The 72089-nt window shown below is 42.6% G+C and overlaps 3 protein-coding genes across 7 annotated transcripts in view; 2 read left to right on the forward strand and 1 right to left on the reverse strand.

Annotated features, from left to right (window-relative positions):
* Nucleotides 1-295: 295 nt before the first annotated feature.
* LOC121581490 lies at nucleotides 296-14036 on the forward strand. 2 transcript variants are annotated; one of them, XM_041896989.1, is made up of 6 exons: nucleotides 296-589; nucleotides 747-944; nucleotides 1197-1472; nucleotides 7126-7221; nucleotides 12342-12368; nucleotides 13570-14036. In XM_041896989.1, exons 1-6 carry the CDS (start codon nucleotides 532-534, stop codon nucleotides 13656-13658), a joined length of 744 nt encoding a protein of 247 aa, XP_041752923.1. In that variant the 5' UTR covers nucleotides 296-531; the 3' UTR covers nucleotides 13659-14036. The 2 variants fall into 2 exon arrangements, with proteins under 2 accessions (XP_041752923.1, XP_041752924.1); XM_041896990.1 differs by having other exon boundaries at nucleotides 7129-7221.
* A 6562-nt stretch (nucleotides 14037-20598) lies between these two features.
* Nucleotides 20599-60098, forward strand: LOC121580845 (5'-3' exoribonuclease 1). Of its 3 annotated transcripts, none has more exons than XM_041895927.2 (41): nucleotides 20599-20821; nucleotides 21834-22066; nucleotides 22193-22290; nucleotides 22554-22663; nucleotides 26282-26392; nucleotides 26626-26711; nucleotides 28419-28506; nucleotides 28721-28889; nucleotides 30809-30876; nucleotides 31045-31182; nucleotides 31274-31434; nucleotides 36120-36209; nucleotides 36510-36666; nucleotides 36786-36905; nucleotides 37005-37174; nucleotides 37282-37399; nucleotides 49394-49486; nucleotides 49638-49741; nucleotides 49964-50095; nucleotides 50635-50797; nucleotides 51190-51303; nucleotides 51526-51624; nucleotides 51735-51850; nucleotides 52001-52147; nucleotides 52260-52349; nucleotides 52586-52715; nucleotides 53957-54013; nucleotides 54150-54282; nucleotides 54428-54497; nucleotides 54701-54899; nucleotides 55233-55325; nucleotides 55448-55537; nucleotides 55719-55826; nucleotides 56372-56452; nucleotides 56541-56669; nucleotides 56825-56939; nucleotides 57191-57363; nucleotides 57588-57710; nucleotides 57865-57970; nucleotides 58139-58299; nucleotides 58547-60098. In XM_041895927.2, the coding sequence occupies exons 1-41, from the start codon at nucleotides 20747-20749 to the stop codon at nucleotides 58868-58870; spliced, it is 5142 nt and encodes a 1713-aa protein (XP_041751861.2). In that variant the 5' UTR covers nucleotides 20599-20746; the 3' UTR covers nucleotides 58871-60098. The 3 variants fall into 3 exon arrangements, with proteins under 3 accessions (XP_041751861.2, XP_041751863.2, XP_041751862.2); XM_041895929.2 differs by having other exon boundaries at nucleotides 57588-57701; XM_041895928.2 differs by having other exon boundaries at nucleotides 55236-55325.
* Nucleotides 60099-71472: 11374 nt separating this feature from the next.
* The window catches only part of LOC121580844 (thymocyte selection-associated high mobility group box protein TOX), an 84838-nt gene continuing 84221 nt past the window's right edge, over nucleotides 71473-72089 (reverse strand). For both annotated transcript variants that reach the window (XM_041895925.2, XM_041895924.2), the window contains exon 10: nucleotides 71473-72089. This exon is cut by the window's right edge and continues 1007 nt beyond it. The gene's annotated coding sequence lies outside the window, so the exon portion shown is untranslated.

The raw sequence follows: 72089 nt of genomic DNA on the forward strand, positions 1-72089 counted from the left end.
TCAATTTTAGAATAAGGCTGTAACATAACAAAATGTGGAAAGAGTCAAGGGGTCTGAATACTTTCTGAAGGCACTGTATGTACAGTACACTGTGGTTTGATAGTGTGTGCAACTTCCTCTAGCATTTCCAATTCAATTTCGGAAGCTAAATGCTTCAATAAACTGTCCCTATGTCACTCCTATGAGGTAGGCTGTTGCACGCCTTGAAGCGCTCTCGTGAAAGACCTACCCATTTTTCGTTTTAAAGGGACCATCCTCGCTCTGACCTCCCATCAGCCAATCACTTTGAAGCGCATTTAAAAGACAACAGTTTCCGACCACTTGTAGGGACAAATTCGGAGGATACGCACGCACACCTATGGAGGACCTTGGCATATCCTTTATCATATTCCGTGTTTGTATTTGCAAGGGAGAACAAGAAGAAAGAGTTCGTTCTATTTATATCTAATCTATTACATTAGGCGTACGTCTTGGAGGTAGCTAGTACATCATTTCAAAGACTAGTTCTAGTTGGGAGAAGTGACGGCAAAGATGCGACTTCCACTTACATTCATTCTGATTTGCAAGCTATGTTTGGGTCTTCAAATGGGTAGGTTTTTCCATTGCTCACTTTTCCATTCCTTTATTGTACAATGTGTTCATTTTTCGCACAACATTCTCCACTATTGTGACTGGTATGAATATAAGGGTATTCAAAACAAATTAGTAGTCTATAAATGTTTGCTTTTTAATGTGTTTTGTTGTAGACACGGTCATTCAGTTCCAGCGGTCGGGAGTGGTCGGTGAGGTCGAGACTGTCGAGCAGGTATTGATCAACAGAGCCCCTCTCTCCAGCTGCGGGAAAGACATCATCGCCATTCTCCGTGCTGTATTGTTGGGCAACTACAGCGAGTCTTTTCAACATGCGTTTGAGATAGAAGAAAATGTCAACAACACCATGACAAGTAGGCCTAATGCATAACTGTATGAACTTACGGCAACACGCAAATACAGTACACAAACACAACGCAAACCTTTTGAGGGCACAGGAGCCTTGCTCAAGGGCACAATGGCAGGTACCTGAGCCCTGACACTTGTATTGCCCGTGCTGGGACAAATCAACCTCTTTGACTGACAAGGAATACAATCAGAGATATTCTGATAAAGGTTACATTCATTCTTAACCATTCCTTTCCATTTTTCCCTTCCATAACCAGAAAATCATACTTACCAGTACCTGCGTGTGCGTGAATGCAAACTGGACGGATTTCGAGTGGTGCATTTGACCGACCGGCTCCTGGTCGACGGGAATTACTTCCTGACTCTGGACCGAAACACAGACACCTGGACAGCTGAGGTACCACAGGCCCTCGCACTCAAACAGCTTTGGGACCAGGACACTGAGCGCACGAGGCTAGAGAGGATTCAACTCCACGAGAGCTGTGCCAAACTGATGAAGGAGCTCACACATTCTGAGCCCACCACCACTGGAGGTAAGGTCACAGGGGGAGGCCTACTTGGTGCCACTATGCTTACAGTGTACACTGAAAGAGTAGTGTATAAATGCTAAATGACTAAAATGTAAATGTGTAGGTTAGACGGCAGTGTGTGGGGGTGTATGTAGCGCATGGATCTGTGAAATTTACGCTACTCTTCAGCCTGAAGTGTTTCCACGCTAGCTTTTCTTTTGGCGCCGACTGGTAAGACGCTTCAGGAGGGCGGTCACGTGTGCTAGCAAGGCAGAGGTCCTGGGTTCGAGCCTTGGTGTGAGCCGGATCAGGAGGATGTAGTACTCGCTAAGCAAGCAGAGTGACATCGTTTAGAGTGGTGCCAGTGACTATCTACAGTTGCGCTCAGCTCAACGCTGGGGTCGGTGTTGAGTAAATTTGAGTGGTGAATGTAGCACATCAATCAAATCACATTTTATTTGTCACATGCTTCGTACGCAACAGGTGTAGACTAACAGTGCAGAGTTAAAGATAAGATAAAAAATAGAAATAGTGACATGAGGAATAAATCAGAGATGTGGACTCGAGTCACATGACTTGGTGTGGACTCGAGTCTGACTCGAGTCACAAATTTGATGACTTGACATAGAAAATAAAACAATTTGAGACTTTACTTCGACTCGGGACTCGATTTAGACTTGAGACTGAAGACTTGAAATTATCTGGCCAGATTTTGTAACGTTTTGTCACTCATTTTGTGACACAGTCTCCGTGGATCAATTAGGCTACTCCAGAGACAGTATAGGCCCTTTTCACGATGACGTCATCTAACTTCCGCCTTTCCGCGTAGCAGGTTAACTTCACTTCCGTTCGCCCGTAACCTGAGACTTCTCAACGAAAATACAACTGTTGACCACTAACTAGCAAGCTAGCTACTTGAAGAAATTCCAAAAGGTACGTTTAAGTTAAATTAGTAAAGTTAAGAGTAATAATGTTTACGTATATGCAATGGTTTGTAACTTGCTAACGTTATTGTTAATTCATAATTGTTCACTGCCTTAGTTACTTAAAAGTGGGCTAACGTTAGCTAACAACAACTTAGTACCAGATACCGATAACGTTAAAAGGTAGCGTTACATTGCTGCCTGGCTGTAATGTAACAAGTTTACTTAGCTAGCTATCTAACCCTTTGTTAGGCAGTTAGTTTATTCATGAATGTATAGTAACTCACCTATTCAAATACTGTTGTGCATGATAGCTAGATAAATATTGATTCCTGGTCAAAGCTGAATGTTAATTTAGCTGTTTCTTTTCTCCCGGTGTCTGTATCGCAACAGTATCCCATCCAACACCGAAGCATGGCACAATCTTCGAGAAGATGCTATTGCAGTGTACCATTTTGTTCAAACAGAAATTCCCGTATCTGAGTTTTCACGATTTCCCTGTTGATGGAGAAATACGTGCCCGTTGGGTGAGGGCGATCAGGAGAGATGAGGGACCAAGTTTTAAGATTCTTCGTGGGAGCACCTTTGTTTGCAGTCAGCACTTTCCCCCTGAGGATAGATACACCCTATTTTATAGGGTGCACTGGTAAGAAAGCACAGACCCAAATGGCACAGGGCCAAATTTAGAGTCCACCAAATTAAGGCCCTCAAGCCCGTGCAGCAATTTGCAAATCCCTGGTTGTGGACGGATGTCTTTCAGTTTCTCAGCACTGGCCATGACGTGAGGATCCGGAATAGGCCCTGGCATGAAAGTGAGATATGTCAAGTTTAGATTTCATTAAATGCCACCTTATCTTTTTCACTAAAAAAGACAACCACACTCATCCAGTCTCGTACATGCTTCTAATACAACTAAAAAAATATCCACTGAAAGTCTATATAAAAAGTAACAAATAATAATCACTTTTATGTTTGTATTATTTTAGAAATGCACTAAAGTCTTTGTGCTCTAGTACAGGCGGGGGGCTCATTCAGACTCACCATCATAGGCTCGGTACAGTGTGCACTTCACACCAGCTCTGACACTTGTTTTTTTCTTAGCCGCTGGTTTACACACCGCCATATCATTGGTGGCCTCTGGTACAATTCCCTGTGATATAATAATGATGAACAATACATTGTCAAAAGTCAATACAAACTGCAAAGTTCTGCATCAGTGTAACAAATAATGTCTGACCTGTGTCCTAGGCCGGTGCCAGGTCTGCAGTGCGCTGGTGCATGACAGAGGCAATGGCACTGTCTTAAAGCCCATGGTAACATAGTGAGCACTTTGAAAAAGAAGTGCTACTATGTGATTACATAGTGCTTTCCCAGCAGAGCAGGAACATGACATGTGATTGAGTACCACAGGAACCTCTGCAGAGTCTAGTGTAACCTGTTCATAGAGACATAACAATTAGTGCTGTACTTACAAAACATTTTTTCTACGTTTCATTATAAACTACTGTACACAATTTTCAAAACCCAATTTCTTTTTTTAATTAAGAAAAATTGGCTGTTCTGAAACCTTTGACAAGTAGTGCCAACACTTATCGAAAATTTGAACATTTTGAGTTATCACAGAATCTTTCCCAGTCTTTATTGCCGTCAACAACCCACATCGGTTTGTAAGAATTTCGTTGTGTATTAAGTTTAATGATACAAAATCAGAGCTCAGACTGAGAAACAAACTGATCCACAGTGGAACTTTGTGGAATCATTCTTATTAAATCTGCAACCGCAGCAAAACACAACAAAAAGAAAACTTATCTATCTTAACCTATCTTATCATAATGTTAGAGAACTGTTTATCTGAGAAACCTGAAGCCGATGAGCCTCCTCATTTTTCTTCATGGACCTGTAACATCGCCCTCTCACTGTCACCTCACCGTTAACTACACTTGAGACTGTTTCAATACAGTGATTGGGAGAAAGGGCGCAGCATTAGCCATTAATACATTACTGACTCTTATCTTACGGTCGATACAAACAGCAGTAATATTAAAAAGAGGCTGCAAAACAGAAACTCGTCAGCTCATAACCTTCGCTAGCATAGGGCTAATTTAAGCTAAATAAAGATAAACACGTACCTTCATAATCAAACAGGTAACCTTCAACGAAGAACTTGTAGCCTTTATCAAGCTTCGATCTTGAAGTAAGGGACCACTTGTCAGCAAGTCGTTCTACGTCGTTAAGTCGTATTGGTGGCAGATGTGAAAGGGACTGGGTGAACTCCATAATGATGTGCTACTAGCTAAGCGTTCCTAAGCGACACCGGATGTAAACATAACCTGCATCGCGGCAGAACGGAAGTTGTCTGACGTCACGTGAAAAGGGCCTATTGCACTTGCCAAGAAAATAGATTAGCCAGTTGAACGCACATTCGGCCCTCTGATTGGACCAGCAAACTGTCAATCAACACAGGTCGGGTGACCTACAGTAGCGCAGTGAGAAGGTTTTGGGGGGTCGCGAGTGTGAAACTGAATGGGGAAAAATGCGTAAAAAATATATACATATTTGAATAGGGTAGATATAGTTTACCATTTGTATTTTATATTTATACCTTTGTTTATTCGATCTGGTTACTAACATAGGCCTACGGCATTGCACCAAACTCTTGTAATATGTGCTGTAGAACTGTTGACCAATGGCCAGTCATCATCACTGGCGCGCAAAGGCTGTCGCACATATCCAGATTAGTGACCAGAATGCACTTGTTTAATTTTCTCCGGTTTTGCCTGCCAAAAACAGAGTAGCCTGCCTACATTAATATTATCCATATAAAATTCAGCAATCTGCTACGGACTCGTCTTTGCCAGAACAATAGGCTGGTGATTTCATGATAATGTTCCTATTTCAGATAGGCCTAGTTTGGGTGGGTTATAATTATATACCTCAGTGGTGGTACTGGCTATATGTCTAAAGATAGCTGTAATATCGCACTACCTTCAATACTTATGGGATGAAGATGTAACATATTGTGGGGAATTAATTACGATATTTGTGAGGAAGAAAAAGGCTACAGACAGATCATGCTTTCCCTCCGATTCTGCAACCCCTGCTGCATACAGTAATATAAATAATAATATGCCATTTAGCAGCACCTGTGCGCGCATGTGCGTGCGCGGGGATCGCAAGCTTTGAACCACTCCTTTTTGGGGGTCGCTGGTATTTTTTTTTGACAACAACTGAGCTAGCGAATAGATTGCTGATTTGCTGTACAGCTATAGAATCGGTGCAGCGCAAACGTCAAATTATAGGGAGAGAGGATTTACATTATTAATAAATATGCGGCTCCAAAAATGGTTTGGTGATCAAGAATATTAACTGTTTACTTTTCATGCTCACCAACAATGGGGCATCAAGCAACAATTACTAGCATAGATATACTGGTCTTTTGGTATGTCATAATTGCTTGAAATGTATAATTGAGTTATGAAGCTTGCATTTTGAATTTGTTGTTAAAATTAATTATTACATAATCAAAATGTGTTGACAAAATAATGAAAAGGGCTGTCTGGTAGCCTCAATAAATAGACAAAGATTTCGTGACCTTGGGACAATAAAGTTATATCTGCACTAATTACAGTTCTGAGATATTGAGCATCAGTTTTCACATTTCAGAACTGTTTTGTAGTGAATATTTTTTTTCATAACCCATTAAGGTCCTCACCTTAAAGGTACATAATCCTGAGCCATTTGTAAATTTGTTTTGTAGGGGGGTGCAATAGCAGATAGAACCTTATGGCCCTGAAATGTCAATCTGGGTTCAGCCATAAGGTTCTATCTGACACTTCTGAATTAGACGTGTTCAGTTTTGAAGAAGACTGTAGTTATTTGAATAGATAAATGATAGAATAACACTATTTTACCAAAATAGAGTCAGAACACATCATCACATCATCAAATCATTATGATCATTAGACAAATTACTCTCATCACTGAACAAAGATGTGACATCATTTACTTTAAGAATTCTGACAGTGTTGTTTTTTTTTGCTTGCTTGCCATTATTGTTGGCTAGACTAGCCTAGACCATATTTAGAGGGAGATGGCAAAGACATGTTCTGATTGGTTCGTCTCTATTTCATGCTTGTGATTTGATTGCAGATAGAACCTTCTAGCGCCAAGTTCAAATGGGTTTATGCCGATAGAACTTTCTAGCTGTTAATTTCTTTCACTTAAAATGTACTTTAAAAATATATATACCTTTACAGACATATGAAGAACCATCTAAAGATCTATTATATGAGACTAACTCATTTTTGACAAAAATGTCAGATAGAACCTTATAGTCCCATGGTCTCGATTTGTAGTTGAACAAGTCATTGCATGTATAGATTTTTACTTGACTCGACTTAACTTGCTCTTAGAATGCACGACTTGGACTTGACTCAAGACTCGACCCGTTCTACTTGGGACTCAACTTAAGACTTGAACCTTGTGAGTTGAGACTTGCTTGTGACTTGGTCCCACCTCTGGAATAAATACACAGTGAATAACGAATACAAATAAGGAGTGAAAATAACATGGCTATATACTGTATGTGTGTATGTGAAGCTCATGTGTCAGGTGTAACAAAATGTGTAACAACTCAAACACCCTCAGGCCTACACGCCACAAGATCCACAGATTGTTCCCTTTCTTTAGTCACTTGTTTAACTAGTTATGAAGCAGGTGAATCAGGTGAATTCCTGTTGTTGTGTGTGTTCCAGCAGGGATGTCCATGCTGGCTGCCCTGGCTTCATTGCTAGCAGGCCTGGTCTTTGTTGCCCTGGTTACCGCAAGCTTCCTCATCTTTAAACAACAAGGTAAGCGACATTATAAAGCATACAGTACTGGTTTATCGCTTGTTGCCCCCCCTGATCTTTAAAGGCCCAGTCTGGGATATTTACAGAATGGCTTTCATAATCTGGAGAAAAGTTATTGCATGCAATTAAATGTTTATGTACTTTATACTTTTATATACAATTCTAAATGTGACTTTGGATCTTTGATGGTAACATTATTGTGCTGTATAAAAGTAATTGTGTACATACAACCGTCCCCATGACAACATGCACCTTAAGAAAGTATTCATACCCCTTGACTTATTCCACATTTACAGCCTGAATTCAAAATGGATAAAAAAAAATGTTTTACTCACTCATCTGCACACAATACCCCATAATGACAAAGTCAAAGCATGTTTTTAGAAATTGTTGCAAATTTATTGAAAATTAAATACAGAAATATCTCATTTACATAACTATTCACACCCCTGAGTCAATACTTTGTAGAAGCACCTTTGGCAGCGATTACAGCTGTGAGTCTTTCTGGGTAAGTCTCTAAGAGCTTTGCACACCTGTATTGTACAATATTTTCACATTATTCTTTTAAAAATTCTTCAAGCTCTGTCAAGGTGGTTGTTGATCATTGCTAGACAGTCATTTTCAAGTCTTGCCGTAGATTTTCAAGTCGATTTAAGTCAAAACCTGTAACTCGGCCACTCAGGAACATTCAATGTCGTCAACAGAAGTGAGTGCTACAGGGCGGTAGTCATTGTGGCATGAAGCCTTCGAGTTCTTGGGGACAGGAATGATGGTGGTCATCTTAAAACATGTGGGGATTACAGACTGGGACAAGGAGAGGTTGAAAATGACCGTGAATATGCCTGCCAGCTGTTCTGTGCATGCTCTGAAAACACGCCCTGGAATACCGTTGGACCCCACGGCCTTGCGGGTGTTGACCTGATTAAATACGTTTTTTCACGTCGGCCTCGGAGAGTGAGATCACCCAATCCTCTGTGTCGGTGACGGTCCTCACACCCAGCACGATGTTGTTGTTGTTGTCAAAGATTATTGTTATTGTTATTGGACACAGAGTGAGTTCATGCAACTTACTATGTTACTGGTTAAGCAAATGTTTACTCCTGAACTCATTTAGCCTTGTCATATCAAAGGGGTTGAATACTTATTACTCAAGACATTTCAGTTTAAATGTTTTTATTTATTTTTTAATTAAAAAACATAATTCCACTTTGATATTATGGGGTATTGTGTGTAGGCCAGTGACACAACATCTAAATGTAATCCATTTTAAATTCAGGCTGTAACACAACAAAATGTGAAAAAAGTCAAGGTATGTGAATACTTTCTGAAGGCACTGTAGACAGCACCCTACAGCAGAGTCTGTCAGGGTGTCAAATGTGCAGTGGTAGGACGGAGTCAGGCGCAGGACACAGAACTGAGTACACAACGTACTTTACTCGGAAAAACAAACACTAATTTCCACGCAGGGAAAACACACCAGCTCACAAAAGCGTATGACACAACACAACGAACAAACACGCACAAAACCATGTGGGAACCAGAGAGTTAAATAGGGAAATAATCAACATACAATGGGAACCAGGTGTGTACAAACAAGACAAAACCAATGGAAAACAGAAACGCAGATCGGTGGCAGCTAGAAAGCCGGTGACGACGACCGCTGATAGCCGCCTGCACAAGGAGAGGCACCGACTTCGGCGGAAGTCGTGACAGTACCCATCCCTTGACGCGCGGCTCCAGCAGCGCACCGACACCGGCCTCGGGGAAGACCCGGAGGACGAGGCGCAGGACGATCCGGGTGGAGACGGTGAAATTCCTGCAGTAAGGAAGGGTCCAGGATGTCCTCCACCGGCACCCAGCATCTCTCCTCCGGACCGTACCCCTCCCACTCCACGAGGTACTGAAGGCCCCTTGCCCGACGTCTTGAGTCCATGATGGCTCGTACAGTATACGCCGGGGCCCCCTGCCCCTCGCACCTCAGACTGCTGGAGCGGACCTGCTACCACCGGCCTGAGGAGAGACACATGGAACGAGGGGTTAATACGGTAATCAGGGGGAAGCTGTAACCTATAACATACCTTGTTCAGTCTCCTCAGGACTTTAAATGGCCCCACAAACCGCGGACCAAGCTTCCGGCAGGGCAGGCGAAGGGGCAGGTTTCGGGTCGAGAGCCAGACCCGGTCCACCGGGGCCTCACTGCGGTGGCGGTCGGCGCTCGCCTTCTGTCGCCTGATGGCCCGTTGCAGGCGCACATGGGCAGCGTCCCAGGTCTCCTCCGAGCGCCGAAACCATTCATCCACCGCAGGTGCCTCGATCTGGCTCTGATGCCACGGTGCCAGGACCGGCTGATAACCTAATACACACTGAAATGGAGACAGGTCAGTAAAGGAGTGGCGGAGGGAGTTTTGGGCCATCTCTGCCCAGGGGATGAAAGCTGCCCAATCCCCCGGCCGGTCCTGACAATAGGACCTCAGAAACCTACCCACATCCTGGTTAACTCTCTCCACCTGCCCATTACTCTCGGGGTGAAAACCTGAGGTCAGGCTGACCGAGATCCCCAGACGTTCCATGAACGCCCTCCAGACCCTCGATGTGAACCCTGATCAGACACTATATCCTCAGGCACCCCGTAGTGCCGGAAGACGTGGGTAAACAGAGCCTCCGCAGTCTGTAGGGCCGTAGGGAGACCTGGCAAAGAAAGGAGACGGCAGGACTTAGAAAACCGACCCACAACGACCAGGATCGTGGTGTTACCTTGTGACGGAGGAAGATCCGTCACGAAGTCCACCGATAGGTGTGACCACAGCCGTTGTGGAACGGGTAGGGGTTGTAATTTCCCTCTGGGCAGGTGTCTAGTTGCCTTGCACTGGGCGCACACCGAGCAGGAGGAAACATAAACCCTCACGTCCTTAGCTAAAGTGGGCCATCAGTACTTCCCACTAAGACAGCGCACTGTCCGACCGATGCCAGGATGACCAGAGGAGGGTGACGTGTGGGCCCAACAGCTCAATCGATCGCGGACATCAACCGGAACGTACAGACGCCCAACTGGACACTGGGTGGGAGTGGGCTCCGTACGTAACGCCCGCTTGATGTCCGCGTCAACCTCCCATACCACCGGTGCCACCAGGCAAGAAGCCGGAAGTATGGGAGTGGGATCCGTGGACTGCTCCTCTGTGTCATACAACTGGGACAGTGTGTCTGCCTTAGCGTTCTGGGAACCTGGTCTGTAGGATAGGGTGAAAACAAAACGGGTGAAAAACATGGCCCACCTTGCCTGGCGAGGGTTCAGTCTCCTCGCCGCCCGGATGTACTCCAGATTGCGGTGGTCAGTCCAAATGAGGAAAGGGTGTTTAGCCCCCTCAAGCCAATGCCTCCATGCCTTCAGAGCCCTGACAACAGCTAAAAGCTCCCGGTCCCCCACATCATAGTTTCGCTCCGCCGGGCTGAGCTTCTTCGAAAAGAAAGCACAGGGGCGGAGCTTTGGTGGCGTCCCCGAGTACTGAGACAGCACAGCTCCTATCCCAGCCTCGGATGCATCCACCTCTACTATGAATGCCAAGGAGGGATCAGGATGAGCCAACACAGGAGCCGAGGTAAACAGAGCCTTCAGGTGACCAAAAGCCCTGTCTGCCCCAGCTGACCACTGCAGTCGCACCGGTCCCCCCTTCAGCAAGGAGGTAATGGGAGCCGCTACCTGACCAAAGCCCCGGATAAACCTCCGGTAGTAGTTGGCAAACCCTAAGAACTAATGCACCTCCTTTACCGTGGTTGGAGACGGCCAATTACGCACGGCTGAAATGCGGTCATTCTCCATCTCCACCCCGATGCGGACAGGCGGTCTGTTGGAAGGAGACGGTCTGTTGGAAGAACAGACATTTCTAAGCCTTGAAGTACAGGTCATGCTCCAACAGTCGACCAAGCACCTTGCTTACCAGGGACACATGCTCGGCGCGTGTAGCGGAGTATATTAGAACGTCATCTATATACACCACTACACCCTGCCCGTGCAGGTCCCTGAACATCTTGTCTACGAAGGATTGGAAGACTGATGGAGCATTCATCAACCCGTACGGCATGACGAGGTACTCATAGTGCCCAGAGGTGGTACTAAATGCCGTCTTCCACTCATCCCCCTCCCGGATACGCACCAGGTTGTAAGCGCTCCTGAGATCCAATTTGGTGAAGAAGCGCGCCCCGTGCAATGACTGTCACACTGGCTATGAGAGGCAGTGGGTAATTGTACTTCACAGTGATCTGATTTAGCCCACGATAGTCAATGCACGGACGTAAACCTCCATCCTTCTTCTTCACAAAAAAGAAACTTGAGGAGGCAGGTGAAGTGGAAGACCGAATGTATCCCTGTCCCAGAGATTCGGAGACATATGTTTCCATAGCCGCCGTCTCCTCCTCAGACAGAGGATACACGTGACTCCTGGGAAGTGCTGCGCCTACCTGGAGATTTATCGCACAATCCCTCTGTCGATTGTGTGGTAGTTGAGTCGCCTTCTTTTTACAGAAGGCGAGAGCCAAATCGGCATATTCGGGGGGAATGTGCGTAGTGGAGACCTGGTTTGGACTCTCCACCGTAGTTGCACCTATGGAAACACCTACACACCTCCCTGAGCACTGACGTGACCATCCCTTGAGAGCCCTCTGTTGCCACGAAATAGTGGGGTCATGAGAGGCCAACCAGGGAAGCCCCAACACCACAGGAAACGCAGGAGAATCGATCAGGAAGAGACTAATTCTCTCCTCATGACCCTCCTGCGTTTTCATCCATAGTGGAGCTGTGACCTCCCTAATCAGGCCCGACCCTAAAGGACGACTATCTAAGGCATGTACAGGGAAGGGCACATCAACAGGAACAATAGGGATCCCTAATCTACGTGCAAATGAACTGTTAATAAAGTTCCCAGCTGCGCCTGAGTCGACTAGCGCCTTATGCTGGGAATGCGGGGGAAACTCAGGAAATTCTATACAAACATACATGTGCGCAACAGGGCGCTCTGGGTAAGTCAGGTGCCTACTCACCTGGGATGATCCACCAGGCACCAACTTCGGTGGAAGTCGTGACAGAGTCAATAGATAATGAGTCTTGTTTCTCTATCTCTCTTTAGATCCCAAAGTTTCAGGACACCCTGGAGGTAAGAATGTTTTCACTTCAATCTCATTGTCCCCATTGGTTTCTTGGTTAACAGTAATATGGAACGATTAATAATTAACAGATGGGTTAGTTGGTTGTCTGGGCACTGCTGCCTCCTAAACCACACCCTGTAAACATTAACATGACTGGGCACAGCCTCTATCATAGACTCCTTATCTTCTGATGCTACTGGCCTTCTGTGTGCTTATCTTACTGGTGTGTGTGTGTGTCTGTTTGTCTTACACCGGTAGTTCCCTTTTTGTCAAAGGTGTGATTCCTAGGGCTGAGGGTAGTATTCATGATCACAGAGTATGGTGTCATCACCTAAGGCCTCATCCTGACAGTGAATTTTTGGGATTCCATTCTTCCTGGACATTCCTACATTAGAAAGATGCTGTTCAAACATGTTCAGCAACATAGTCCGCAGCTGTTTTGGTAAATCCTGATTGTGTCCCAGTTGTAGGTCTATATCACTTATGCCGTTAGCACACTAGTGACGTGTATGTTAATAATAATATGCCATTTAGCAGACACTTTTATCCAAAGCGACTTACAGTCATGCATGCGTACATTTTTTGTGTATGGGTGGTCCCGGGGATCGAACCCACTACCTTGGCGTTACAAGCGCCGTGCTCTACCAGCTGAGCTACAGAGGATGTTCATGTACTCTATCTGCATTACACAATAGATGTGCAATTGTTGCCTAAAGCAGTGACATCATGGGAATGATCAAATTGACCACTATAGCAGAACAGTAATTAAAAAGTAGACAGTACCAACAGTGAGAGAATGAAGGACTCTTGAACCCTACACTGCTGTAGTGCTGTGTGGTTATAACTCATTTACATGTCTCCTACCACAGGAGGTTGGTGGCACCTTAATTGGGGAGGACGGGCTCGTGTTAATGACTGGAGTGGAATAGTATCAAATACATGGTTTCCAGGTGTTTGATGCCATTCCATTTGCTCCGTTCCGGCCATTATTATGAGCCGTTCTCCCCTCAGCATGCACCACCTGTCGGGTGTTTGTGTTCCCGTCTTCTTACTGTTGTCTCATCTCTCATATCTCACATGTTTACCATTTTTTCATAGTGACTGTTACGTGACTGAGGGAAACGTCAGTAGTTAACTATGTGTGTATGTCTACGGTGTGTTTTACATCTTGATAAAATGTGTGTGTGTGTTTCTTTTTCCTCCCTGCAGGTGTCCTTGGCTCCATCGTCCACTATCCTGAGAACATCCTAGAAACACCTCAGGCCCCTCATCCAGGAAAAGGCTATCAGGTCCTCTAAAACCCAACGCTACTTTCCCCATCTACTTCTGATGTTAACTGATCACTAGTCACTACACAGCAGTCTGGTCTGGTGACCAAAATGCCTTGGTTGCGGTCTGATTTCCTACCTTTCGCCTCAGAATGTATGTTCACTCTCCCTTGATATGGTGGAAACTGCTCACACCAATTCAATGCTTTTAAATCCATGAGGGGGAGTGAGCAAATACACATTTTGGGGTATGGGCATTGTAATTCACCAATGTATGTTCCCTGGTCCATCCAAGTCTCTGGTCCCCATTTCTCCCTGGGCCTTCTTCCAACAGGCCCTATTCCTACAGTTGAAGTCGGAAGTTTACATACACCTTAGCCAAATACATTTGAACTCAGTTTTTCACAATTCCTGACATTTAATCATAGTAAAAATTCCCTGTCTTAGGTCAGTTAGCATCACCACTTTATTTTAAGAATGTGAAATGTCAGAATAATAGTAGAGAGAATGATTTATTTCAGCTTTTATTTCTTTTATTTTACATTCCCAGTGGGTCAGAAGTTTACATACACTCAATTAGTATTTGGTAGCATTGCCTTTAAATTGTTTAACTTGGGTCAAACGTTTCGGGTAGCCTTCCACAAGCTTCCCACAATAAGTTGGGTCAATTTTGGCCCATTCCTCCTGACAGAGCTGGTGTAACTGAGTCAGGTTTGTAGGCCTCCTTGCTCGCACACGCTTTTTCAGTTCTGCCCACACATTTTCTATAGGATTGAGGTCAGGGCTTTGTGATGGCCACTCCAATACCTTGACTTTGTTGTCCTTAAGCCATTTTGCCACAACTTTGGAAGTATGCTTGGGGTCATTTTCCATTTGGAAGAGCCATTTGCGACCAAGCTTTAACTTCCTGACTGATGTCTTGAGATGTTGCTTCAATATATCCACATAATGTTCCTTCCTCATGATGCCATCTATTTTGTGAAGTGCACCAGTCCCTCCTGCAGCAAAGCACCCCCACAGCATGATGCTGCCACCCCGTGCTTCACGTTGGAATGGTGTTCTTCGGCTTGCAAGCCTGCCCCTTTTTCCTCCAAACAGAACAAAGGTCATTATGGCCAAACCATTCTATTTTTGTTTCATCAGACCAGTAGTCATTTCTCCAAAAAGTACAATCTTTGTCCCCATGTGCAGTTGCAAACCGTAGTCTGGCTTTTTAATGACGGTTTTGGAGCAGTGGCTTCTTCCTTGCTGAGCGACCTTTCAGGTTATGTCGATGGCTGATTTCTTTTGATTTTCCCATGATGTCAAGCAAAGAGGCACTGAGTTTGAAGGTAGGCCTTGAAATACATCCACAGGTACACCTCCAATTGACTCAAAGGATGTCAATTAGCCTATCAGAAGCTTCTAAAGCCATGACTTCATTTTCGGGAATTTTCCAAGCTGTTTAAAGGCACAGTCAACTTAGTGTATGTAAACTTCTGACCCACTGGAACTGTGATACAGTGAATTATAAGTGAAATAATCTGTCTATAAACAATTGATGGAAAAATGACTAGTGTCATGCACAAAGTAGATGTCCTAACCGACTTGCCAAAACTATAGGTTGAAAAACAAGTTTTACTGACTCCAACCTAAGTGTATGTAAACTTCCGACTTCAACTGTATATGTAGCTCAGTTGGTAGAGCATGGCGTTTGCAACGCCAGGGTTGTGGGTTCGTTTCCCACTGGGGGTATGAAAAAAAATTATAATAATGTAAGTCGCTCTGGATAAGAGCGTCTGCTAAATGACTAAAATGTAAATGTAAATAGACCCAGGTTTGATACCAAATATTTAGAGTTTGACAGGAACTATTGTGGCATTCCATTTTATTTTATGTTTTACTTTTGCAACTTACTGTAACTTGTGTGTGAACTTTTGAAGTAGTAACCAGAAGAAAATGATATAAAGACTTTATAATGTATATTTCCTCACCTTTGCTCAGTCACACCCAGGTGATTTCCCACCTATCAACCGGTGCCTATGCTTTTTTGCCTATGTCAATACGGAGTTACACACACAAAAACGACACACATGAACACGTACACACACACACAGTGAGTGAGTGTTCACACTCAATATGGCTATAAATAGATGTGTTTGTGTGTAGAGCTTTCAGTTGCTTCTTTATTGATTTGTTCAACCACTGTCAACGTCCATACCTTGACCAAAAACACTGCTATGAAAAGCTTTAATTGTTTTTGTACAGTGAGGAAATGTTATTTTCACTTTGTGCCTTCGTGTACATAGAGGTACTGTATTATAAGGTGAAAGATTTTATATTGAAACATTTGAGATTTTCTGACTTGTTTATTTACAGGTGTTTCACTTTATTTGTGTAACTTAATGTACAGATGGGTATCACTTTATTAAAGATATTTAAAACATTTTACTGCAGTGGGCTGAATCAGGGTCACAGTGTTTCTTGGTAGTCTGAAACAAATCTACTTTGAAACAAAAGTATACACCTCCCATACATGGTTATCGGAAGAAGAAAAAATAAGACACCTGTACCATGTCAGATATAGAGTTGAAATGTATTACATTTTGTGTTTGCGTCCCAATATTACACTTTATATAGATCACAGAAGACTGAAATATAACAAAACTGTTTGACATAGAAACACCGGAATTTCTGCGGATTTTGAAATAAATATTAACATTCCACCCATGAGGCCACTAGAGGGCAATTTGGTTATTAGACTGCAGGAAAGGCTACCTGTTTATTACTTTTGCCTGGTTATGAAATATACAGGTCATCTTTCATTGTAAAGATGTACCACAGTGATCTAAGGATTTTCATACACTCCCATGAACTCAAAAGATCAATTTGGTTAGGGTTCCAAAACAATAAGAGAAAACAACATGATGATTTGATAACCCACCCTTGATTATTTTATAACCACACAATCTGAAGTACATGAAAGAGCCCAGTAGGGTAAGCCTACTTGAAATGCTGGCTGGAGCAATTTCTAGAGGCATTCTACATATCATCCCTTTAATACCTTTCCTGAAATACACATTTTTTTTTTTAACAATGTAAATTTTTGTAACAGTGGAAGAGATTGCCAGAGCCTTATTGTTTGCATTGTTCCTCACCGTCATGTCAGCAAGCTTTGTAGGTTGGCCACCTTTGTGAAAACGGTGTAACTTCAATGGGTGAGATAGGTTGGGGTAAATATATTGAACAAAAATATAAATGCAACATGTAAAGTGTTGGTCCCATGTTTCATGAGCTGAAATAAAAGATCCCAGAAATTTTCCAAAACGCTAGAAAAGCTTTTTTTTCCCTAAAATGTTGTGCACAAATGTATTTACATCCCTGTTAGTGAGAATTTCTACTTGGCAGGTGTGACATATCAAGAAGCTGATTAAAAAGCATGATCATTACACAGGTGTACCTTGTGCTGGGGACAATAAAAGGCCACTCTAAAATGTGCCGTTTTGTCACACAACACAATGCCACAGATGTCTCTAGTTTTGAGGGAGCGTGCAATTGCCATGCTGACTGCAGGAATGTCCACTAGAGCTGTTGCCAGATAATAGAATGTTCATTTATCTACTATAAGCCGCATCCACCGTTGTTTTAGAGAATTTGGCAGTACGTCCAACCGGCCTCACAACCGCACACCACGTGAAACCACGCCAGCCCAGGTCCTCCACATCCGGCTTCTTCATCTGCGGGATCGTCTGAGACCAACCACCCGGACAGCTGATGAAACTGTGGGTTTGCACAACCAAATAATTTCTGCACAAACTGTCAGAAACTAGTCTCAGGGAAGCTAATCTGCATGCTCGTCATCCTCACCAGGGTCTTGACCTGACTACAGTTCAGCGTCGTAACCGACTTCAGTGGGGAAATGCTCACCTTCGATAGCCACTTGCACGCTGGAGAAGTGTGCTCTTCACAGATGAATCACAGTTTTAACTGTACCGGGCAGATGGCAGACGTGTGGCGTCGTGTGGGAGAACGGTTTGCTGATGTCAACGTTGTGAACAGAGTGCAGCATGGTTGCGGTGGGTTTATGGTATGGTCAGGCATAATCTACACACAACGAACACAATTGAATTTTATTGATGGTAATTTGAATGCACAGAGATACCGTGACGAGATCCTGAGGCCCATTGTCGTGCCATTCATCCACCGCCATGACCTCATGTTTGAGCATGATAATGCATAACCCCATGTCGTAAGGATCTGTACACAATTCCTGGAAGCTGAAAATGCCCCAGTTCTTTCATGGCCTGCATACTCACAGACATGTCACCCATTGAGCATGTTTGGGATGCTCTGGATTGACGTGTATAACAGCGTGTTTCAGTTCCCTCCAATATCCAGAAATTTCACACAGCCATTTAGGAGGAGTGGGAAAACATTCCACAGGCCACAACAGCCTGATCAACTCAATGCGAAGGAGATGTGTCACGCTGCATGAGGCAAATTGTGGTCACACCAGATGCTAACTGGTTATCTGATCCACGCCCCTACCTGTTTCTTTAAGGTGTCTGTTACCAACAGATGCATATCTGTATTCCCAATCATGTGGAGTCCATAGATTAGGGCCTAATGAATGTATTTCAATTGACTGATTTCCTTATATGAATTGTAACTCAGTAAAATCTTTGAAACTGTTGCATGTTGCGTTTATATTTTTGTTAAGTGTAATATTCAGAGAGAGAGCAATCTGTGTTGTTCTTCATTAGCTGATCCGGCTTCTTTGTGCTGACGTGGAACCAGTAATTACTACAGCTAGCTAGTTAGATCTAGAAGTGTTGGAGAGACTACAGAAAGATAGGGAGGGTGTTGATCCATCTGATGTCTTTAAGAGACGTCTGGAAACTGTATCAGGATTTTGTGGCCATTTACACAGATGGTTCAAAAGATCCAAGGACAGGACGTACTGGGTCAGCATTTGTAGTGCAGGAATGTGGGGTGGAAGTCAGGAAACGTATTACAGATCATCTGGCTGTATATACGGCAGAGTTTATGGCCATACTGTTGGCCTTTCAGTGGGTGGAGGAAGTCAAACAACACAGAGTAGTTATTTTCTTTGATTCATGTGCAGTGTTAATGAGTCTCCAGTACTTTAGCTCACGTAGCAGTCAAGACCTGCTTTATGAGGTGCTACAAACCCATGGCAGGATTAAACAGATGGGTATTCAGATAAGATTTATTTGGGTCCCAGCCCATGTGGGGGTGGAGGGGAATGAGGCAGTAGATGAACAGGCACTTAGTAGTGGGGCTGTTGATGTTGAAGTTTCAATTATTATTTGTTTTTATTTTATTTCACCTTTATTTAACCAGGTAAGCCAGTTGAGAACAAGTTCTCATTTACAACTGCGTCCTGGCCAAGATAAAGCAAAGCAGTGCGATAAAAACAACAACACAGAGTTACATATGGGGTAAAACAAAACATAAAGTCAAAAATACAACAGAAAATATATATACAGTGTGTGCAAATGTAGCAAGTTATGGAGGTAAGGCAATAAATAGGCTATAGTGCAAAATAATTACAATTAGTATTAACACTGGAATGATAGATGTGCAAGAGATGATGTGCAAATAGAGATACTGGGGTGAAAATGAGCAAAATAAATAACAATATGGGGATGAGGTAGTTGGGTGGGCTAATTTCAGATGGGCTGTGTACAGGTGCAGTGATCGGTAAGCTGCTCTGACAACTGATGCTTAAAGTTAGTGAGGGAGATAAGAGTCTCCAGCTTCAGAGATGTTTGCAATTCCAAAGGAGGTGTTGGCTTTGGGGATGACCAGTGAGATATACCTGCTGGAACACATACTACGGGTGGGTGTTGCTATGGTGACCAATGAGCTAAGATAAGGCGGGGATTTGCCTAGCAGTGAATTATAGATGGCCTGGAGCCAGTGGGTTTGGCGACGAATATGTAGTGAGGGCCAGCCAGCAAGAGCGTACAGGTCACAGTGGTGGGTAGTGTATGGGGCTTTGGTGACAAAACGGATGGCACTGTGATAGACAACATCCAATTTGCTGAGTAGAGTGTTGGAGGCTATTTTGTAAATGACATCGCTGAAGTCAAGGATCGGTAGGATAGTCAGTTTTACGAGGGCATGTTTGGTAGCATGAGTGAAGGAGGCTTTGTTTGCGAAATAGGAAGCTGATTCTAGATTTAACTTTGGATTGGAGATTCTTAATGTGAGTCTGGAAGGAGAGTTTACAGTCTAAACAGACACCTAGATATTTGTAGTTGCCCACATACTCTAGGTCAGACCCGTCGAGAGTAGTGATTCTAGTCGGGTGGGCGGGTGCCAGCAGCGTTCGATTGAAGAGTATGCATTTAGTTGATGAGCAAGGCAGAGGCAAAAAGACTGATATATACAGTGCTGGTGCAGAGATGTTAGGAGCAGTGGAATAGAGATAATAAGGGAAGGCATTTATTTAAAGGACAGAGGAAAGGCAGGAAGGGACAGAAGAGAGGAGACTATTTTTACAAGATTAAGGGTGGGACACAGCCAGTTGAATAAGACATTACATGTGATAGGAAAGCATTCAACAGGAAAGTGTGATTATTGTCAGGAAACAGAGACCGTGGAGCATGTATTGCTACAGTGTGGGCAGCCCACGGGGGGCCAGTATGAAAAATGTATGCACTCACTAACTGTAAGTCGCTCTGGATAAGAGCGTCTGCTAAATGACTAAACTGTAAATGAAAGAGAGAGGATGAGATCTAGTATGAGGGCGAAGGGGATACAGGAAATTAGTTTAAAGAGTATATTGAGTAGAACGTCATTAGATATAGTCTCAAATATGTTGTTATCTTTTTTAAGAACAACGGGGGTGGCAGGTAGGATTTAGTTTCGCCCTGTCTCAGGCCAACACTCCAGTACAGTAGGTGGCGGTAATGCACCATAACGTTGGATGCCAACCGCGGATAAACCCCACTGAAGAAGAAGAAGCAGTAGAAGCTAGCTAGTTAGCGTAGCTGCTACAGAAACAAAACCCCGGACCACGTAGCAAAAACAACTTCTCGTGTTACTTTACACATCTCTTATACTGTTGAAATTGTATAAATTTATCTCCAAGGGAAGAGTTTGTGGTCGAGATGGGAGTACCGAAATTCTACCGATGGATTTCAGAGCGATACCCTTGCCTGAGTGAAGTTGTCAAGGAACATCAGGTATGATATCGAAATTCTACTTTGCTAGTTAATACTGTTGCAGTTAGCTAGCAAGCGAAATACAGCAGGCCTATAACGGTTTCATCTCCACGTATTGCTGTTTCCACTCTGCTGCACTCGCTACTGATATGATTACTATGGTAATAAATAACTCAACATGTTATTGTACAGATAAACATAGCTACAGCTAGCAACCAATATTTACTAGCTAATTTCTTGTTTCACTCCATTTCTCTCTAGGTAAATTAGGCAGCTAGTTTAAGTTACTACTACCAGCTCCATTTAGATTATCATAACATATAACGTTAGCCTACAGTGTTTGAATAAGGCCTATGTTAGCTAGTTATACTTAGTTAAGTTAGTCAAGTAGCTAAATAGAACATTAACAAATAACAAATATTACAGTCGTCGACCTGATGCAACACTACCGAGATCACTGCCAGTTTAGCAGAAATGTATCGCCAGCGGTGGTGGGAAAAGTACGAATTATATTGATAGGTGCGTGAATTTGACTATATTGATGTCCTGCCTGAGCATTCGAAATTGCAACGAGTCCTTTTGGGTGTCAGGAAAATGTATGGGAGTAAAAAAATAAATTTTCTTTAGGAATGTAGTGGAGTAAAAGTTGTCAAAAATATAAATAGTAAAGTACACACACCCAAAAATAGTATTTAAGTAGTACTTTAAAGTATTTGTACTTTACATCACTGATCGCCAGGTATGCAATATGCATTAGGGTGTGGAATATTGACCTCAGGCCACAGTCGACTCTGTGACCCTCTGCCCTGAGTCATGCCATGGTTTAGCTACATGCGTGTTAACTCTGCATGTTTCCTAAATAATAATCCACATCTTCCTACAGTTTCCAATTAATCCCATTAGTTCATTTTTATCCTCAACTCATAAATACACTTCCTCCATTATTCAAGGTTTGATGCGATTATCCACTTGCTATAGCTAGATGGTAGATAGACAGACTACTCCAACATTCCCCTTTCCCCCTCTCCTCCAGATTCCGGAGTTTGACAACCTCTACCTGGATATGAATGGCATCATCCACCAGTGCTCCCACCCAAACGATGAGGATGTCCACTTCCGTATCTCAGAGGAGAAGATCTTTGCAGACATCTTCCACTACCTGGAGGTGCTGTTCAGGATCATCAAGCCCAGGAAGGTGTTCTTCATGGCCGTGGACGGGGTGGCTCCTCGGGCCAAGATGAACCAGCAGAGAGGCAGGAGATTCAGGTAATGATCATGATGATATTAACTTAATGTGTACTTTATGTGCTGTATCTGTGATAGAGTGACATAGTGATGGACCACACATCGTCATTACTCAACTAATCAATCACTTATATGTGTCTTGTTAAGGTCGGCCAAAGAAGCAGAGGACAAGATAAAGAAGGCCCTGGAGAAAGGAGAGGTCCTACCCTCTGAGGCCCGCTTTGACTCCAACTGCATCACACCAGGTATGTAGCCTACTACAAAATCCATCCACTTCTCCACCCATCTATCTGTCAGCTCATACCCTCATCCAAATCCTAGGTTTTAGGATATAGTTGTCATGAATGAAGGTGTTAGTATTCATTAGGGCACACCATAGCAAAACGTTTTCTAACAGAAAAGGAAATTTAGCTTTTCTTATTTTCTTACTATTTCTTAAGTTCAGGTTTTAGTCTGTTTTCTTCCATTTCGTGCCTGATGAATACGACCCATCATGTCTCTCCTGTAGGGACGGACTTCATGGCCAGGCTACAGGAGCAGCTCAAGTACTTTGTCAACAGTAAACTGTCCACAGACAATGCCTGGCAAGGAGTCAACGTCTACCTTTCTGGACACGAGGTGAGGGCTGGGGACACTGTGTGTGTGTCTGTCTTTGTGTGTGTGTTTCCATTGCACATTTCCCAGATTTCCCCACAAATGTTTCATAATGTGTGTGTGTGTGTGTGTGACTTTACATGTGTTTGCCTCTGTGACTGACTGTAACTAGGGTTGTGGCTGTCATTACATTTTGGCAGCTGGTTGTCATGCAAAAGGCTGCCTGTCTAACGGTAATTGACCGTTAATTAACATGAACACGTTTAGCATCTTCAGGCCTCCACACATACGCCTTTGGAACATCTACATTTAAAAAAAGTATAATAAATCAATTGAAAATACACCACAATAAATCCATTATTTATTTATTTATAAAGAAACACTATGATATGAAGAAAATATATTTCAGAAGAATAGAATATGAGTTGGCCTACTGGATGTTATGTGGCTATGCGCCATGCTGTAGGCTTGTTCATTTAGCAGACAAGATATGCTTATACAGTGCATTCGGAAAGTATTCAGACCCCTTGAATTTTCCACGTTTTGTTATGTTACAGCCTTATTCTAAAATGTATTAAATAGTGACAAAGCCAAAAGTTTTTTGGGAATTTTTGCAAATGTATAGAATAAGAAAACCCGGAAATATCACATTTACATAAATATTCAGACCGTTTACTCAGTACTTTGTTGAAGCACCTTTGGCAGCGATTACAGCCTCAAGTCTTCTTGGGTATGAGGCTACAAGCTTGGCACACTTGTATTTGGGGAGTTTCTCCCATTCTTCTCTGCAGATCCTCTCAAGCTCTGTCAGGTTGGATGGGGAGCGTCACTGCACAGCTATTTTCAGGTCTCCAGAGATGTTAGATCGGGTTTAAGTCCGGCCTCTGGCTGGGCCACTCAAGGACATTCAGAGACTTGTCCCGAAGCCACTCCTGCGTTGTCTTGGCTGTGTGCTTAGGGTCGTTGTCCTGTTGGAATGTGAACCTTTGCCCCAGCCTGAGATCCTGAGCGCTCTGGAGCAGGTTTTCATCAAGGATCTCGCTGTACTTTGCTCCGTTCATCTTTCCCTCGATCCTGACTAGTCTCCCAGTCCCTGCCGCTGAAAAACATCCCCACAGCATGATGCTGCCACCACCATGCTTCACTGTAGGGATGGTGCCAGTTTTCTTCCAGACGTGACGCTTGGCATTAAGGCCAAAGAGTTCAATCTAGGTTTCATCAGACCAGAGAATCTTGTTTCTCATGGTCTGAGAGTCTTTAGGTGCCTTTTGGCAAACTCCAAGCGGGCTGTCATGTGCCTTTTACTGAGGAGTGGCTTCCGTCTGGCCACTCTACCATAAAGGCAAGATTGGTGGAGTGCTGCAGAGATGCTTGTCCTTATGGAAGATTCTCCCATCTCCACAGAGGAACTCTAAAGCTCTGTCAGAGTGACCACCGGGTTCTTGGTCACCTCCCTGACCAAGGCCCTTCTCCCCCAATTGCTCAGTTTGGCCGGGCGGCCAGCTCTAGGAAGTGTCTTGTTGGTTCCAAACTTCTTCCATTTAAGAATGATGGAGGCCACTGTTCTTTGGTGTCCTTCAAAGCTGAAGACATTTTTTTGGTACCTTCCCCAGATCTGTGCCTCGACACAATCCTGTCTCGGAGCTCTACGGACAATTCCTTCGACCTCATGGCTTGGTGTTTGCTCTGACATGCACTAACTGTGGGACCTTTATATAGACTGGTGTGTGCCTTTCCAAATCATGTGCAATCAATTGAATTTACAACAGGTGTTTCTACAACTTGATTGGAGTCCATCTCAAGGATGATCAATGGAAACAGGATGCACCTGAGCTCATTTTCAAGTCTCATAACAAAGGGTCTGAATACTTATGTAAAAAGGTATTTCTGTTTTGTATATTTTATATATTTGCAAAAGTTTCTAAAAACCAGTTTTTGCTTTGTCTTTATGGGGTATTGTGTAGATTGATGAGGAAAAATATGAATTTAATCAATTTTAGAATAAGGTTGTAACGGAACAAAATTTTGAAAAAGTCAAGGGGTCTGAATACTTTCCGAATGCACTGTATACTACTGGTCAAAAGTTTTAGAACACCTACTAATTCAAGGGTTTTTCTTTATTTTTGCTATTTTCTACATTGTAGAATAATAGTGAAGACATCAAAACGATGAAATAACACATGAAATCATGTAGTAACCAAAAAAGTGTTAAACAAATCAAAATATATTTTATATTTGAGATTCTTCAAATAGCCACCCTTTGCCTTGATGACAGCTTTGCACACTCTTAGGAGATGGAAATGAGATATTCTGTAACTAAAGGTAATGTGTCAGCCTATTAATTATGAAAATACAAAACATTCCCTATTACTATGCTATTGAAAATAAAATACAAATTCACTATAATTGTAGGCTAACTCTGAATTTGTTAAAAACATTTCTGCCTTCTTCAATATGCGGATAGGCTATGTATTGCAGGGTTCCCCAACTGGTGGCTTTATTTGGCCCCCCGAGTTTTCTGTTGAATTTTTGTTGATGATCCCTGATGTATTGTATAACGGCACAATCATTATTTTAATTCAGGGTTTTTTTGGGCCACGGGCTCATATATAGGCCTATGCGAATGCATATATCTCTAAAATGCATATGGGTGTTTTGAATTAAGCCTACAATTTCTAAGGTGATAATAACTCTGAATTTGTTTAATTTATGCGAGACCAATTATGTACCAAAGATACCTTAAATCTGTTTTAAAAAAATGCTTTTCTGCCTTTAATATGCGGATACGCTATGTATTGCAGGGTTTCCCAACTGGTGGCTTTATTTGGCCCCCCAAATTTTCTGTTGAATTTTAGTTGTTGGACATAAAAAAACTATAAAAACACCAGGAAATCGTCTCCAAGTGATTTTAATTTGGGAAATCTGGGCGGCAGGTAGCCTAGCGGTTAAGAGCGCTGGGCCAGTAACCGCTGGGCTAGTAACTGAAAGGTTGCTGGTTCGAATTCCCGAGTCGACTAGGTGAAAAATCTGTCTGTGCCCTGGAGCAAGGCACTTAACCCTAATTGCTCCTGTAAGTCGCTGTGGATAAGAGCGTCTGCTGAATGACTAAAATATAAATGTAAAATGTATTTTCACGCATAATAGAGAGACACGTGATCATATACAAATGTTAGCAAGGTTTGAAATGATTGTTTTAGTCAAATATTATATCTGTTTGGGCTTCTTGCGGTCAATTTGCAATCTACAAATAATTTGTAATTATGTTCTGGCCCCCCCAACCATCCGCTCAAGAAGAAATCGGCCCGCGGCTGAATGTAGTTGATGATCCCTGATGTATTGTATAACGGCACAATCATTATTTTAATTCAGGGTTTTTTTCGGGCACAGGCTCATATATAGGCCTATGTGAATGCATATATCTCTAATATGCATATGGGTGTTTTGAATTAATCATCACCTTTAGAAGGCTTTTGAAACAACATCCACAATGACCATGTTTTCCACTCACTTTCAACCTGTTGTTGAACTTCTTTCTTGAAATTGATCAATCACAGTGAGGTGAGTTTTAAAAGCACATACTGCCGGTGTCGCGGTAATACTGCCACCGCAACAGCCCTAACTGTAACGCTGTTTCCCTCTCAGACGCCGGGAGAAGGAGAGCACAAGATCATGGAGTTTATCCGCTCTGAAAACGCCAAGCCAGGACACAACCCAAACACTCGCCACTGTCTCTATGGCCTGGACGCTGACCTGGTGGGTGGCCCGTGTGTGTGTGTGTGTGAGAGAGAGAACGAGAGATGGCCCAGATGTGTATCAGGGAGGGTGTGTGATATGTATTATGTGTGTACGATAGCAGATGTGTACGTCTCTGGTAATTTCTGTGTCAGAATTTTACAGTTGTTATCTTACTAGTTAGACTAACTCAGGTATGCTGTGATATAAGGGCTGTTGTGTTAACTATAATATCTCTCACTCCTCTCCTACAGATGATGTTAGGTCTGACCAGCCATGAGCCACACTTCTCCCTACTTAGAGAAGAGGTCCGCTTTGGAGGGAAGAAAAACCAGAAGAGGTGTGTGTGTGTGTTTGTAAGACAGAGTAATAAGTAGGGAAGGGCACTTATTCGAATATCTGAACGGAAGTTAGTATTCGATTACTTGTGTGTTCATTTTTGGAGGAAAAAATTGTAGGCAATTAAAAAAGCTTTGTCTATATTAAATGAAATTACATTGTGACATTGATACATACAGGGATATACCATTACATTTTACATTCTTAAAAGCAATCATTTGAATGTAGTTTTTATGACGGTGCATTGCGCTAGCGCATGTAGCCCTAACAATGCTATGCTATTTTCTCCACTTCAAATAGCAATTACAGGCACGCATATAACGGAGGTTCCACAAGACCTGACACAGATCAATGCAAATGCAAAACACTCACCAGAAAGATACTCAGTTCTATCAGGGCGAAAATCAGACTTCTCTTTCACTGTTGCTGTTAGCCAGAAACTACCGAAGAATAGCAGCATGTCCGGTGTTGTGGTAGCTTACTTCTGCCCTCATAATTTTCATCTTCGGATTGTTCAGGATTTGTAAAATTATATAATTATGCATATGTTTTTATAGAATTGACTATCCGGATAACTGCAAAAATGTCATCATATTATTCTAATAGTGAAATATACTGAACAGAAATATAAATGCAACATGCAACAATTTCAACGATTTTACTGCGTTACAGTTCATATAAGGAAATCAGTCAATTGAAATAAATTCATTAGGTCCTAATCATGAGCAAGATGGCACCAATAGACATGTCCACCTTGTTTAAGGCTCCTAAGCAACTTTGCGGTATTTTTTGTTTGTCATTTCTCACGTTCTGTATTTCTTAATTCCATTCTTTTACTTTTTACATTTGTGTGTATTGTTGTGTATTGTTAGATATTACTGCACTGTTGGAGCAAGGATCACAAGCATTTCGCTACACCCGCAATAACATATGCTAAACATGTGTATGCGACCAATAAAATTTGAGTTAATCTATGTATTTCACATGACTGGGCAGGGGTGCAGCCATGGGTGGGCCTGGGAGGGCATAGGCCCACCCACTGGGGAGCCAGGCCCAACCAATCAGAATGAGTTTTTCACCACAAAAGGGCTTTATTACAGACAGAAATACTCCTCAGTTTCATCAGCTGTCCGGGTTGCTGGTCTCAGACGATCCCCAGGTAAAGAAGCCGGATGTGTAGGTCCTGGGCTGGCATGGTTACACCTGGTCTGCGGTTGTGAGGCCGGTTGGATGTACTGCCAAATTCTTTAAAACGACATTGAAGGCGGCTTATGGTAGACACATTTTCTGGCAACAGTTCTGGTGGACATTCCTGCAGTCAGCATGCCAATTGCATGCTCCCTCAAAACATGAGACATCTGTGGCATTGTGTTGTGTGACAAAACTGCACATTTTCGAGTGGCCTTTTATTGTCCCCAGCACAAGGTGAACCTGTGTAATGATCATGCTGTTTAATCAGTTTCTTGATATGCCACACCTGTGGATGGATTATATTGGCAAAGGAGAAATGCTCACTAACAGGGATGTAATCAAATGTGTGCACAACATTTTAGAGAAATAAGCTTTTGTGCTTATGGAAAATTTCTGGGATCTTTATTTCAGCTCATGAAACATGGGACCAACACTTTACATGTTGCGTTTTATATTTTTGTTCAGTATAATTTCAAATACCCATCCCTAGTAATAAGTATGTATTCCCCTCCTGCAGAATAACTGCTCCAGAGGAGACAACCTTCCACCTACTCCACCTGTCACTATTTAGGGAGTACATAGACTACGAGTTCTCTGAAGTTAAGGTAAGACACATTCACACAAAATAAAATCTTGCTGGAGTGTGACCAATACAGTAGATGCAACATAAACACCCCTTTAAGTGATGAATACACACTATCAGTTGTCTATGAATGGTTTGAATAAGAATAAGATCATATGATTAGTTGTTCCTTACAGTAAGATCTCATCCTGTTGGTTGTTTCTCAATAATATCTCTTTCGATTGGTTGTTTGACAGAATAAGATCTCATTTGAGTACGACCTGGAGCGAATCATAGATGACTGGATCCTGATGGGCTTTCTTGTTGGAAATGACTTCATCCCTCATCTTCCTCATCTTCACATCAACCACGACGCCCTGCCTCTCCTCTACCGCACTTACATCAGTGTGCTGCCAACACTAGGAGGTGAGAACACACGGACAAGCTCACAAATTAGGGCTGACCCCATTTAGTCGACTGGTCTATTGTTTGTTCAATAGGCTGTTGGTCGACCAAGATTTTTTTTAGTCGAGCAGTTGCAAATATATATTTTTTATGGCACGCGAGACACCTGTCTGATTCGCGCCTGTCTCAGTGGACTAATCCATTGCGGAGGCAGCGGGGATGCCACAGTCTAAGAAGAAGGGTAGTGTGATGCACAACAGACATCTCTCTCCAGAATGTGCTCTCTCCTGCCAAGCATGGTGGTGGTGTGATGGTTTGGGGATGCTTTGCTGCCTCAGGACCTGGACGACTTGCCTTAATAGAAGGAACCATGAATTCTGCTCTGTATCAGAGAATTCTACAGGAGAATGTCAGACCATCCGTCTGTGAGCTGAAGCTGAAGCGCAGCTGGGTCATGCAGCAAGACAATGATCCAAAACACACAATCAAGTCTACATGAAAATTGCTAAAAAGCAACAAATTGGAAATGTTGGAATGGCCTAGTCAAAGTCCAGACCTAATCCCAATTGAGATGTTGTGGCAGGACATGAAACGAGCAGTTCATGCTTGAAAACCCACACGTCACTGAGTTAAAGCAGTTCTGCATGGAAGAGTGGGCCAAAATTCCTCCACAGCGACGTGAGAGACTGATCAACAACTACAGGAATCATTTGGTTGGAGTCATTGCAGCTAAAGGTGGCACAACCAGTTATTGAGTGTAAGGGGGCAATTACTTTTTCACACAGGGAAATTGGGTGTTGCATAACTTTGTTTATGAAATACATATGTAATTGTTGTTATTTGTTCACTTATTTTTACATTTTAGTCATTTAGCAGACGCTCTTATCCAGAGCGACTTACTGGAGCAATTAGGGTTAAGTGCCTTGCTCAAGGGCACATCGACAGATTTCTCACCTAGTCGGCTCGGGGATTAGAACCAGCAACCTTTCGGTTACTGGCACTATGCTCTTAACCACTTATGTTCCCTTTATCTAATATTAGGTTTTGGTTGAAGATCTGATAACATTCAGGATCACAAATATGCAAAAGTAGAGAAAATTAGAAAGGGGGCAAATACTTTTTCATAGCACTGTATATCACCAGTAGTACAGCAAATGTAGGCCTATAAATGTGCCCATTTGGGGATTTGATAGTATTTCTGATTTTCTTAACTCACCACCACTAATGAGCTGTGGAGCTTCTCAAAGTAATTTTTTCTTCACCTCAAACAACAAGTAGTCTGTTTTTACATCCATTGAGAATGACAATAGTTCCTGTATGTATTTGAAAAATCTTTCCAGCTCTCTCCCTTTCGATAACCACTCAGTGTGAAAGGGAAAAATGTCATGCTCTGATCCAGTTGAAACGTCATAAAATAGGCCTACCTGATTACTTCTTATCCCTTGCACATGGCCTACAGCTGTGTGTGTCCTGAGGGCCCAGAATATTTGTTGTTTTAAGTTTGCTAGCATGAGCTTCGGGCAGGACCCAGTTGATAGTTGATACAATGTTTCAAGTTCATTGCAGACAGGTCATGTGTAGCCAATGTGAATTTAAAGGATATTAATTTTATCAGGATATTTTCTACCTGCAGGCTGCAATGTTATTTTTTTTTGGCTTTATATAGGCTATTTTTACATAGCTGGCAATAGAAGTTACTTTTAGATTTGTGTCATTTTCATTTAGATAGAATTTCGATTAACCACATGACAATGATTTTGAGATAGGAAGACATTATTCTAAATGAAATTAAACTGTTCCACGAAATATGCATATGAAAACCATAACTGGCATGCAGATCGGTAGAAATTGTAAGATAAATTGAGTTATACTGTCTAACATTTTACTAATAATATGGTGAGTAATAAGTAATAAACTTTGTTGTCTTTTCTCATCATCAGGATACCTGAATGAGAATGGCCACCTGAACCTGGGTAACTTTGAGAAGTACCTGGAGAAACTGTCAGAGGTAAGCGAGACCAGTAAACATCCACTATCAGTGGAATGATTTAATTACCATGAATTTCTGATTGTGATACAAGTCGCTGTGAGTCTCACGCTCTCTTTCTTCCTCACACTTGTTTCGCAATCTCTCTCTACCCTTTCTGTCTGTATTTTCTCTCTTCCTCTCCCCCAGTTTGACAGGGAGCATTTCAATGAGGTGTTTGTGGATCTGAAGTGGTTTGAGAGTAAGGTGGGGAACAAGTATTTGAACGAGGCAGCGGGACTGGCAGCAGAGGAGGCTCACTGGAAGGATTCCAGGAAGAAAGACCTGGTGAGACATGACCACACACACACACACACACATTCTACAAATACAGATGTGTGTATGAAGATCTTGCTGACCTGTGTGTGTGTGTGTGCAGAAAGACTCTCTGTGTCTGGCTGCTCTGGATGAGGGCAAGGACAGAGCCCCCAGCAGAGGTTTTGAGGAGGATGGGGAGGAAGAAGACATGTTTGAAGCAGAGTTCCGACAGTACAAACGCACCTACTACATGACCAAGATGGGAGTGGAGGTAGTCTCCGAGTGAGTTGTATACCAAACCTTCTCCCAACATTTCCCCAACATTCTCTAAGTATTTTCCTACGACCTCTAACGGTCTTGAAATGCTCTTACAAAAGTTTCTTGCCCCCAAACTGGGCTGAACTTTAATTATTTTTCTAGTTTTATAAGCAAAGACCATGGCGTTGTAGAGCCGTGACTAGGGCTGTTACGTTGACTATATTACTGCCTCACCGGCAGACACGAGTCATGACCGCAGTCAAATTCCATGTGACCGTTAAGACACGTTAACTAGGCTTCTCAAAAACTGTGCTCTGATGCTGCTGATGGTCATTAGCAAAGATTATCAGTAGCCTACCAAACTTGCTAACGGCCAGTCACTAATGGTCGGTACTCAGCGCTCTATTGTCCCTCTAATCACTCTGACATCAATGCAAATGTAATTGAAAATGAAATCAAACACTTAATAAGAGGCCTTGCATTCAGAGTTTGAGAGGTATAGGATCACCTGTTGGGCAGCGAGAGCCAGCTCCTCATAGCTGGTTGATGCATGGAATGAAATACGTTTTCCTGTTGCGCAACATTTCTATAAGCTATGCTATTGCGTGAGAAAAAGATGAGGGTCCTATTCAGCTTTCTATAGGCTTACTATATTTATTTCCTATATTAAGCACATTGCTTCGCTTTACAACCGGAGTAGCCTACCTGGCTGGCATGAAAAGGAACCACGGGAAAAGCGTCATCCATTTGCTATTCAAGTGCATACGGATTACGTCTTTTTTTTTTTTACCCTGCCCCTGTTCTGACAGGGGCATGGGAATGGCCCATTCTATATCAAAACTAATTTCATACATATATTATTTAGTATATGTAAAGATTACATTGAGAGAATATTATCACTTGTGAATGATGCCCAGCGTGTGCAGTCTAAGGCAAGAAACAGTCGCATGCATCATGTAGCCTAGCCCATAGGCCTATATGTTTTCATAATGTTTGTGGAACACGGTTGGAGAGCCCATAGCCTACAGAGCTTAGTGAAACGTCTTCTTATAAGCCCAGTCATTGCGCAATCGCGTGTGAAAACAGAGTTTTGACTGGCCACTATTTAAAAGCGGATCCCAGCTTTCTCGTGCAGGTATATTTATTGCTAAATTCTTAAAAATGAAGCACATTAATCCGCTTTACAAATGGTGTAGCCTACCTGGCATATTAAAAACTTAACCGCATGTAACCTCCATTCGCTATTCGAGTGCAGGCTATGGATGACGTTTTATTTTTGGGTAAAGAAAAAATAATTCCACACATACACTATATATACAGAAGTATGTGGACACCCCTTCAAATTAGTGGATTCTGCTATTTCAGCCAAACCCATTGCTGACGAGTGTATAAAATCGAGCACACAGCCATGCAGTCTCCATAGATAAGCATTGCAGTGACTTTCAAAGTGGCACCGTCATAGGATGCCACCTTTCCAACAAGTCAGTTCGTCAAATTTCTGCCCTGCTAGAGCTGCCCCGGTCAACTGTAAGTGCTGTTGCGTGAACTGGAAACTTCTAGGAGCAACAACGGCTCAGCCACGAAGTGGTAGGCCACACAAGCTCACAGAACGGGACCGCCGAGTGCTGAAGTGCATAGTGCATTAAAATTGTCTGTCCTCGGTTGCAACACTCACTACCGAGTTCCAAACTGCCTCTGGAAGGAACGTCAGTACAATAACTGTTTGTCGGGAGCTTCATGAAATGGGTTTCCATGGCCGAGCAGCCGCACGCAAGCCTAAGATCACCATGCGCAATGCCAAGCGTCGGCTGGAGTGGTGTAAAGCTTGAAGCCATTGGACTCTGGAGCAGTGGAAACGTGTTCTCGAGTGATGAATCACGCACCATCTGGCAGTCCGACGGACTAATGTGGGTTTGGCGGATGCCAGGAGAATTCTACCTGCCCCAATGCAAAGTGGCAACTGTAAAGTTTGGTGGTGGAGGAATAATGGTCTGGGGCTGTTTTTCATAGTTTGGGCTAGGCCCCTTAGTTCCAGGGAAGGGAAATCTTGATGTTACAGCATACAATGACATTCTGGACGATTCTGTGCTTCCAACTGTGTGGCAACAGTTTGGGGAAGGCCCTTTCTTGTTTCAGCATGACAATCCCCCCGTGCACAAAGCGAGGTCCATACGGAAATGGTTTGTCGAGATCAGTGCGGAAGAACTTGACTGGCCTACACAGAGCCCTGACCTCAACCCCATCGAACACCTTTGGGATGTGTTGGAACACTGACTGTGAGCCAGGCCTAATCGGCCAACATCAGTGCCAGACCTCACTAATGCTTTTGTGGCTGAATGGATTCAAGTCCCCGTGAATGACCTGCAGAGAGCTGGGACCAAAGTAACAAAGCCTACCATCAGTAACACACTACGCCGCCAGGGACTCAAATCCTACAGTGCAGACGTGTCCCCCTGCTTAAGCCAGTACATGTCCAGGCCCGTCTGAAGTTTGCTAGAGTGCATTTGGATGATCCAGAAGAGGATTGGGAGAATGTCATATGGTCAGATGAAACCAAAATATAACTTTTTGGTAAAAACTCAACTCGTCGTGTTTGGAGGACAAAGAATGCTGAGTTGCATCCAAAGAACACCATACCTACTGTGAAGCATGGGGGTGGAAACATCATGCTTTGGGGCTGTTTTTCTGCAAAGGGACCAGGACGACTGATCCGTGTAAAGGAAAGAATGAATGGGGCCATGTATCGTGAGATTTTGAGTGAAAACCTCCTTCCATCAGCAAGGGCATTGAAGATGAAACGTGGCTGGGTCTTTCAGCATGACAATGATCCCAAACACACTGCCTGGGCAACGAAGGAGTGGCTTCGTAAGAAGCATTTCAAGGTCCTGGAGTGGCCTAGCCAGTCTCCAGATCTCAACCCCATAGAAAATATTTGAGGGAGTTGAAAGTCCGTGTTGCCCAGCGACAGCCCCAAAACATCACTGCTCTAGAGGAGATCTGCATGGAGGAATGGGCCAAAATACCAGCAACAGTGTGTGAAAACCTTGTGAAGACTTACAGAAAACGTTTGACCTGTGTCATTGCCAACAAAGGGTATATAACAAAGTATTGAGAAACTTTTGTTATTGACCAAATACTTATTTTCCACCATAATTTGCAAAGAAATTCATTAAAAATCCTACAATGTGATTCTCTGGAGAAAAAAAATCTAATTTTGTCTGTCATAGTTGACGTGTACCTAAGATGAAAATAACAGGCCTCTCTCATCTTTTTAAGTGGGAGAACTTGCACAATTGGTGGCTGACTAAATACTTTTTTTCCCCACTGTATACAGTGAGGGGAAAAAAGTATTTGATCCCCTGCTGATTTTGTACGTTTGCCCACTGACAAAGCAATGATCAGTCTATAATTTTAATGGTAGGTTTATTTGAACAGTGAGAGACAGAATAACAACAACAAAATCCAGAAAAACGCATGTCAAAAATGTTATAAATTGATTTGCATTTTAATGGGGGAAATAAATATTTGACCCCTCTGCAAAACATGACTTAGTACTTGGTGGCAAAACCCTTTTTTTCCCTCACTGTATGAGGACCTGTTTCTTTGTTAAACGCTCAACACAGAATAGTAGGGTGACCACATGTCCCGGATTGTGTGGGACAATCCCGTATTTTGGCCCTTTGTCCCGCAACCAAACACTCATGTCCCGCATTTTATCAAACAATTCTAACACAACTAATTTACAAAAAAGTCAGGCATTCCAACTTGTCTCTTTTGCAGCAAAGAGGCAAAGCGAGAGGTTTCCCTCGCCAAAATCTGTCCAAAATAAACCCAATGCATTTCTATGGGTTTATTTTGGACCTTTTCGCCTGCCTTCCCGCCTTTGGGACTACGACTCCCATTGTTAGTGCAGAGACATGCGCGTCTCATCATTATATACAGATCTCTGTTTGCAGTCACGTTGCTCTTTTGACAAGATGTATATAATAAGGATGTGGTACTGGGGATGTTAAACACTTCTCCAATCGTTGTTGAGATCTGATATTCTGCGCAGCAGAAGGCGATACGTAGGCCAATGTCATATCATCAACCAATCACATTTGAAAAATCCTTTCGGTCTAAATTCCAGCTAAACTTGGAGAAGACAGTTAAAAAGGCATGCTTCTGACGAAGAGCTACAAAAGGAAATAGCCGTATTAGACTGAAAATATACGGTGATTTTGTCAAACTTGTAAGCTCTCCATGCTCAATAGTTGCTCATTTAACATATTTGCTACTACGTCACTCAATCCGGTTTTCAGTCTCCCTTCCTAACTGTTTTACATTCCCTGAGACTAACCAGAAATGTTTCCTTGGCCAAGTATTCCTAGATTTTCATAAAACAGACACACATTTGGTCTCGTTTCTGCAGCGGGAGTTTTTGTGTGACCTGCCTAAAATAAGTAATGGATTTATTGTGATGGTGTAGGTTATATTAAATGGATTTATTAGACTTTTTAAAATGTAGGTGTTCCAGAGGTCCGCGTCAGTGGCTTGTAGGCTGTGCATGGACGCCGGAGATGCTAAACAAACATGTTTGTTAGGTAACGGTCAGTTACCGTGAGACTGGAAGTTATTTGCATGACAATCACTGGCTGACAAAATGTAATGACTGCCACAGCCCTAGCCGTGACAATCTTTTAAAGTTTTTTTTAAATGATTGTTCTCAGTGATTTTCTAGCCAACCAGGCGTTGTGCTATGTGGAGGGAATCCAGTGGATCCTGCATTACTACTACCATGGAGTCCAGTCCTGGAGCTGGTGAGTCTCTCTCTCTCTCTCTCGCTCTCGCTCTCGCTCTCGCTCTCGCTCTCGCTCTCGCTCTCGCTCTCGCTCTCGCTCTCGCTCTCTCTGTGTCTCTCCTGGCTCTCACTCTCTCTCTCCGTCAGTCTTCTCTCTTCTGGCTCGCGCTCTGTCTCTCGCGCTCTCTTTGTGTCTCTCTCTCGCGCTCTCTTTGTGTCTCTCTCTCGCGCTCTCTTTGTGTCTCTCTCTCTCTCTCTCTCTCTCTCTCTGTCGCTCGCTGTCTCTGCGTGTGTGTACTAATACCTCCCTCTGTCCTAGGTATTACCCGCATCACTATGCCCCCTTCCTGTCAGATGTGCGGAACATAGCCCATCTGAAGTTGACCTTTGACATGGGCAAGCCCTTCATGCCTTTCCAGCAGCTGCTGGGAGTCCTGCCTTCCGCCAGCAAAGACTTGCTGCCCCAGAGCTACAGGGTAACAGACAGACAGACACGCACGCATAGCAGCATTGTGGGGACCTATGACACACAAACACACTTTCCCATAACACACACACACACAGTTCTGATACCTGTGTTTTATTCTTTGTGCAGCACCTGATGACATCAGAGAATTCTAGCATCATTGAGTATTACCCTCTGGACTTCAAGACGGACCTTAACGGAAAACAACAGGAGTGGGAGGCAGTGGTGCTCATCCCCTTCATCGATGAGGTACGTAGACACACACACACACACAAATAAAAGTAAATGACATACTTCATACGTGTCTTTGTCTTATGTTGCTTATTTATTTGCGTGTTTCCTTTCCAGAGATGTTTGCTTGCTGCGATGGAGCCTTATAACGATCACATGACCAAGGCTGAGAAGGCCCGTAACCGCCACACACAGTGTGCTGTGTACAGCTATGACACTGAGCTAGACTACCCCTACACCTCCACCCTGCCTGAACTGTTCCCCAACATCATGCACTGCCACGTCAGGTGAGACACACACACATACACACACACTGAACACACTCACAGATATACACACACACACACACACACACCTGACGCTAACATACAGTGATGTGATTGGTGTTTTCCAGGGTGACACCAGTTCCCATGGACACGTGGCACGTGTCGTTGAGCCACGTGGGGCGCAGCATCAACAGCAGCCAGCTCTACTTCTGTGGCTTCCCCACCTTAAAGCACATCAGACACAAGGTACCACAGACAGACAGACAGACTACAATTCGCTACAGTAAAAGCTAGGCTAGTTTGATGATATTTCTCTGACAAGTTGCAAAGTGTGTCGTGTTTCTGGTGCATGTATTTCATGAAACTCGTTCTCTACAATACCTTGCTACAACAAGTGACTACTTTGTTTGAAAGTTTCATCACGTCTTTGTAAAGAGGCATCTTATTGATCTGAATGCCCGGTCTTCAGTCAGCTGTTCTACAACACTCTAAAATGGGTTAGTTTTGTCTCGTCTTATGTTAGCTATTGTATCTGAACCGGGCCTTAGCATTCACATTCCAGCTCAGGTTTCATCCATGTTATGAAGGTGGATATTGATTGTGCACCCGCCGCTTACTCGATACCCGGGCTTGTAACTGCGCGTTCATGTCGGAAGTGGCTAGTCGAACGACGAGCTCTTCGTTGAGACAATGCTCCAACATCTATCCCTGGACGATTCACTGCCACATCAAAATGAAACAAAGTTATCCTGCATAATGATGATCCACACTTCTTTGACAATATATATATAATAAATTATCAACCCTGCAAGCAATACCAGACTCTATTATTATGATGGGAGATTATAATACTGTTTTAAATAGCTCAATGGACCGTAAATGAAATCACACTACAAACTATCACCCTCATGCTCTTAAGGAAATCGTGAATGTCATGGATACATTAGAACTAGTAGATATATGGAGGCTTAAATATCCTGATCTAGTGAGATATACATGGCAGAGACTTAATCAAGCTAGTCGTCTTGACTTCTTTCTTATGTCATTCTCGTTGGCACCAAAAGTTTAAAAAGTGTTGATAGGGGACAGAATGCGGTCGGACCATCATATAATTGGCATATACATTACTCTTACTGAATTTCCACGTGGGCGAGGATATTGGAAATTGAATCAAAGCCTATTGGATGATAACTTGTTTTTAACTAGGACCGAGGAATTTTTATAACTGTTTTTTTCCGACATAACATAGGTACAGCAAATCCCCTTATTGTATGGGACACTTTTAAATGTGCCTTTAGAGGCCATGCAATTCAGTACTCATCTCAAAAACAAAAGCAATTTAGGTCAAAACAGTCCATAATAACAAAGGAAATAGAAGGTCTAACAGAACAGATAGATAGCAATAAAAACTGTAACATAGAGGCTCAGAATAAATTAGAGGAAAAACAAAAAGAAATGGAGAAACTTATTCAAGAAAGATCAAGTGTAATATATTATTTTAAAAAAGCAAACTGGATGGAATATGTGGGAAAATGCACCAAATATTTTTTTTTCTCTTCAACATAGAAATGCTACCAAAAATAATTTACTGAAACTGGTTACAAATGACGGAGTCACCCATGAGGAAACAAAGTATTTTAAGCATATGTTTTCGTTTCAGTCGCCTCCATCTCTTCTAACTGAAGCTAATTGTCAAGATTTTTTTTCTATTGATAATGTAAAATTAACAACCATACAGAAAGACTTATGTGAAGGTGAAATTACAGAGGAGGAACTTCTGGATGCAATTAAAGACTAAGTCTGGGAAAACTCCAGGGTTGGATGGCATACCAGTCGAGGTATACCAAACCTTTATTAATATACTCAGAGGACCGTTATTAGCATGTTTTAACCACTCCTATGTAAATGGTAGATTATCAGACACTCAAGAAGGTCTGACTTCATTATTACTGAAACAGGATACAAGTGGAAAATATAAAGATCCAGTCCATTAAAAAAATTGAAGGCCCCTTACGCTAGAATTAAAAAGGTATTGTCTAATCAGACAGGTTTTTTACATGGACGATACATTGGAGATAATATAAGGCAAGTACTGGAAACAATAGAACACTATGAAAAATCTGGGAAACCAGGCCTGCTATTCATAGCAGACTTTGAAAATGCATTTGATAAATTACGACTGGGGTTTATATATAAATGCCTGGAGCATTTCAATTTTGGAGAATCTCTTTATAAAATGGGTTAAAATCATGTATAGTAACCCTAGGTGTAAAATAGTAAATAATGGCTATTTCTCAGAAAGTTATAAACTGTCAAGAGGAGTGAAACAAAGTTGTCCACTATTGGCAAATCTATTTATTATGGCCATCGAAATGTTAGCTATTAAAATCAGATCCAACAATAATATCAAGGGATTAGAAATCCAGGGCTTAAAAACAAAGGTGTCATTGTACGCTGATGATTCATGTTTTCTTTTAAATCCACAACTTGAATCCCTCCACAGCCTCATAGAGGATCTAGATACATTTTCTAACCTTTCTGGATTACAACCAAATTATGATAAATGTACTATATTACGTATTGGATCACAAAAAAATAAAAATGTTACATTACCATGTATTTTACCAATAAAATGGTCTGATGGTTATGTGGATATACTCGGAATACATATCCCAAATGAAATAAATACATTTTAATAGAAAGTTAGCCAAAATAGATAAGATCTTGCTACCATGGAAAGGTAAATACCTGTCAATTTGTGGAAAAATCACCCTGATTAACTCTTTAGTATTATCCCAGCTTACCTATTTGCTTATGGTCTTGCCTACGCCTAGCGAACAGTTTTTTAAAATTATATGAGAGAAAAATATTCCATTTTATTTGGAATGGCAAGCCAGACAAAATGAAACGGGCCTATTTATATAATGAATATGAATTCGGAGGACAGAAATATATTAAAGCATTAGACCTATCAATAAAAACTTCAGTCATACAAAATGTATACTTAAATCCGAACTGGTTCGCTAGGAAATTAGTAAGATTGTCTCACCCAATGTTCAAGAATAGCCTTTTCCCCTTTATTCAGGTTACAACCTCTCACTTTCAGTTATTTGAAAAGGAAATAATCTCCCAAATATCACTATTTCTAAAACAAGCCATAGAATGTTGGTTGCAATTTCAATTTAATCCTCCAGAAACGACAGAAGAAATAATGCAACAAATATTGTGGTTAAACTCAAATATACTAATTGATCAAAATTATTTTTTTGAATTAATGTTTGAAAAAGGTATAATCTTCGTAATGATATCATAGGTAGGACTGGTGGAGTTATGTCGCACATGCAGCTAACAAAAACATTTGGAAATGTCTGCTCTACCCAAAATTACAACCAAATAATTGCAGCATTATCGCAAAAATGGAAGAGGAAAGTGGAAAGGGGAAAAAGTAAGGAACTTGTCTTTCGGCCCTGCATTAAAGAACATAATTGGTTAAAGAAAATGTTGATTAATAAAAAAGTATACCAGTTTCTTTTAAGGACCAAAGGATTGACAGCCGTCCCATATACCAAAAATAGTTGGGAAGAGATTTTTGACATACCGATTCCATGGCATAGTGTTTATGAACTGATACGCAAAACGACGCCGGATTCAAAATGTTTCAATTTAAATTATTATATAAAATTATTGCTGCCAATAGATTGTTATTTATATGGGGGATACAATCTTCCCTGCTCTGCAGATTTTGCTGCGAAGAGACAGAATCATTAGATAATTTGTTTTGGTACTGTCCATTTGTAGCTTGTTTTTGGACACAGGTCCAGGAATGGCTAAAGGATTGCAATATTTACCTGGAGCTAACCCTGCAGATAGCACTACTGGGTGATCTGAAAAGTCATAATCAATCAATCAATAATATAATAATATTTTTAGCATAAATGTTTATTTTCAATTTACAATCTGTAGAAACGATGAGAATGGAAGGGTTCAGAACTTTTGTAAAACGTCACAGTACAGTTGAAAAAGATATGGCAAATACAAATCCAATATGGATGGTGTTAAGAGATAGATGAGAGGGGTTGAATGGAGTTGAAGGATGGGACTAATAACAACTAACAACAACTAATAACAAGATAACTAATGTCAGCATCCCGGAGTCGCCTCTTCACTGTTGACGTTGAGACTGGTGTTTTGCGGGTACTATTTAATGAAGCTGCTAGTTGAGGACCTGTGAGGCGTCTGTTTCTCAGTTGTGCACCGGGGCCTCCCACTCCTCTTTCTATTCTGGTTAGAGCCAGTTTGCGCTGTTCTGTGAAGGGAGTAGTACACAGCGCTGTACGAGATCTTCAGTTTCTTGTCAATTTCTCGCATGGAATAATAGCCTTCATTTCTCAGAACAAGAATAGACTGACGAGTTTCAGAAGAAAGTTCTTTGTCTCTGGCCATTTTGAGCCTGTAATCGAACCCACAATTGCTGATGCTCCAGATACTCAACTAGTCTCAAGATGGCCAGTTGTATTGCTTCTTTAATCAGCACAACAGTTTTCAGCTGTGCTAACATAATTGCAAAAGGGTTTTCTAATGATCAATTAGCCTTTTAAAATGATAAACTTGGATTAACAAACACAACGTGCCATTGGAACACAGGACTGATGGTTGCTGATAATGGGCCTCTGTACGCCTATGTAGATATCCCTATGTAGATATTCCAAATGGCTACAATAGCCATTTACAACATTAACAATGTCTACACTGTATTTCTGATCAATTTGATGTTATTTTAATGGACCAAAAAATTTATTATCTTTTGAAAACAAGGAAATTTGTAAGTGACCCCAAACTTTTGAACGGTAGTGTATGTATATGTATGTATGTATGTGTGTGTAACTGTATATGTATGTGTGTGTGTGTGTGTGTGTGTGTGTGTATATATATATATATATATATACACATATACACGTGTGTGTGTATAGATACACACTCATATATATACATGTGTACGTATGTATGTATGTATGTGTGCGTATATTTACACACACATACAGAGGTGGTCCTCTGTAGCTCAATTGGTAGAGCATGGTGCTTGTAAAGCCAGGGTAGTGGGTTCGATCCCCGGGACCACCCATACGTAAAAATGTATGCGCACATGACTGTAAGTCGCTTTGGATAAAAGCGTCTGCTAAATGGCATATTATATATATATATATATATATATATATATACAGCTGTGGAAAAAATTAAGAGACCACTGCACATTTTTTGCTAATAGTACCTCAAAAGTAATATTAATCAAAAAATAACTATTGACCATGACAAAAGAGTTGAAAAGGAAAGTTTTGAATGAGGAAAAGAAGGGTTCAATTCTGGCTTTACTGGCAGAGGGATACAGTGAGCGTCAGGTTGCTTCCATCCTTAAAATTTCAAAGACGGTGGTTCATAAGAACAAGGTCAAGCAGCAGACATTGGAGACAACAAAGCTACAGACCGGCAGAGGGCGAAAACGACTCTCGACTGACCGGGATGACCGCCAACTCATTCGAATGTCACTCAACAACCGTAGGATGACATCAAGTGACCTACAAAAAGAATGGCAAATGGCAGCTGGGGTGAAGTGCATGGCGAGGATGGTTCGAAACAGGCTCCTAGGGGCAGGGTTGAAGTTGTTCAAAGCTAGAAAAAAGCCCTTCATCAATGAGAAGCAAAGAAGAGCCAGGCTGAGGTTTGCAAAAGACCATAAGGATTGGACCGTAGAGGTCATCTTCTCTGAGTCCAATTTTCAGCTTTGCCCAACACCTGGTCGTCTAATGGTTAGATGGAGACCTGGAGAGACCTACAAGCCACAGTGTCTCGCACCCACTGTGAAATTTGGTGGAGGATCGGTGATGATCAGGGGGTGCTTCAGCAATGCTGTAATCGGGCAGATTTGTCTTTGTGAAGGACGCATGAATCAAGCCACGTACAAGGTTGTCCTGGAAGAAAACTTGCTTCCTTTTGCTCTGACATTGTTCCCCAACTCGGAGGATTGGTTTTTCCAGCAGAACAATGCGCCATGCCATACAGCCAGGTCAATCAAGGTGTGGATGGAGGACCACCAGATCAAGACCCTGTCATGGCCAGCCCAATCTCCAGACCTGAACCCCATTGAAAACTTCTGTAATGTGATCAAGAGGAAGATGGATGGTCACAAGCCATCAAACAAAGCCGAGCTGCTTGAATTTTTGCGCCAGGAGGCGCATAAAGTCACCCAACATCAATGTGAAAGACTGGTGGAGAGCATGCCAATACCCATGAAAGCTGTGATAGAAAATATGTGTTATTCCACCAAATATTGATTTCTGAACTCTTCCTTAGTTAAAACATTAGTTTTGTGTTGTTTAAAAATGAACATGAACTTATTTTCTTTGCATTATTCGAGGTCTGACAACACTGCATCTTTTTTGTTATTTTGACCAGTTGTCATTTTCTGCAAATAAATGCTCTAAATGATAATATTTTTATTTGGAATTAGGGAGAAATGTTGTCAGTAGTTTATAGAATAAAACAAAAATATTAATTTCACCCAAACACATACCTATAAATAGTAAAACCAGAGAAATGTATATTTTTGCAGTGGTCTCTTAATTTTTCCCAGAGCTCGTCCTCTGTAGCTCAATGTGGTCCTCTGTAGCTCAATTGGTGGAGCATGGCGCTTGTAACGCCAGGGTACTGGGTTCGATCCCCGGGACCACCCATACGTAAAAATGTATGCACACATGACTGTAAGTCGCTTTGGATAAAAGCATCTGCTAAATGGCATATTATTGTATTATATATATATATACACAGTGGGGGGGAAAAGTATTTAGTCAGCCACCAATTGTGCAAGTTCTCCCACTTAAAAAGATGAGAGAGGCCTGTAATTTTCATCATAGGTACACGTCAACTATGACAGACAAAATGAGATTTTTTTTCTCCAGAAAAACACATTGTAGGATTTTTAATGAATTTATTTGCAAATTATGGTGGAAAATAAGTATTTGGTCACCTACAAACAAGCAAGATTTCTGGCTCTCACAGACCTGTAACTTCTTCTTTAAGAGGCTCCTCTGTCCTCCACTCATTACCTGTATTAATGGCACCTGTTTGAACTTGTTATCAGTTTAAAAGACACCTGTCCACAACCTCAAACAGTCACACTCCAAACTCCACTATGGCCAAGACCAAAGAGCTGTCAAAGGACACCAGAAACAAAATTGTAGACCTGCACCAGGCTGGGAAGACTGAATCTGCAATAGGTAAGCAGCTTGGTTTGAAGAAATCAACTGTGGGAGCAATTATTAGGAAATGGAAGACATACAAGACCACTGATAATCTCCCTTGATCTGGGGCTCCACGCAAGATCTCACCCCGTGGGGTCAAAATGATCACAAGAACGGTGAGCAAAAATCCCAGAACCACACGGGGGGACCTAGTGAATGACCTGCAGAGAGCTGGGACCAAAGTAACAAAGCCTACCATCAGTAACACACTACGCCGCCAGGGACTCAAATCCTGCAGTACCAGACGTGTCCCCCTGCTTAAGCCAGTACATGTCCAGGCCCGTCTGAAGTTTGCTAGAGTGCATTTGGATGATCCAGAAGAGGATTGTGAGAATGTCATATGGTCAGATGAAACCAAAATAGAACTTTTTGGTAAAAACTCAACTCGTCATGTTTGGAGGACAAAGAATGCTGAGTTGCATCCAAAGAACACCATACCTACTGTGAAGCATGGGGGTGGAAACATCATGCTTTGGGGCTGTTTTTCTGCAAAGGGACCAGGACGACTGATCCGTGTAAAGGAAAGAATGAATGGGGCCATGTATCATGAGATTTTGAGTGAAAACCTCCTTCCATCAGCAAGGGCATTGAAGATGAAACGTGGCTGGGTCTTTCAGCATGACAATGATCCCAAACACACCGCCCGGGCAACGAAGGAGTGGCTTCGTAAGAAGCATTTCAAGGTCCTGGAGTGGCCTAGCCAGTCTCCAGATCTCAAAAATGTTTATTTTTAATTCACAATCTGTAGAAGCAATGAGAATAGAAAGGTTCAGAACTTTTGTAAAACATCACAGTACGGTTGAAATATATATGGCAAATAGAAATCCTATATGGATGGTGTTAAGAGATAGATGGGAGGTATTGAATAGAGTTGAAGGATGGGACTAATAACAAATAACAACAAATAATAACAAAGATAGCTAATAATGTAAGCATACTGTGTCCATAATAAGTATATAGGTTGTATGTTGGGAGCTTTTGGGAAAGAGCACAGTTAGAAAGATATGGCATTTAGAAGCAAACCGGATGGACATCATGAAAATGATCGGAGAGGTTGAGAGTAGAAGAAGTTCAGGAGCAAAAAAATATAAATATATATATATAATTATTGTAAAATTAACTCTGTCCATAAGGTGTAGATAGTAAGTATAGACCGGAAGTAGAGGCCTGGGCGTTGTTGTTCACTAATTTACTCCAAGTAGGGAAAGGATGGTGGGGTTGAAAAGTAATAAAGGGGAATATATATATATATAAAAAATAAAAATACAACATGGGGGATTGGAAGTGATGCAGACAATTACATTGATAGAAGATACAATCTATCTGCAATATTAAGCTGATCTATTCCCCCAAAAAAAAAAAAAAAAAAAGTAACACCAGCCCCACCGTCAAACATGGAGGTGGAAACATTATGCATTGGGGGTGTTTTTCTGCTAAGGGGTTAGGACAACTTCACCGCATCAAAGGGACGATGGCCGGGGCCATGTACCGTCAAATCTTGGATGACAACCTCCTTCCCTCAGCCAGGGCATTGAAAATGGGTCGTGGATGGGTATTCCAGCATGACAATGACCCAAAACACACGGCCAAGGCAACAAAGGAGTGGCTCAAGACGAGGCACATTAAGGTCCTGGAGTGGCCTAGCCAGTCTCCAGACCTTAATCCCATAGAAAATCTGTGGAGGGAGCTGAAGGTTCGAGTTGCCATACGTCAGCCTCAACCTTAATGACTTGGAGAAGATCTGCAAAGAGGAGTGGGACAAAATCCCTACTGAAATGTGTGCAAACCTGGTGGCCAACTACAAGAAACGTCTGACCTCTGTGATTGCCAACAAGGGTTTTGCCACCAAGTACTAAGTCATGTTTTGCAGAAGGGTCAAATACTTATTTCCCTCATTTAAAATGCAAATCAATTTATAACATTTTTGACATGCATTTTTCTGGATTTTGTTGTTGTTATTCTGTCTCTCACTGTTCAAATAAATCTACCATTAAAATTATAGACTGATCATTTCTTTGTCAGTGGGAAAACGTACAAAATCAGCAGGGGATCAAATACTTTTTTCCCCCACTATATACAGTGGGGAAAACATTTTATTTAGTCAGCCACCAATTGTGCAAGTTCTCCCACTTAAAAAGATGAGACGCCTGTAATTTTCATCATAGGTACACGTCAACTATGACAGACAAAATGAGAAGAAAAAAATCCAGAAAATCTTTTTCTTTATGAATTTATTTGCAAATTATGGTGGAAAATAAGTATTTGGTCACCTACAAACAAGCAAGATTTCTGGCTCTCACAGACCTGTAACTTCTTCTTTAAGAGGCTCCTCTGTCCTCCACTCGTTACCTGTATTAATGGCACCTGTTTGAACTTGTTATCAGTATAAAAGACACCTGTCCACAACCTCAAACAGTCACCCTCCAAACTCCACCAGGACGACTGATCCGTGTAAAGGAAAGAATGAATGGGGCCATGTATCGTGAGATTTTGAGTGAAAACCTCCTTCCATCAGCAAGGGCATTGAAGATGAAACGTGGCTGGGTCTTTCAGCATGACAATGATCCCAAACACACAGCCCGGGCAACGAAGGAGTGGCTTCGTAAGAAGCATTTCAAGGTCCTGGAGTGGCCTAGCCAGTCTCCAGATCTCAACCCCATAGAAAATCTTTGGAGGGAGTTGAAAGTCCGTGTTGCCCAGCGACAGCCCCAAAACATCACTGCTCTAGAGGAGATCTGCATGGAGGAATGGGCCAAAATACCAGCAACAGTGTGTGAAAACCTTGTGAAGACTTACAGAAACGTTTGACCTGTGTCATTGCCAACAAAGGGTATATAACAAAGTATTGAGAAACTTTTGTTATTGACCAAATATTTATTTTCCACCATAATTTGCAAAAAAATTCATTAAAAATCCTACAATGTGATTTTCTGGATTTTTTCTCCTCATTTTGTCTGTCATAGTTGACGTGTACCTATGATGAAAATTATAGGCCTCTCTCATCTTTTTAAGTGGGAGAACTTGCACAATTGGTGGCTGACTAAATACTTTTTTCCCCCACTGTATATGTATGTATGTGTATATATGTATGTATGTATGTATATATTTTTGCGAGAAGAAAAACATGGGGGATTGTAAGTGATGCAGACAATTACATTGATGGAAGTTACAATCTATCTGCAATATTAAAGCTGATCTACCCCCGTAAAATAAATAAATAAAAAAGATGCAGGCAGTAATTAATTTGCATTTTATTGCATGACATAAGTATTTGATACATCAGAAAAGCAGAACTTAATATTTGGTACAGAAACCTTTGTTTGCAATTACAGAGATCATACGTTTCCTGTAGGTCTTGACCAGGTTTGCACACACTGCAGCAGGGATTTTGGCCCACTCCTCCATACAGACCTTCTCCAGATCCTTCAGGTTTCGGGGCTGTCGCTGGGCAATACGGACTATCAGCTCCCTCTAAAGATTTTCTATTGGGTTCAGGTCTGGAGACTGGCTAGGCCACTCCAGGACCTTGAGATGCTTCTACGGAGCCACTCCTTAGTTGCCCTGGCTGTGTGTTTCGGGTCGTTGTCATGCTGGAAGACCCAGCCAAGACCCATCTTCAATGCTCTTACTGAGGGAAGGAGGTTGTTGGCCAAGATCTCGCGATACATGGCCCCATCCATCCTCCCCCTCAATACGGTGCAGTCGTCCTGTCCCCTTTGCAGAAAAGCATCCCCAAAGGATGATGTTTCCACCTCCATGCTTCACGGTTGGGATGGTGTTCTTGGGGTTGTACTCATCCTTCTTCTTCCTCCAAACACGGCGAGTGGAGTTTAGACCAAAAAGCTCTATTTTTGTCTCATCAGACCACATGACCTTCTCCCATTCCTCCTCTGGATCATCCAGATGGTCATTGGCAAACTTCAGACGGGCCTGGACATGCGCTGGCTTGAGCAGGGGGACCTTGCGTGCGCTGCAGGATTTTAATCCATGACGGCGTAGTGCGTTACTAATGGTTTTCTTTGAGACTGTGGTCCCAGCTCTCTTCAGGTCATTGACCAGGTCCTGCTGTGTAGTTCTGGGCTGATCCCTCACCTTCCTCATGATCATTGATGCCCCACAAGGTGAGATCTTGCATGGAGCCCCAGACCGAGGGTGATTGACCGTAATCTTGAACTTCTTCCATTTTCTAATAATTGCGCCAACAGTTGTTGCCTTCTCACCAAGCTGCTTGCCTATTGTCCTGTAGCCCATCCCAGCCTTGTGCAGGTCTACAATTTTATCCCTGATGTCCTTACACAGCTCTCTGGTCTTGGCCATTGTGGAGAGGTTGGAGTCTGTTTGATTGAGTGTGTGGACAGGTGTCTTTTATACAGGTAACGAGTTCAAACAGGTGCAGTTAATACAGGTAATGAGTGGAGAACAGGAGGGCTTCTTAAAGAAAAACTAACAGGTCTGTGAGAAAAAAAACATGGGGGTTTGGAAGTGATGCAGACAATTACATTGATGGAAGTTACAATCTATCTGCAATGTTAAAGCTGATCTACCCCCTAAATAAAAATGTATCCTGCATATCCGCAGGCTATATTGGGAAATGGGCTATTGGAAGTGCTGTCTTTCTTACGCATATCGTTTGTCGTCTTTGGTGTGCCTATCAATGCACAAGCCCTTTTTTCCCCACTCGTAGCGATAAAATAATTGTATTAAGTCTATGTGAAAGTTTTACTGCTCTTGAATTTTCAAATGCATGCTTTCATTAGTAAGTGTGTGGAGTGAAATGTGTAGTGTCAGTTATCTAGGGTTGAACTCAGTTGACCAAAGTTAGCTCGCTAACTGTTTTATGCCATTTACACCCCAATATTGACAAAGATCGTTTTTTTCCCCAATCTTAGAATCTGAATACTTGTATGTTTTCATCTGTGAATGTGTTTGTCTTCTGTCTCTATAGTTCTATAAGAAGAAACATGGAGTGGTGGTGTTCCAGCAGAGCAGCCGAGGAGAGAACATGATGCTGGAGATCATACCTAGCAAAGAGGAACCAGTGAGTATGGACACACAGTCTTGTTTCTATGACGAGTCGAAGACTGTTAGAAACACTATGCCTGGAGCAGAAGTAGTAGATTTTGTTTCTCACCCCCTTCTCCCTCTCTCTATCCCTCTTTCTTATCCTCCCCACTCTCTCCCCATTTCAGATGTGTGATAATGTAGCCTCCCTGGTCCTGGGTCGGTCTGTCTTTGTCAACTGGCCCCACCTAGAGGAGGCCAGGGTGGTAGCAGTGTCTGACGGGGAGAGAAAGTAAGAGCCACACTTAGTTCTACTCATGCCTAATGAGGGCTAAACTTAACTACAGTGCTAAACCTGAACTGTCTGTCACGGCCCTTCTTTCAGTTCTCATTAGACTATAACTTTGAAGTACACCGAGTTGTCGATTTTCATCAATATCTATCTCCTTCCACCTCCAACCCTCCTTTCCCCTACATTTTCTCTCTCCCTCCTTCACTCACCCCTCCCCCTCAGGTTCTTCCTGGAAGAGCCGGCAGGGATGCAGAAACTGTACGACAGGGACTCTCCTCCCCCCACTAAGGTCACCTACCTCAGTGACAAAGAACAGAAGGACTGGGTTAAGGACGTACAGGGCATCACTGAGCAGTAAGCATCTATTTGTTATAAAAACGTATGTTTGTCATCAAAGTGGAGTAGTTTTTCAGTGTGGTCTTGTGTATGTTGGATTTCTGCACCCTCTTTGGTAGAAGTGCCGTCCTATGAGTCTATACATTTTTTTTACTTGACCCTTTATTTCACCAAGAAGTCCCATTTTGGTCAGAAGACCTCTTTCTCTAGGGAGACCTGTGTTTTGCCTGACCACTCTCCCTACCATAATACCTCTGTTTCTTTCTTTCTCTCTCTCTCTCTCTCTCTCTCTCTCTCTCTCTCTCTCTCTCTCTCTCTCTCTCTCTCTCTCTCTCTCTCTCTCTCTCTCTCTCTCTCTCTCTCTCTCTCTCTCTCTCTCTCTCTCTCTCTCTCTCTCTCTCTCTCTCTCTCTCTCTCTCTCTCTCTCTCTCTCTCTCTCTCTCTCTCTCTCTCTCTCTCTCTCTCTCTCTCTCTCTCTCTCTCTCTCTCTCTCTCTCTCTCTCTCTCTCTCTCTCTTTTCCCACCTGTTTCCCCTCTCTCGCTCCCCTCAATCTCAGTTTCAGTAAGCGTAAGGGCGTCACTGTGAATGAGACTGCGGTGGTGTTGTATACCCAGCTGCTGACAGGCAGGAAGTATGTACCTGGGCAGAGTGGACAGGTGCACCTGGAGAAACAGTGGGCCAAGCAGATACTGCCCTACCCCTACCAGACCATCGTCAAGGTGAGCACAGACGCGTACACTGTGCAATATAGACGAAAATCAATATTGTGATAAATTGCCTGAATTTTGTGATAATGATAAATAGAACGATAACTTTATAACATTAATGTGCACCACAGGTTTTGGGGAATTATTATTTAAACTACTACTAGTTTGATTGTTGTAGCCATCAATTGTCCCATTAAAATTCAACCTTATTAGCAAACTTATTTCATTTCAAACTTCACATTTCTCTAGTATAGGCTACTTATCGTAATTAACAATATCAGTAAAATGCCTACGATAACTATGGTCGGTATCACACACACACACACACACACACACACACACACACACACACACACACACACACACACACACACACACACAAACTCTCTCCCTCTCTCTCTCAGGACATCAAAGCCTTTGACTCATCGTCGACTCGCTTCAAGACCCTGGAGGAGCTATTTCCCCCGACGACCACGGTGTTCATGGTGGGGAACCCCTACTACGGTGCCATGGGAGAGGTCGGCACCACTTCCTGTTTCCTGTCTCTACTTCCTGTCTAAGCCTTAAACACTTCCTTATTGACCTGGACTACTTGCCCTTTCTATGCCAGTTGTTGTCGTTCTTTTGCATTACCCTTTCCGCCTCTTAATAACAACAGTCCTGACAAAGCTAAATGTGTAGAGTCATGAAATGAGGATCTGTGAGCAAAGCCTTTCATGCTTTTCCCTTTGGTCACACAGGTGCAGGAGTCCAGTGATGTCATCAAAGAGGGACGGGTGCGGGTGGTGTTCACGGTGCCCTGTGAACCACCGATGGAATCCTTAATACAGAACCAGCATGTAAGTCATTCTCAAAACGACACCTCTCTCACACTCCTCCCTTGCCCCACCACATGACCAAACATGTGCAGCCTTTCCAAGCTCACCCTCCCCTCTCTCTCTCCTGAAAGAAATACTGTGTGAAGTACAGTCCTGGCTACGTTCTGGCCTCACGCCTTGGCATCACCGGCTACCTCGTCTCCAGATTCTCTGGCAGCATCTTTGTCGGCAGAGGATCCAAGAAAAAGTGAGTGAACACATTTCAAATAACAGCCTGTTCTCCATTAAGTGCACTACTTTTGACCATATAGGTTGTTTTGCATGTGTCTAATAAACCATGTCGCTCTCTCCCTCCGTGTCTTTCTTCTGTTCTCCCTCTCTCCCTGTCCCCCCTCAGTCCCCATGGGGAGCAGAAGGCTAACGTGGGTCTGAACCTGAAGTTCAATAAGAAGAATGAGGAGGTGCCAGGTTACACCAAGAGAACAGAGAAGGAGTGGCTCTACTCTGACGCTGTGGAGGAACTGATGGCTGAGTACCTGGATAGGTGTGTGAAACAGCGTTGTGCGTGTTAGTGTGTGTGGTGTGTGTGAAACAGCATTGTGCGTGTTATTGTTAGTGTGTGTGCGTGTGTAACCTGCCTTGTGTGTCTCCTGTAGGTTCTCTGAGGTGTTTGACCTGGTGTCCAGGAACAGTCACGATGATGTCTTCTATGAGGATGACATCTGGCCTGGAGTGGACGAAAACGGGTAGCACTCATATTCATGCATTTAACACTCATAATTTACACTCAGTCATACAGTCATAATAGTTAAACTTGTATGCTTGCAACACTTACACACTTAAGACTTGCATTCAGATTTTCTTAAACACACATAGAAAACACTAGGAGTACGTTGGTATGTATCAAGGCAGAAGTAGATAAGTGGTAGTAATATTGAGAATGGTGGTGAGGGTAGTTGTGATGGGGATGGTTTTCCGGCAGGGCGGAGAGGGTGAAGGAGATCACTTCCTGGTTGAAGACACACCCAGTCGCCGACATCGCCCGCGCGTCATGTGACCTGCAGATCCTGGACACTGCCATCGTGGAGCAGATCGAGGAGGAAGTGGCTAAGGTAACTGGGGGCTGTCAATGATTTATCTGTCCTCTCCCTCAGCTTTATCATCAATATTATCTCTGTCAATCATTTATATCAAATCTAATTTTATTGGTCACATACACGTGTTTAGCAGATGTTATTGCGGGTGTAGCGAAATGCTTGTGCTTCTAGCTCCGACTGCAGTAATATTTAACAAGGAATATCTAACAATTTCACAAAATATACCCAATGCACACATCTAAGTAAGGAATGAATTAAGAATACATATATGGACGAGCGATGTCAGAGCGGCATGGACTAAGATACAGTAGAATAGTATAGAATACAGTATATACATTTGAGATGAGTAATGCAAGATATGTAAACATTATTAAAGTGACTAGTGTTCCATTTATTAAAGTGGCCAGTGATTTCTAATCTGTGTATATAGGCAGCAGCCTCTAATGTGGTAGTGATGGCTGTTTAAAGGTCTGATGGCCTTGAGATAGAAGCTATTTTTCAGTCTCTCTGTCCCAGCTTTGATGCACCTGTACTGACCTTGCCTTCTGGATGATAGCGGGGTGAACAGGCAGTGTCTCGGGTGGTTGATGTCCTTGATGATCTTTTTGGCCTTCCTGTGACAACGGGTGCTGTAGGTGTCCTGGAGGGCGGGTAGTTTGCCCCCGGTAATGCGTTGTGCAGACCACTACACTCTCTGGAGAGCCTTGCGGTTGCGGGCGGTGCTGTTGCTTTACCAGGCGGTGATACAGCCAGACAGGATGCTCTCAATTGTGCATCTGTAAAAGTATGTGAGGGTTTTAGGTGCCAAGCCTAATTTCTTCAGCCCCCTGAGGTTGAAGAGGCTCTGTTGCGCCTTCTTCACCACACTGTCTGTGTGGGTGGTCCATTTCAGTTTGTCAGTGATGTGTACGCCAAGGAACTTGAAGCTTTCCACCTTCTCCACTGCGGTCCCGTCGATGTGGATAGAGGGGTGCTCTCTCTCCCTCGGCACTGTCATCAATATTCTCTCTGTCAATCATTTATCTGTCATCGATATTCTCTCTGTCAATCATTTATCTGTCATCTCCCTCGGCTCTGTCATCGATATTCTCTCTGTCAATCATTTATCTGGCTACTCTTACCCTCATTTTTCTGTCAATTTAATAAGGTAGGTGGATGGACACACTACTCAACAAGCCCTTCCTTCACTGTCAATTATTAATTGAATATTGTTTGTAGTGTTCCTGTAGTCCCTCTTACCTCCCTCTGTTTCTCAGGTGAAGAAGAGCAGCAAGAAAGTGCGTGTGACCGTGAAGCCCCATTTGCTCTTCAGGGTGAGGAGTGTGTGTGGAGAGGAACATTTATGACTGTCTGTGTCATATAGTGGGTGACAAGGACATTAAAACCTCCATATTGGTCCAACACATACAACTGCTCTAAACCCTGGTGTGTGTGTGTCCCTCCCTCCAGCCTTTAGAGCAGCAGCACGGTGTGGTCCCTGACCCGGATGCAGAGTACCACCTGTTTGACCGGGTGGTCAATGTCAGAGAGAGCTTCTCTGTCCCCCTCGGCCTCCGAGGAACCATCATCGGCATCAAGGGATGTAAGTAGGCGCACACAACACACCCACACTCGGTTACATCTCTCTCACACTCACTCACTCTTTCTCTCATATACAACATACACACGGCCACCCTCTCATCTTTGAACCGTCTCTAAACCGATGTTAAACGTCTCTCCCATGGCAGCTGATCGGGAGGCTGAGGTTTTGTATGAGGTTGTGTTTGATGAAGAGTTTGCCGGTGGACTTAATATCAGGTACAGTCTCATGTCTGTGTTTCATTGTTTCACATAGGCCTATGTTAAGTGTTTCAGGCCTTTGATTCATAACATATTTTATTTTAGGTTATGCGTTTTTTTTATGTCAAGTACCTGTGTTTTGTGACTGTGGCCCATTGTCTGATCTGACTGTTGTTCTGGGTGACTGTAGTTTGCCTAACTGTGGTCTGTTGCCTGACTAGGTGTGCGTCAGGCCGTGGCTACAGGCTTCCTCCGTGTGCCTTAATCAACCTGAGCCATGGGGGCCGTGTGGAGCAGGGCTCCCACAAACTGACCGCCATCGTCAAGCCCCAGCCTGCCTCCTCCCACCACCACACACACAACAAAGGACAGCTGGCCGGGCTCAACCACTCCCCACGCTCACCCTTCATACCCACACAGGTAGGACTGGAGTAGAGCAAATTACGCATGTACTCACGTCACGTTTGCACACACACACACTCAAATAAGAATGGGTTAAATCTCCCACTCATTAGACTAAACCAGAATAGATCCTAGTGAATCGCCTCCAACTTTCTCTCTGTTTCTCACATTTGCCCACCATACTCTCTGTCTACCTCCCTCTGTATGTCTTGATGTAAACATTACCTCCTCTCTCTCTCTCCCTTTGTCTGTCTCTCCATCTGTCTCGCTCACTCTCCCTCGGTCTCTCTCCCTCTCTCGCCCTCTCTCTCTTTCTCCATCTCTCTCTCTCTCTCCCTCTGTCTCTCTCAGCAGCAGAACGGCAGACAAAACATTCTCAGGGCAGACACTCAGGGCAACAAAAATGTGCACCACAATGCCCTCAGCCAGAAACACCAGCCTAAGGTAAGCCTGTGTTTGTTCTCTCTCTGGCTCTCTGTTTGTGTATGAGTTTTTCTGTATACAAAGCTAGATTAGTGTGTGGTGGAGTGTGTGTAACATCTCTCTGTCCCTCTCTGTGACTGCAGGGTAAAGATGAGGAGTTCAGTAATGTGTGGCAGTCTCTGCAGAGTTCTGGAATGCCTCAGAAACCACCAGCCCATTGGCAACAAGGCAATGTAAGTCCATTCATAACTTTGTCTGTACCAGTGTCAATGTAAAGTGTTACAATACTCACATTGTGAGTGTAGTAGTGTTCATTGTTGCTTTTTTGTGTGTGTGTGTCTATGCGTGCGAATAAAGCTATTGTACATCTCTCTGTGTGACCTGACCCCCATCTCTGTGTGTGTCTGTCCCCAGGTGGGTAATTCTGCCTGGGCTCCAGGGTCTCCCGGACAGGAAGGGCAGTTCCAGGGGCAACAGGGCAGGAACCAACCCCAGAGTCAACAACAGCAACCCCCCAAACCTGTAAGTCACCATTTCATCCTAACGTTTGAACCCTTATACACCTACATCCCTAACCTTTGAACCCTACACATTCCTAAACATCAAACCACATCTCTTTGGTCCTTACTTTAGCTCCCATCATCACCCCCAGCTGTAGACAAATAGCAGACAGTGGCCAGGGTCCTCAGCAGGCAGCTTAGCCAGTGGAGTCAGGACTACAAATGAAATGAAACTACCGTAGTCAATAAAATGCACTTTCCGAAAGCCGATTTCAGTGTGGGGTTTGTTATTACAAGTGGAAGGCTGTGTGTAGACTAAGTTGTTAGTTTAGTCAAACATCAGTGAAGATGAAATAACATTTTGATGTTATCGGGAGGTGAGTGAAGTGTGAGAGAGAGGTGAGATTTTTCTTATTTTTTGTTGTTGAAAGATGTCAATGTGCGAGTTCAGTGAGGGGGAATGAGGTGTGTGTATGCGTGTCTTTGTGTAAGAGAGATATGATGTGTGTGTGTCTGGGAAAGAGAGAGCGATACAACATGTGTGTAAAACTTCATGTTGTTTTATAGGGTCCAGCAGGAAGTATCAGACTGCTGAAGAGAAATGAAGATGTCGACTCTCTGTTTCCCGCTCAGAACGCCACAAAGAAGGTACACACACACACACACACACACACACACACACACACACACACACACACACACACAATCTTACCCACCTGTCCCCCTCTGTCTCCAGCAAACAGAGTTTGAGGAGTTGATCGCCAACCTGAAGATCACCAAGGGCAACGAGCCAACTCCACCCCCTCCAGCCAAGGAGCCCACGAGCCAATCGGAAGAGCCGCTGTCGCCACAATCGTTCGCAATGGTGGGTAATAGACTAGTACAGTCACTGGTTGGTCTTATGCTATAGTGCACTCAGGGCCCATATCAAACTCTTAAATTAGATTTATCCGCTTCTTCCTTGTGGTTTGTTGTAGTAGTCAGTAGACTAATTGTGATTGGTTGTTCTCCTGTGTGTAGAAGGGGACTCTGGCCCTGAAGGAGATGCTGAACATTGGCTCAGCCCCTGACTCCACTAGTCCCACCTCCTCCAACACACAGCAGCAGAACAGGAGAAGACCCACCAAGAAACTGGGTGAGCTGAAATACAGGGTTTAACTACATGTTTAGATACAGGTGGAACTATTTGGAGATACGACAAATATTAAACCAGTTTTTCTACCTTCCCCTTCTCGTCCTTCCCCATCTTTCCTTTCATCTCTCCTTTCTCCCTCCTTCCACCTCTTTCCATATCGCTCTCCCTCCTCCCCTTTGCTCCATCTCTTTTCACCCCCTTTCTCTCGTTCTACCCTCATCCTCTCCACCTCACCCCTCTGTCTGTCTCAGCGGCGAGGATGGGAGACTTAGTGTTACCTCTGGCCCCAGCAGCAGCAGCAGTCCCTCCCCTGCAGGCCCCCCAGCCCTCCTCCATGGTCCCCAGTGTGGCCTCAGAGCTGGCTAGGATCTGTATAGGCCTGGGCATGGCCCCACCCGACTTCACCTTCATACGCAGCAGACAGGTGAGGCAGAGACACATACACACATAGCAGGCAAGCACACACAGACATGTTACATGCACATACACATGTAGCAGGCACACACACACACACAGTGTTGTCAAAGTGTAAAATTGTGGGCACATCCTTTAGCAACGTCCCTACATCTCTCTGTTTCTCAAAGTCGTCTTCTCTCGCTACCTCCACCTCCATTCTCTCTCTTCCTCTCTCTCCTCCTCCTCTCCCAGGGTTTGATGGTGTGTCAGGTGAAGCTCTCCAGTGGTCTGCTGGTCCACGGTCCCCAGAGTCAGTCTGAGAATGAAGCCAAAGAGAAGGCATCCCTCTTCGCCCTGCAGCGCCTTGTGAGTGTGGTGTGTGTCCCTACTGTACCTCTGCACGATCTGTCTGTGTGTGTGTGTTTACACGTGCATGTCAAACTGTTTCTTTATTATTTTATTGTGTGTATATATTTGACTAATGTCTCCTATACTTCTGTTTTTTAACCTCTCTCTCTGTCTCCTGTAGAATTCGGTGGGTTCTGGGTTCCCCCTGCCTCCGTCTCTGTTCTCCGGGGTCGGCCAGATAAGGGGACCGCCCATGGGACCCATCTCTAACGTATTCGGCCAATCAGGTGAGACCTGCCATCATGTGGGGCGTCTATAATGATACTAAAGTATACTGTAACAGTACGACCACTCTGGGTGCAGTTATGCCTTTCGCCTTGTTGGTTTTAGGACACTAATGAATACAGGATGTGAACCTAACCCGTTCTCTGTCTCTCCCCCCCCCCCCACTCCAGGTGGTCTGTTAATCCCTCCTCAGGGGTATGGTCCTCTCCACTGGGGCATGCCCCTCCCGTCCCACCAGGGACAGCCCTTCTACGGTGGCACCTTCCCTGGCGCCCGGCCCCAAGCACCCTCCGTTCCCATCGGCTCACACAACCAGTTTGTCCCCCTGCAGGTAGGAGCTCCAGAACCTGTTTCTGTGGTTTACACCAGAACCTGTTTCTGTGGTTTACACCAGAACCTGTTTCTGTGGTTCACATTAAATATGGTTCACAACAACACAGTATTGTGTGCATATGTGGCCAAAAGAAACATATTGATAGTATTTGGGGATTCCATCACAGATTAGCCTAGAGAAATTACGATTATTAACTGTGTGTGTTCTCACACAATCCTAACCTCTAAATTCTAACCCCCGTCAGGTGACTAAGAAGCGCGTGTCATCAGGCAAGAAGCCACAGGAGTTCTACAATGCGGCTCACACGGCGAGGAACCAAGCCCAGAGTAACGAAGCCCAGTCTCACTCCCAACCCTCCCTATCCCCGGCCCCCTCAGCAACTCCTGCAACCCCCATCACACCCCCAAAGACCGCCGAGGACCCCCCTGAGACGGCTGGGACCCCCTCCACGCCACAGACGCCACGCCAGAACACCACGCCAGGCCATGGCCACACCCCCGGTTCCGCCTCCAAGAGGAAACACAGGAAACTGGCGGTCAACTTCGAAGTAGCCAAAGTCCAGGAATGATCCACTTCCCCCCTCTGCTTAGGTGTTGGTTTTTAAGATAGTATGGGTCTCAAATGGTACCTTATTCTGTGTAGTGCACTACTTTTGACCAGAGCCCCATGTAGTTCCCCTATGGGGCTGTACTCAAAAGTAGTGCACTAGATGAGGAATAGGGTGTCATTAGGGTGCCATTTGAGATGCAGCCACAGTTCCTGGATAATGAGAGGGAGGAAGGAGGAGAGCCCCACCCAAGGCAATAAGGACTTATAAGTCAGAATGACGTCTGTTTTTTTGTTTGTATCATGTATGTAAGATGGGTTACTATTGTCCCCAATCTCGCCAGACCCTGTGGTATGTGGTTTTCCTTCTAGTTGGACAGTTTATGATTGGAGCCAGTAATCAAGGTTCATCTCTTTTAATTATTTTCCCTCTGTTTGTTTGTATTCTCGATCTTAAGCCAAATGTTAGGGTATTTTATTCCAGTCAAAGATTTTTGGCATGATTATGTATTTTAAGGTTAATGGTTTCTAATCACTGACACAACAAATAGCAATTCGACATTCTCACTTATGTCAAGCTAAATTTAGGCTCACAAGTACACAAATATATTTGGACACACAACACTCATAAAGACAACACAAAACACATCACTATGACAAAATTATAGACATTTTCTTCTCCACAAAGATAAACAACAACACCACATTTCTTCCCTCCTTTAAGACAGCTAACAGGTCCTGGTGATGTCCCAAAGCAGACGATTTTAATTTGATTTCAAACTGATTTGCTGCTGTTAGTTTATTGTTTTAAAAATAATTTTGCCCTCCACATTTCAATCTATAGATTTTATTCCTAGGCACACTTTTGAAGATTGATCTGTAAACTATTTGTTTTTTGTTGGTGCAGACAGTACCAAGGCTGAGTCATTAACTTGTAACCCACATGTACAGCCACTTGAGTTTTAGGAGCATATTTTTTGGGCTCTTTGTTTTTGGAGTTGTATCCCCCACCACTTTGTGGTCCGATCTACTGAGTTTTGGCTCTCTGTGGGTTTTTAAATGTCTGAACCGAAGCACACCTGTTGTATGTCCTATTGTTTTCTTTCAAAATTAATTTGAGAGCTATAAGAAAAACTCTCAAATAACCCCCCAAAATCTTAATGTTATGGAAATGTAACTTGCTCTTTTCATGCTGGGACGTGCTGTACATATCCATTGAATAAATAAATCTTTTGTTACCATGACGTCGATAAATGTCTGTATTTGTCAGCTTATTTTGTCATGGGTTTGTGAATTTGTGTGAGTGGTAAATATGTATAACTCATGTTTATAGTAGGCCTGTATGTATGTGAACATTGTAAAACGGCTACATAACCTTTGTATACATTTGACAGTTTTTACAAACCACGCATGTATTGCAGGAGTTGATTTACATGTGATGTACCAGTATATAATTAAGTATAGGTAGCTCCGGTTCATGGTCATGTATTTTTTGCTAATACAATTGGTTCTAGCTCCTGAGTGGCGCAGTGGTCTAAGGCACTGCATCGCAGTGCTAACTGTGCCACTAGAGATCCTGGTTCGAATCCAGTCTCTGTCGCAGCCGGCCGCGACCGGGAGACCCATGGGGCGGCGCACAATTGGCCCAGGGTAAGGGAGGGAATGGCCGGCAGGGATGTAGCTCAGTTGATAGAGCATGGCGTTTGCAACGCCAGGGTTGTGGGTTCGTTTCCCACGGGGGGCCAGTATAAAAAAAAAAAATGTATTCACTAACTGTAAGTCGCTCTGGATAAGAGCGTCTGCTAAATGACTAAAATGTAAATGTAAATGTTTAAATGGCTTACATGGTCTCTCTCTTGGCCACCAGGGGGCAGTGCATGGCTACTGATGTCTTCCTCATGCAGAGTTCAGACCAGTCTGTGGCATGGGTGGCCAACCCTCCTGGAAATCTAACTGGGTGTGCAGACCTTTTTTGCTCCAGCCCTGCTGAATACACAGCATGATTCTACTTAATCAGCTGCTCATCAGGAGTTTCATCAGCTGAATCAGGTATGTTAAAATAGGGTTGGACTAAAAGCCTGTTGGGACATGACTAGGGCATAGTACATCCATTTTTATTTTATTATTTATTTAACCTTTTATTTATAGGCACAGGTGAGATGGAACGATTAAATATTTATTTAGAGTAACTTGTTAAAGATTGATTTAATGGAATCACAAACACAAGACAACCTCCCATGCACAACACACACTATTATCTGCTAAACAAAGAAGATACTAAGAGAACATACTCAGAATACTTAACACTATTTTAATAGTTGTCCCATTTTTCTAAATAGCAAATTACAATCTCTAGGCACATTTTGATACTGATCCAAAAACATACTAACGGTAATCTCTAATATTGTCTGATATTATGAATTGGTCTGAGATGATATGTGGACCATATTGCAATTGTACAGGACACAACACTGTATGTAGTAGGGCCCAGTGGCGGTCTGTGCTGTTTAAGATCAGGGAGGACGATGCATTTTTTTATGAGCATGGCCTTATTTCTATTACAGCATATTGGATGACTGTCATTCATATTCCATTCACCCAGCTCAATGTAACATAGGTTTAGGCTACGACACTGAACAAAAATATAAATGCAACATGTAAAGTGTTGGTCCCATGTTTCATAAGCTTAAATAAAAATCCCAGAAATGTTCCATACGCACAAAAAGCTTATCTCTCAAATTTGTTTACATTCCTGTTAATTGATAATTTCTCATTTGCCAAGATAATCCATCCACCTGACATGTGTGGCATAACAATTAGCTGATTAAACAGCATGATCATTACACAGGTGCACCTTGTGCTGGGGACAATAAAAGGCCACTCTGAAATGTGCAGTTTTGTCACACAACACAATGCCACAGATGTATCAAGTTTTGAGGGAGCATGCAATTGGCATGCTGACTGCAGGAATGTCCACCAGAGCTTTTTCCAGAGAATTGAGTGTTCATTTATCTACCATAAGCCGCCTCCATTGTCATTTTAGAGAATTTGGCAGTACATCCAACCGGCCTCACAACCGCATACCATGTGTATCGCGTTGTGTGGGCGAGCGGTTTGCTGACGTCAACATTGTGAACAGAGTGCCCCATGGTGGTGGTGGGGTTATGGTATGGGCAGGCATAAGCTACGGACAACAAACACAATTGCATTTTATCAATGTCAATTTGAATGCACAAAAATACCGTGACGAGATCCTGAGGCCCATTTTTTTTTTAAAGGTATCTGTGACCAACAGATGCATATCTGTATTCCCAGTCATGTGAAATCCATAGATTGGGGCCTAATTTATTTATTTCAATTGAATGATTTCCTCATATGAACTGTAACTCAGTAAAATCTTTGAAATTGTTGCATGTTGCGTTTATATTTTTGTTCAGTATACATGATACTCTAATTTTCCCTATACACATCATGAGGTTGCTTCAACTTAGCCTACGAATGAACGTTTACAACGTAGGTGTACAGGTCGAGAGACACATTTTAGTAATCAAGGTGACAGTGACACATTCAATACCGCCTTGCACACTCTTGCCTGCATCTTTTTTATTTATTTATTTTACGGGGGTAGATCAGCTTTAATATTGCAGATAGATTGTAACTTCCATCAATGTAATTGTCTGCATCACTTACAATCCCCCATGTTTTTTTTCTCGCAAATATATATACATACATACATATATACACATACATACATATACAGTGGGGGAAAAAAGTATTTAGTCAGCCACCAATTGTGCAAGTTCTCCCACTTAAAAAGATGAGAGAGGCCTGTAATTTTCATCATAGGTACACGTCAACTATGACAGACAAATTGAGAGAAAAAAATCCAGAAAGTCACATTGTAGGATTTTTAATGAATTTTTTTGCAAATTATGGTGGAAAATTAGTATTTGGTCACCTACAAACAAGCAAGATTTCTGGCTCTCACAGACCTGTAACTTCTTCTTTAAGAGGCTCCTCTGTCCTCCACTCGTTACCTGTATTAATGGCACCTGTTTGAACTTGTTATCAGTATAAAAGACACCTGTCCACAACCTCAAACAGTCACACTCCAAACTCCATTATGGCCAAGACCAAAGAGCTGTCAAAGGACACCAGAAACAAAATTGTAGACCTGCACCAGCCTGGGAAGACTGAATCTGCAATAGGTAAGCAGCTTGGTTTGAAGAAATCAACTGTGGGAGCAATTATTAGGAAATGGAAGACATACAAGACCACTGATAATCTCCCTCGATCTGGGGCTCCACGCAAGATCTCACCCCGTGGGGTCAAAATGATCACAAGAACGGTGAGCAAAAATCCCAGAACCACACGGGGGACCTAGTGAATGACCTGCAGAGAGCTGGGACCAAAGTAACAAAGCCTACCATCAGTAACACACTACGCCGCCAGGGACTCAAATCCTGCAGTGCCAGACGTGTCCCCCTGCTTAAGCCAGTACATGTCCAGGCCCGTCTGAAGTTTGCTAGAGTGCATTTGGATGATCCAGAAGAGGATTGGGAGAATGTCATATGGTCAGATGAAACCAAAATAGAACTTTCTGATAAAAACTCAACTCGTCGTGTTTGGAGGACAAAGAATGCTGAGTTGCATCCAAAGAACACCATACCTACTGTGAAGCATGGGGGTGGAAACATCATGCTTTGGGGCTGTTTTTCTGCAAAGGGACCAGGACGACTGATCCGTGTAAAGGAAAGAATGAATGGGGCCATGTATCGTGAGATTTTGAGTGAAAACCTCCTTCCATCAGCAAGGGCATTGAAGATGAAACGTGGCTGGGTCTTTCAGGATGACAATGATCCCAAACACACCGCCCGGGCACGAAGGAGTGGCTTCGTAAGAACCATTTCAAGGTCCTGGAGTGGCCTAGCCAGTCTCCAGATCTCAACCCCATAGAAAATCTTTGGAGGGAGTTGAAAGTCTGTGTTGCCCAGCGACAGCCCCAAAACATCACTGCTCTAGAGGAGATCTGCATGGAGGAATGGGCCAAAGTACCAGCAACAGTGTGTGAAAACCTTGTGAAGACTTACAGAAAACGTTTGACCTGTTTCATTGCCAAGAAAGGGTATATAACAAAGTATTGAGAAACTTTTGTTATTGACCAAATACTTATTTTCCACTATAATTTGCAAATAAATTCATAAAAAATCCAACAATGTGATTTTCTGGATTTTTTTCCCTCATTTTGTCTGTCATAGTTGACGTGTACCTATGATGAAAATTACAGGCCTCTCTCATCTTTTTAAGTGGGAGAACTTGCACAATTGGTGGCTGACTAAATACTTTTTTTCCCCAATGTATATCTGTTCTGTTAGACCTTCTGTTTCCTTTGTTAGTATGGACTCTTTTGACCTAAATTGCTTTTGTTTTCGAGATGAGTTCGGATTTAAGTATACATTTTGTATGACTGAAGCTTTTAGTGATAGGTCTAATGCTTTAATATATTTCTGTCCTCCGAATTCATATTCATTATAAAAATAGGCCCGTTTAATTTTGTCTGGCTTGCCATTCCAAATAAAATGGAATATTTTTCTCTCATATAATTTTTAAAAACTGTTCGCTAGGCGTAGGCAAGACCATAAGCAAATAGGTAAACTGGGATAATACTAAAGAGTTAATCAGGGTGATTTTTCCACAAATTGACAGGTATTTACCTTTCCATGGTAGCAAGATCTTATCTATTTTGGCTAACTTTCTATTAAAATGTATTTATTTCATTTGGGATATGTATTCCGAGTATATCCACATAACCATCAGACCATTTTATTGGTAAACTACATGGTAATGTAACATTTTTATTTTTTTTGTGATCCAATACGTAATATAGTACATTTATCATAATTTGGTTGTAATCCAGAAAGGTTAGAAAATGTATCTAGATCCTCTATGAGGCTGTGGAGGGATTCAAGTTGTGGATTTAAAAGAAAACATGAATCATCAGCGTACAATGACACCTTTGTTTTTAAGCCCTGGATTTCTAATCCCTTGATATTATTGTTGGATCTGATTTTAATAGCTAACATTTCGATGGCCATAATAAATAGATATGCCAATAGTGGACAACTTTGTTTCACTCCTCTTGACAGTTTATAACTTTCTGAGAAATAGCCATTATTTACTATTTTACACCTAGGGTTACTATACATGATTTTAACCCATTTTATAAAGAGATTCTCCAAAATTGAAATGCTCCAGGCATTTATATATAAACCCCAGTCGTACTTTATCAAATGCCTTTTCAAAGTCTGCTATGAATAGCAGGCCTGGTTTCCCAGATTTTTCATAGTGTTCTATTGTTTCCAGTACTTGCCTTATATTATCTCCAATGTATCGTCCATGTAAAAAACCTGTCTGATTAGACAATACCTTTTTAATTCTAGCGTAAGGGGCCTTCAATTTTTTTAATGGACTGGATCTTTATATTTTCCACTTGTATCCTGTTTCAGTAATAATGAAGTCAGACCTTCTTGAGTGTCTGATAATCTATTCCTCATTCCTCATGGGTGACTCCGTCATTTGTAACCAGTTTCAGTAAATTATTTTTGGTAGCATTTCTGTTGAAGAGAAAAAAATAATATTTGGTTTATTTTCCCACATATTCCATCCAGTTTGCTTTTTTAAAATAATATATTACACTTGATCTTTCTTGAATAAGTTTCTCCATTTCTTTTAGTTTTTCCTCTAATTTATTCTGAGCCTCTATGTTACAGTTTTTATTGCTATCTATCTGTTCTGTTAGACCTTCTATTTCCTTTGTTATTATGGACTGTTTTGACCTAAATTGCTTTTGTTTTTGAGATGAGTATTGAATTGCATGGCCTCTAAAGGCACATTTAAAAGTGTCCCATACAATAAGGGGATTTGCTGTACCTATGTTATGTCGAAAAAAATAAGTTATACATTCCTCTGTCCTAATTAAAAACAAGTTATCATCCAATAGGCTTTGATTAAATGTCCAATATCCTCGCCCACGTGGAAATTCAGTAAGAGTAATGTATATGCCAATTATATGATGGTCCGACCGCATTCTGTCCCCTATCAACACTTTTTAAACTTTTGGTGCCAATGAGAATGACATAAGAAAGAAGTCAAGATGACTAGCTTGATTGAGTCTCCGCCATGTATATCTCACTAGATCAGGATATTTAAGCCTCCATATATCTACTAGTTCTAATGTATTCATGACATTCACGATTTCCTTAAGAGCATGAGGGTGATAGTTTGTAGTGTGATTTCCTTTACGGTCCATTGAGCTATTTAAAACGGTATTGTAATCTCCCACCATAATAATAGAGTCTTGTATTGCTTGCAGAGTTGAGAATGTATTATATACTGTATATTGTCAAAGAAGTGTGGATCATCATTATTTGGTCCGTAAAGGTTAATGAGCCATATCTGTTTATGGTCCAATAACATATTTAAAATAATCCATCTACCTTGCGGATCTGTTTGGACAATTTGCACATTCGGATCGAAATTACTGTTGATTAATATCATCACCCCTTTTGAGTTTCTTTGCCCATGGGAGAAGTATATTTCACCCCCCAGTCCTTTTTCCACGCAACTTCATCTAATAATATAATAATAATAATAATAATAATAATATGCCATTTAGCAGACGCTTTTATCCAAAGCGACTTACAGTCATGCGTGCATACATTTTTGTGTATGGGTGGTCCCGGGGATCGAACCCACTACCTTGGCGTTACAAGCGCCGTGCTCTACCAGCTCTACCAGCTTGTGAACAATAGATATTATATTCCTTCTCTTTGAGCCATGTAAATATTGTTCTTCTTTTGTTATCTGCTAAGCCATTACAATTATAACTGGCTATACTTATTTCACCACATACTATAATGAGATACAAGTTTCAAATCTATTTAACATTATATATGTTTGTAAATTTACCAATAAAAAATACCTTAGTGATTGAGTGTCCATATAGCTGTACCATGATATTTGCATTGCTACTAAGTAACCCTCCAATTGTTCTCCAATATTCCCCCCGCTAAAGCCCCTCCCTATCCCAAGTTGGGCCATCATCCCAGTGATCGACATACCACCCCTGTCCCCTCGGATTCCTAGGCCCTCGAGAGGCCAGGACCCATCCATCGAAAACAGCACACAGTGCAACCCACAAAACAGAAGCAGGTCAACCGCCAAAAGCATTTCCAATGCTCTCACCTCAATATATATATATATATATATATATATATATATAGCGATTTAAAAATATATATATTTTCAAATATCTTGCATATCTTAATTTCCATCATTATCAATTAATATGTGTAATAATGTCGGCAGTTCATGCATAGGATTGTTACCTATAACTCGGATTGCCATTCTATTACATTACATTTTTGTCAAGCAATTATTATTCTAGCAAACAATTGTGGTTCATCCTATATTCTCCCTAACATCCTTACCCCCTTCCAACAGATGTGGGATAAACACACACACACACACACACACACATGCACATACTCTAACACACTCAACCCCTTTCCTCCACAATCAACCATAAGATCAGACGCTCAACGGTTGTTACATCCCAGAGCCAACTCAAGAAAGGACCTGATTTACGAATGCATATACAGTGGGGAGAACAAGTATTTGATACACTGCCGATTTTGCAGGTTTTCCTACTTACAAAGCATGTAGAGGTCTGTAATTTTTATCATAGGTACACTTCAACTGTGAGAGACGGAATCTAAAACAAAAATCCAGAAAATCACATTGTATGATTTTTAAGTAATTAATTTGCATTTTATTGCATGACATAAGTATTTGATACATCAGAAAAGCAGAACTTAATATTTGGTACAGAAACCTTTGTTTGCAATTACAGAGATCATACGTTTCCTGTAGGTCTTGACCAGATTTGCACACACTGCAGCAGGGATTTTGGCCCACTCCTCCATACAGACCTTCTCGAGATCCTTCAGGTTTCGGGGCTGTCGCTGGGCAATACGGACTTTCAGCTCCCTCCAAAGATGTTCTATTGGGTTCAGGTCTGGAGACTGGCTAGGCCACTCCAGGACCTTGAGATGCTTCTTATGGAGCCACTCCTTAGTTGCCCTGGCTGTGTGTTTCGGGTCATTGTCATGCTGGAAGACCCAGCCACGACCCATCTTCAATGCTCTTACTGAGGGAAGGAGGTTGTTGGCCAAGATCTCGCGATACAAGGCCCCATCCATCCTCCCCTCAATACGGTGCAGTCGTCCTGTCCCCTTTGCAGAAAAGCATCCCCAAAGAATGATGTTTCCACCTCCATGCTTCACGGTTGGGATGGTGTTCTTGGGGTTGTACTCATCCTTCTTCTTCCTCCAAACACGGCGAGTGGAGTTTAGACCAAAAGCTCTATTTTTGTCTCATCAGACCACATGACCTTCTCCCATTCCTCCTCTGGATCATCCAGATGGTCATTGGCAAACTTCAGACGGGCCTGGACATGCGCTGGCTTGAGCAGGGGGGACCTTGCGTGCACTGCAGGATTTTAATCCATGACAGCGTAGTGTGTTACTAATGGTTTTCTTTGAGACTGTGGTCCCAGCTCTCTTCAGGTCATTGACCAGGTCCTGCCGTGTAGTTCTGGGCTGATCCTTCACCTTCCTCATGATCATTGATGCCCCACGAGGTGAGATCTTGCATGGAGACCCAGACCGAGGGTGATTGACCGTCATCTTGAACTTCTTCCATTTTCTAATAATTGCGCCAACAGTTGTTGCCTTCTCACCAAGCTGCTTGCCTATTGTCCTGTAGCCCATCCCAGCCTTGTGCAGGTCTACAATTTTATCCCTGATGTCCTTACACAGCTCTCTGGTCTTGGCCATTGTGGAGAGGTTGGAGTCTGTTTGATTGAGTGTGTGGACAGGTGTCTTTTATACAGGTAACGAGTTCAAACAGGTGCAGTTAATACAGGTAATGAGTGGAGAACAGGAGGGCTTCTTAAAGAAAAACTAACAGGTCTGTGAGAGCCGGAATTCTTACTGGTTGGTAGGTGATCAAATACTTATGTCATGCAATAAAATGCAAATTAATTACTTAAAAATCATACAATGTGATTTTCTGGATTTTTGTTTTAGATTCCGCCTCTCACAGTTGAAGTGTACCTCTGATAAAAATTACAGACCTCTACATGCTTTGTAAGTAGGAAAACCTGCAAAATCGGCAGTGTATCAAGTACTTGTTCTCCCCACTGTACAGTTACAGCTGTTTGAGAAAGCATGCAAGATAGAGCAAAACTTGACAACAATGTGAGATTTGATTAATCTATGTCAAGTCCTAGGTGATGGAGATCAGATCCACCCTCTTCCCCTGAGACACAAACACTCTGGTGCCCCGTTGTAACCATTTTTCCCATGCATCTCCGTGCAGTCAGACCTTTGATTATTTTGTGCCACCAGGGCCACAATAATATGCCCCCTCTCTGATCGTCCGAGTGTGACCCCCTCCCCATGGGTTACTGCAGCCAGTGTTGCCAGCACTGCCACTACCTGGGTGGGGGTACCCCACCGGAATCCCCACCGGCTAGGTACAAGGTCGTCAAGGTTCTCATTAGCAGCTTTGAGAATTTCCTTGTATATTATGCTCTCCCATCAGGGGCTCTGGCTTTCTAGGACCAACCCTGCCAGGCAGGCTCAGAATCTTGAGGGGGCGGTGCTGCTCAAGTAGGTCTCTGACTGCATTTATTTTTCTGTTTTGGCTGCATATAGGCAACTCACAGCAGGGCCATAAAACAGATGGGGATTTCTCTTTGGTGTATTGGTCGCTCAGGTGGGTGCCTGCATCTAGCTGATCTAAGGTGTAATCGTTAGTCCAACAGTTGCAGACTAGAGTTTCAATTGGACAAATTCAGGAATGTTTATCCCAGTTTCGTTCCGTTTGCTAACTCTGAGCGGTTGTTTTGGACCCTGTACAGGGCCCGGTGAGTTTGGGGGGTACCCCTCCCAAAAAATATAAGAAAATATAAGAAATTGACATATCATTTGAAAGCTACAGGCCTTGTCTTTTTGGAAATCAAACTCAAATCTTACTGCTGGCAATGTCATAAGAATCTCTCTTCCCCCCCACCGCCCCCCCCATAAAGGCCATAAATCATGCGATATGGACATATTCATAGAGTATGCAATGTTGGCCAACTCACCAAAAGTGCAAACATTTAGTATGCATGGAAAGGGTACACCCTGGTGGTCATTGTAAAGCAATGCATTTCATTCTCCATCCACATTATCTTATATGCATCCTCCACATGCGCCGTTTAGCTAGCTCATTGTTTACAATGGGAAAGGTTTCTTCACCTGTCTGTGTCATGTAAAAAAAAGACGAACTTCATAACTTGGAAGCCCTGATTGCTAAGGTCATTTTAAGATGTCAGGCTTGAAAATCCGTTCAGCCATTTTGACACAGACTGACTACCAAAACCAGACGCAGCTGGTTTCAACTGGCCAAGAGACGTCACGTGATCTCCTACTGCTATCTAGTGGACGAACTGGGAATCAGACAGAGGATGTACAGTATGTACATCAGTGGATAGGTAGAGACTTCAGCTTTCTCCTCATATGTATATCATTCCTGTAAGATGGAAAATTAAGGTATGGCACGTTGCACAAGTCTGTGCACTTTTAAAATGTCTGCCTTCCAATGGGAATTTGCGCATGTTTAGAGCGCCACCATTAGGTAAAATATCTGGTCTGGTTTATCTCGGGCTCTGTAGTAGTTACATTGTTTCTGACACCTTTATCTGAATCCCACAGTTCTTACCTTTTTAACAGTACAATTTACTTTATGAGGGTAGTATTCACTATTATGAGTCGTTTAGAAAATGCCACCAGAGGGGGTCAGAGTTTAACAGGTTAAGAAACGTTTTTCAACAGAATCGGCGGAATGAATACACCCCTGATCACCCGCAAACACAGTTCACTTTCATAGCACCCACATACAAACAGCATGATCACTTTGCTCATTATATAATTCCTTCTCGCATCTACATGCTCTCCTCCTCTCACCTTTTCCCTTCGTTTGTTGACTTCATTGCACAACACAACAGCTGTCTGTGACAGGCCAAAAAACTTTCCAAGCCAAACCTTCTTACCATAACCGCTACACACAGCCTACATCGTTGTCATCATATTAGCCAACGTCATCGTCAACATAGCTACTAGAACTAACGTGTTAGTAAACCCGCTACAATCATGCAGTACAGTGTACAGAAAGCAGGTTAGCAGTTACTCCGGCGGGTCCCGGTGGCAATAAATTAATAAAACCAAAAGCTTACCTTGACTTGGAAGAGTTTCACTATAAAAAAATGAAATTCACTGAGGAGGATGGTCCTCCCCTTCCTCCTCTGAATTTAAAAGAATTTTCTTCCCTGACATTACCATAACTTCTAGTTTACAGTAGCAAAACATCTTCATAGGAGTATTTTAATCTTCAAGATAAAGCTGAAATTGTTACTTCCATTCAACACATACTCGAGGACAGAATTAGGACTCAGTTGTCTATATTCTCCCAATCCCTCAGGCACTTTAGGTTGAAATAAAAACACAGGGAATCCAAAAGTGAGTGATTACTGCACAAAAATGCAGGTTTGACTTTATTTTTTTCAAACACATTAGAAACTAAAAATAAGAATACAATTCTTCACATTGTTGTTGCCTGGAGCCGTTTTTCTGCCAAAGAGAAAGGAACCCAGATGGAACAGAGAAGACAGCCATCATCAACGCTATTAAACATAAGGACTTTAAAAAAACACCTACAGTAATTGTTTCATAAATAGGCGCAGCATGATGAACAGACTTGGTGGAGAGAGAGAAAGAGAGATGGGAGTGATCAGAAGAGTGATGACGAGCCAGATGTCAGGGTTATATATCGCCACTCTACCAATCTGTCTCTACCATTCTCATTCTCTCATTATCAGACGCTTTTTGCTGATAAAGAAAAACAACCTCAGATACAGGAGTTGGATGACAATCCATATAATTAATATGCTGAGAAGTTGTACCAAAAAAGATTTTTTCCTTGTACCAAATATAACTTTTTGTCTCATTTCACAAAATTCATATTTTGTGATGTTTTCCAGGTAAAGGGCAGCCACAGTTCACCATGTTATTTCAGAGAATGGAAACTACTGATTTACCAAGTTTTATCTTAGAAATATCATTATATTGAACATTTTT

Source organism: Coregonus clupeaformis, chromosome 14 (assembly GCF_020615455.1).
Source record: "Coregonus clupeaformis isolate EN_2021a chromosome 14, ASM2061545v1, whole genome shotgun sequence".
NCBI lineage: Eukaryota > Metazoa > Chordata > Actinopteri > Salmoniformes > Salmonidae > Coregonus > Coregonus clupeaformis.

Excerpts from the sequence above, each read along its gene's own strand:
- LOC121580845 (XM_041895927.2), top strand. The coding sequence starts at position 20,747 with ATGGGAGTACCGAAATTCTACCGATGGATTTCAGAGCGATACCCTTGC. Across the intron at positions 22,067-22,192 it reads CAGAGAGGCAGGAGATTCAG|GTCGGCCAAAGAAGCAGAGG; the intron begins GTAATGATCATG and ends TGTCTTGTTAAG. Across the intron at positions 57,971-58,138 it reads TAACGTATTCGGCCAATCAG|GTGGTCTGTTAATCCCTCCT; the intron begins GTGAGACCTGCC and ends CCCCCACTCCAG.
- LOC121581490 (XM_041896989.1), top strand. The coding sequence starts at position 532 with ATGCGACTTCCACTTACATTCATTCTGATTTGCAAGCTATGTTTGGGT. Across the intron at positions 590-746 it reads ATGTTTGGGTCTTCAAATGG|ACACGGTCATTCAGTTCCAG; the intron begins GTAGGTTTTTCC and ends GTTTTGTTGTAG. Across the intron at positions 945-1,196 it reads TGTCAACAACACCATGACAA|AAAATCATACTTACCAGTAC; the intron begins GTAGGCCTAATG and ends TTCCATAACCAG.